Consider the following 72,089-nt stretch of genomic DNA (forward strand, 5'->3'; position numbering starts at 1 on the left):
GTGCTTGGGGATAGGCTCAATTGCATCTGGTTCCTTCCATGCTCTGGATGAAATCAAATCCACAAGGGGATCAACGGGAGGGGACACCCAGGAGGTAGAACATCCTTTGCCAAATGCCTCCAGGAACAGTAACTCATCTGAGTTGGGATTTTGCGTAGACTACTCCCCTGTTTGGCATTGGATTACCATGATGTCTCCAAAGGAGACACCCTGCAGGAGTGATTGGGGGGAACCCTCCCCTTCCTCCATGGGAGTGTCTTCTGTGAGGGACTCCAGTGGGGAGTCCAAGTGCCTCTTTTTGCACGTGTGTTTCTAAGGGATCTCCTCTTGGGGAAGTTCTGGGGAGGACCTGGAAACCTCTGGAAGCTCCCAGGGGGGCCCCAGGGCATAGTGGTGACAGGCTGTCCTGGAGGAGGCAAGGTGGCAGACTCCAGACCAGAAAAAGAGGGATCCAGGATGGACTCAGAGGATGACAGTGTCAAGGGTCTCAACAGAGCAGAGAGAACACTCTCCACCACATCAAAAGCAGAAGGTGAGTGAATCCCAGCAGCAGGGGACAGTAGAACCAGATCCACCACTCTCTGCCCTAAGGGGGGAGCCAGATTTGAGCCTCCAAGCACTGAGACTCTGATCAAAATGGCTGACTCTGAAAACCTTGAAACTGGCACCATCCCCTTGGATCTGACACAGAGACTACATCTCCGAGAGTCGGACGGCTCTGACAAGGTTGGAGCTGAGCCACTCAGGGAAATGGTCAGCATTGAGGTACCTAGAACCACTGGCACTGACCACTTGACACCAGGGAACCTCAGACCCAATGACTCTGAAACCAGAGGTTGGATCAGAGAAGCAGCAGTTGGAAGGAAGGTGGACTGTGTGCTTCCAGTCCCCGAGGGGGAAGGAGCACGCAAGACTCCCATCTGAATCTGTGTAGACTCCCATCTGAATCTGTGTCCGAATAAATGTCTGCATAATCCTGTCCACCTCTGCTTCAAAAAGACTGTGGGAAGAGTAGATAGAAGAAGTCACTATAGAAGGATCATTGTGGTGTTGAGAAGTGAATCCCGAGTGTCTCAAATGGTCTTGCCAAAAAGAATGGAACCATCATAAGGGGCATTAGTAAATAACACCTCGAAGGGCTCCAAGAGAGCCTGTAGTGGGACCAATAGGAGGCACAGAAGGGGGACGGGACCCATAAACTCTCCACCTCTGAAGAAAAAGAGGTGATCAGAGCTGAGGTGAACCTCTGGTCAGATCCGGCCGAGATTTGGCCGGAGGTTCAACCACAGAAGAGTGGTCAGGGGACTGCTCCCTAGGACTATCCTGATCCTTCGCGAGAGACTTCTCCCCATCCCCGGACTTCTTAGCGGGAGGTTGAGTCCCAGAAGCCGGGCAGAAGAAGAGGTAGAAGGAGAAGCAGCCTCCAAGGGTAGGAGGCCCTTAAGAATTAGCGGGTCTATATTACAAGACCGAAGACGCATTCTTTTGAATGTGTTGTGGTCAAACATAAAAGGCTGAAAAAGCAAAATATCGAAGCGGCTGTAAAGCGAAGTCTTTCCCTGAGAAAAAATTTGCTTGGCCGCTTTGGTACTTTGCCGTTTTCGGCACTGTAGTGCGATCTCGGAGTTGGTATATTTAAGTAGCAGTGTGTGGGGGTGAAGCCCCCCACTTAATGTAATGTCTGAAATAGTTTTTATTTTCCTTGGAAAAAAAAATCACTGTTCTGACACTTCAACATTGTAAGCGTTCACTTACATAGGGTCGATTAATCACCGTCCGTTTTTTAAGCGTTCGGTGATCTAATATAGACCCGAATTAGCTTATTCCTCCTGTCAATCAAGGGGTGGAGATTGAAACCCGCACAGATCGAACAGAGGGTCTCAAGGTGATGGACACCCAAACACACTACACAGAGAGTGTGGCCATCAGAGGGGGGCAACTTGTGGCTGGATTCAGCACACTTTCTGAAGTCTGGCTTGGAGGGCTTGGCCATAGCTAAAGGAAGCAGCACTCAAACACACACACACAAGAAAGGCGGGAAAGGATAGAAAGAGAGAGAGAGAGTTTTCTTTTTTTTTTTTGTGAGAACGTTATGGAAAACTAGTGTACAGGGATAGTGTAGGGAAAGGTGTTGATAGTCAGAAGCTACAGAAGAGAAAACGTGGAGAAGTCTTTCAGAAACGGCTAATTCACACAACGGATGCTTGGAGCTTTAAACCCACACTGCTGTCTTATACGAGTGGCAAATGAGATCTGATGGGAGAAGGGAGACAGGGGAATTATGGGTAGGGGAGGAGCTTGGAGCTTGTATCCGATGCTGGAGTATCCGGCCGAGTTAGATCCGTACTGGATCCGGATGCCAGAAGTTGAAGACCAAATGAAAATAACTGCAGATTGTGGTTTTCATTTATTTGAAGTAGACCCCTTACAAGCATGTGAGGAAAGATCTCTGTCTCATTTACTGCACCATTAGAGATCCAGTTGATCTAGTCCCCCTGTATCTCTAAAAGTCCAATATCTCCACCAATACTAGAACCAGGAACCTAATTCTTCACCAAGAAATAAACAAACCTCACTGGAGGGATGAGTTTATAACTCAGAATCTCCCGAAATTCTGAAATCCCCTCCACTGCTCCACAGCATGCTAAGCACTGTGACTTGCCATCTTACTTTAAACATAGCCTAGATAACACAATGGTAATTACAAGTTTGCTCCAGGATTAATGGATGCAGCCCTTCAATAGAAAGATGTGGTATGAAGGAGGATACTGGCAAGGTGTGAAGAGTCACAAGACTTGGTGGCCATGAAATATCTTTGAATTCCATAAAGCCTAATTATATTACTTTGACACTTCCTTCACTCTTTCTTGCATGAAACCAGATAGATGTGTGGGCAGTGGTAAGAATTCATGCTGCTGTGTCCAGAGCACAACACAGTTGTATTTATTTTTTCTTTATTTTTTTTTTAAATGCAATTAATGTGTGGTAGGGTACCCTATGGCAGTAAATGGAAACATATTAGTGTGACTTTTTTTTTACCACTGTTGGAAATCACACATAAGTGGTGGTTCGCAGAAGTGGCTATCTGTTTGGGGTGTGCAGTTTGTGGATGAAAGCAAAGGGCAGTTGCATTATTCATTGCAAAACAATGACTTGGCTAGTTTGGTGTGTGTGTGTGTGTGTGTGTGTGTGTGTGTGTGTGTGTGTGTGTGTGTGTGTGTGTGTGTGTGTGTGTGTGTAAATATATATCTAAGTGCAAGTGGTTGAAATAATTTACTGAAGTAACTGTTTCCATACAATCAAACATCAGAGATGTCCTTTTTGGTGTAGGGGTGAGGAAGTATGTTGCACATGAAAGTACAGGGTCATTATACAATCACAGTTGAAGAAAAAATGATTGAGTTTGTTGGGGGTCATTGTATGTGTCTGTCATGTTGAAATGTATTCTGTGGCTATGATGCTTTTCATTTACTTTTCACTGAGGCTTTAGGAGTATGCAGAATGTGGTTCTTATTTTTTTTTTTCGATAGATGAAGTACGACAGCAAAGGACAATTACAGAGTCGTGTCTGAATGAATATAGGTATGCTTGTTGGGGTGGGACAGCATCTGTCAAAGAGCAGTGTATTCATTATATTTATTTGATTACTTCAAACTCAAAACATATTTTGTACTTAAGAATCTTAGTAGAAGCCCTTGAATTTCAAAATGTGAACTGCCATTGGAAAATTGACATAATGGTCTTTATATCGCATTTATCTGTGAAGAAATCCTTTTTCACTCTTCTTGTAGACATAAGAATACAGTACGTTCAACTGATCATGCTCCAAAGAGGAAATTCTGTTTCTGTAAATGTGTAAAATGATCCTCTGCCACAATGTTAAATAATGTATATATATATATATATATATATATATATATATATATATATATGTGTGTGTGTGTGTGTGTGTGTGTGTGTGTCTATATATATATATATATATATATATATATATATATATATATATATATACATATATCCAGTTTTAACATGCTATGGCTACAATGTCACGCTTTCAGCAAGCTAAAACTATGGAGTGAAATTTGAAGTGTGCTACACCGGAAGTTCTGAAGTTAGAATTCCAGTCTTATGCACATTTTGTAACGGAATACCCTGTTATTAGCTATTAGGCTGTGCAAAATAAATTAAAGTGGAATTATCAAGGGGTGTTCTAGAAATGTCATAAGAATGTCTTAAGGTGATTGGCATAGGGTGGCATTCAGTTCAGAATGGCCTTGAAATATGACAGAGTGTAATTTGTACAAAATAGTCCGCTAAAGTATTTAGCTCTCAGATCTCGCCAGCGTAAAATAAACACAAGCTATCAAAAACAAACAATGTTGGGTTGATTTCAGAACTAAAAGGAGTGTGTTTATGTACAGAAGTGATGTTTTATTCTTTGTATATGCTGAGGCATAACAAATGACTTTTGCTTTCCATTACAATTCAAGATGTAGCTACTCTTTTGACTCTGAGGGCTGGAGCTCAGTCCAAGTTATCTTTTAGATAATTAGAAAGTTGCATCCCATGTAACTTTCTTAAAGAACAGTTAGACCATTTTGGAGATATAGGCTTTTATACAAACAGAAAAAACAGCATTGTGGGGACAGACTGGATGAAAATTGTCCACAGTTAAGGGGTTATATTACATTTACTTATATTTGAAAAAAAAAAAAGAAATCACTCTTCCTATGTATAAGTTTGTGACACAGAACATTAAAATGGAAAAATGTGTAAAGAGTAATGTACAGAGCAAAAAGGTATGCATTTGTGGTGGTGGGGGAAGCTTTCCCTGTATAGCTTTTGATTGTGACATGGCAGTTTGCATTGTTACCTCACAGTGGTTCATTCTCCATTTCAGTTTTCAGCTAGGGAGCCTCCTTTAAAATGCTTCTTTTGCCAAGTGCTCCAGTTTCCCTCTGCATACTAAAGGCATGCCATAGTTGAATTGATAATCCTCCTAATTGTCCATTGTTTGTGCATATGTGTGCCTGAGTGCATGTGTGTGTTTGTGCGTGTGTGTGTGTGTATGTGTGTGGGTCTGTGTGTGTGAGAACATCCAATGACAGAATTATGGTTATCCTTTATAAAAAATATATCAGGGCCCTTGGCTAATTATCAATAACTCTCAAGCAATGATAGAAAATAACATCAAAAGTGAGCTGTTCTTGCTAGCATTCACATGCCTATATATTTGCCATCTTCTTACATTAGGTAGAAATAGCCACCATCACCATCTTATGTATAACTAGTTATACTAATGCAAGCATCCAGCAAGCTCTGTGTCTGTCAAGACAGCATATATAGCAAATGCCAGGAGGATTACCCAAACCCAAATTTTTCAAGGCATTCACTTATTCTAGATAAAAAAGAGCCTGAAACAGCTATATTGTATGGCAAGTAACAACTGAATATGAGCAAGTAGGCTTAAGCCTCTGGAAGTGCCTCCTAATGTTGATCAATTATCAGACTACTGTTCTTTTGTCACCCTATTCTAGTATCATTGAAAGAATATTCAACAGATAACTGTATATTTGCATCAGTTTTTTGTCCTCCTAAGGGCTGCTTTTGCTTGTGTCACAGCATGGAATGTGTCATTGCTACTTTTATAAATGACATCAAGTGTAACTGTGATAATTAACAGCCTTCATTTGAAGGATTGTTTCTGTGGCTGCAGTTTTTGATTATCCAAAACTTTTCTTGTTTCCATGACACAAACCTGGGGATTTAATAAAATTTGTGTAGGAATAGTGGAAGGCCTACACAGTAGGTACCATGGCCATGTATGTGGAGCCCCCTTGGCAGTGCGCCTCACATATTAATAAAGGCATGTTACTGAGGGAGAGCCATGTAACATGGTTAGTGAATCAGTGTACGGAGTGTGTTACTGTGTCCAGAGATGAGTAACACACCCCTTGGACTGTCAAAGTGCTGGATAACAATGTAAGGTCTATGTAATAAAAAGTGTAATTATTTTTAAAGTTTTTTTTTTTTTTTTTTTTGTGCAGCGTGGCATGGTGCTCAGCAATGGACATGTGCCAGACATCTAAAAACAGAAACCGGATACATTTAATTATTTAGGAAAGTTCAAGTTTAAACATAGCTGAGCATGTTTGTGCGGTGGCTGCGGTGCTTAAATGTAGTGGAGAGATATATGGAAAAGTATAACATCATTGCATATGGCCATAAAGCCAAATGGTTCGAGTGACAACCTTATGTGCAGTAGGTGCAGGATTCGAATACACAGACAGATTATTTTGTAAATACACAGTATGAGACATCTTTTAAATCCTGATTAAATTCTGATTGATTACACAGCCAGGTTATTAAATTTAGTTTGCAAATATACATTTATGAGAACTACTATTAAACATTGATTGAATTTTGTATGAATACACAGACAAGGTATGAAGCATTTTTGTTGCAAATACACAGTTATGAGAAGTATGTGTAAACCCTTGATGGAATAATGTATTTATACACAGACATGTTATTAAACCTTTCCTTTTGCAATTACACAATTATGTACTATATTATTAAATTCTGCTTTGCTGTGCTCAGCTAAGCTCTGCTAAGCACAGCTAAGCCTTCCCAAGCACTGCTTAAACCAGGAATGTTTAAGCAATGCTTGGCTGGTTTGCACATTGGCTAGCGGTGTGAAGCACCACTAAGCAATGACCGTTTAAACACTGTTCAGCTCCTGGTTTGCACACCACTAAGCATTGCACAGCATTGCCAGTTTAATCACTGCTCAACTGAGCTCAGAAGGTTTGCATGGTGCTAAGTGACGTGCCGCATTTTTAAAAATGGCCCAATGGTGGTAAATGGCAAATAAACAGACATATTTAAGTGCAACAGGTGGGAATACAGCCATAATTTGTTGGAGTTTGATCTTGGCAGAGACTATGGCAGGAGGTGGAGAGGGTATGTGCTTCTGGGCACAGCAGTGAGGCATTCTAGAGTCCAGGGTCATGGTTGGACTCCTTGTAAAGTACTATGATGTCCGGCTGCTGCAGGGCCAGTACCAGGGGTGGGAATACAAATTGGAGGCCTGTGACCGGTTGGCAAATTATCTAACCAGTACAACTGGTATCCCCCACACAGGTGAGCAGGTGCATCATCATTATGATGACAAGAAGCATCGTAAGGGGGCTCTCTTGGCCACCCAGGTCAAAGATGCTAGAGATGGTAATGTCCCAAAAGTTTGTAAGTATAGTGATCATTATTTTACCAAATTCTGTGAGTGTGGTGAGTACAGATGTATCTTGTAATCTATAGTCATATAAACAATAAAGAGTAAATTAGCAACTGCCAGTAGGTATATTCCGTGTTGATTGTACTGCAATGAATGTGGTCATAGACCTAGACTGATATAACTGAGTAATGCCAGTTACAGTTCAATAATGATGAAAGCACGAAAACTGATAATGTTACGGAAATCAAGTTCAACTGCATTAATAATATGTTAAGGAAATAGAGTTTCACTGCATTACTAATGTTAAGGAAATAAAGTTCAACTGCATTAATTGTGGAATTACAGCTGTATTGCAACACCTGCATTATATGAACAGTTCAAATGAAGAATGTAGACACATACCAATCAGTGCATAAAGTCACCCCTAATAAAGCTAATAACATGCAAAACTGTGGACATACCACATAAATCCCAATAGTGAACAGTACTGGTTCCTATCATCTGTGATGCTATAGTCTGCACACCTCAGTGATATCCAACTCAAAGCCTAGGAAAAGGGCCTAGGCCTACATGAAGGCCTTAAATATTGCACTGTTGTCCTATGTCATTGGCTAATAAAATTTCAACCCAGCTGTTCTGGATGCAATTAGCAAATCTGAGCCACTGACTGGTGCACAGGCAATCACCTGTTCATGAGCATTACCTACCAAATACATGCAGCTGCCTATGCTAAGCAGGTCTGTGACTTGCTTTAGAAAGAGAGACTGTGTCAGCTCAACCATTATACTTCAAGATTTCTGCACAAGAAAGAGTACAGCACTCTACCAGGTATGTAATAGAAGTCCCCATGTAATGGGATGCAGATGGGAGGATGCAGTTATGGGGAATAGGGATTACAACAGTAGGTCTGTAGTACATATTTTGGAATGACATGCTGTCAGTAGTCAGCTGTCCAGTACCTACAGGCTTTGCTATCAAATCTGTCTGCTGTGACGTAGATCACAGCTCTGGCCCTCTGAGTCCCTCCTACAATGGTTGGCTCCTGTATGAATGCTACTGGATTGTGTGTTAGACAATAGTGACAATAAGTAATGGTGGACACAGCTGTCATATCACATGATGTACTATCATTCAGCTCCTCTCAGTCTGTGAATGTCACACAGGAATAGTTGAAACATTGTACAGGTGTCCCTGACTGTCCCTGATGTACTCTGGCTAACTCAATGTGTAGTCAACATCCATATCTCATTGCTTGAGAGCTATGACTAACATACTTTATGACCCCCTTCAGCAGCACTTCAGGTCATAGCCAGTAGTATGGGGGGGGGGCACAGGCCCGACCTCAGCAGCAGAATCTACTAATTGAGCATACAAAGTAAGGGAATTACTAGACTATCATATATTATTGCACCTTGACTGTTTCCTTAGGGTTCTGGTGTGTAACAGCCAGATTCCCCACATTCTGAGAACAACCATTAAGTATTGTCTAACTGTTTGCCAGGCAGCCACATTTTTTTCTGGAAGAGGGTCCACATATATCAAGCACATGTACACATTCTGCAAACATCTGTGTACTGCAAAAGTCAGAAACCTACAGGGAAGATACCCTACAGCACATTTGCAGTGCTGTCTGTCACTGTGTCACATGGATGTTGCTGCACAGTCCCCATGTACTTGTAGTAACACTCACCTATTTTTCAGACGGTGGCTGTATGACATGGTACTGGGACATCACCCATAGGGGACACACCACAGTAGAACAGCATTAATGGGAGTGGAGACATAACAACACACTCCATCACAGCACACAGGGCCATAACCGGTAGTCATAGGATCATAGGATGTTACTAGGCTATTGGCCATGGGGCCCTTAGAAGCCTAGCCAAGAGTTTAGCCCATGTTTATACAAGTCAGCACCTGATGCCCCAGTCCAATAGGGACACAGGTGGAATACCAAGGGTGTATTTTCTGTTTCCCATCCAGTTATCTAGGTTGCGCTTAAAAAGGGGTAGAGAGGTACTCTGCTTGATGTGCACAGAGAGTCTATTTCACAGATGGGGGAGTCTCAGGGACACAAATCTGTCCCACCAACAAGTCCTGTCAATGTCATAGACCAGGTTGAGGGCACGTGTGTGGGTTTATTAAGTGGAGCTAGACTTGTGGATATACAGCAGTCCCATCAAGGTTGGATCTGTGATCGCCTTGTATGTCAGACAGAGGTCATCTCTGAGGAGTCTATATGAAACTGAGTAGAGAGATAGGGATTTTAGCCTATTTGTGTATGGTAGAAGTTTGAGGCCCTGGATTCTCCTGGTGTGGAACCTCTGTGGTCTCTCCAGCTGCTGCATATGCTTTGTGAGGTACATGCCAAAAGGGACATTGTACCCAATAATGACCCTTATTAGGGAAGAATACAGGGATGTTATGACTTCCTTGTCCCTGGATGACATACCTTGCTTATGAGGTGGGCCATGTAGAAGGCTTTCCATATAACGGAAGCAACATGGTAGTCAAATGTCAGGTTGCTATCAACCTGTGTGCCCAAATCCCTCACGACTAATAGCATGCTTAGGATGTGGTCATTAATGTGATAATTTGTGGGGATGTCACTCTCCCCAAAGGGGATGATGATGTACTTTGTGGTATGCAACTTGAGGCCCTGTTTACTCCACCAGTCATTTTTCTGAGTGAGAACCTGTGGGAGGATGTCCACATCACTAGGGGATTTGGTGACAGCACCCAGCATGCAGTCATCTGCAGACGTTGTCAGCCATAGCCCACTGGTTTTGCCCTGCATCTTAGAAAAGTATATCCCAACTAACTGAGGCTCCAAAGACAAAACCCTGGGGTACACCACTTGTTACGGGTCTATTTCATGAGGTGGCTCCCCCTATATTGAATAGATGGCTTGTATGAGAGCACCAGTTTGCTACCCATCTGGTAACACATGGACTGATACCTGGTTGAGAGAGTTTATCTATTCTGGCCAAGTGGGGAATAGTGTTGAAGGCTTTGGTCAGATCAAGGTAGGCAGTGTGCACTGTCTTCCCCTCGTCCATGGCTTTGGTGACTGTCTCAAAGAAGTCGACCAAATTTAATGGACATGATCTTCCCCTCAACAAATCCAAACTGTGTGGGATCAAGTGTTTGGAGGTTGCTAATGTCCTTGTTAATGAGGTCCATGATATTCTGTTCCATGGCCTTGCATATCAGGCTAGTGAGGCTGCTGGGTCTATAATTTCCTGGATCGGTGGATGCTTCACCTTAGTGTACAGGGATGACAGTGGCTGTCCTCCACTGGGCTGGGACAAAGCCAGTACTCAGGCTTTGGTGGAATACAGTGCCTAATGGTGCTACAAGTTCATGCCTGGGTTCATGTAGGATGCAGCCTGGGATGTTATCAGGTCCCATGGAGGCTGTATTTTATGCATTTGAGAGGGCAGTGATGAGGGCTGTTACTGTAGGAGATGGTGACTTTGAAAGTGACTGCTTTATGGTCAAATCTCACCTGGGAGGATGATACTGTATGGATGCTGCAGTGGTACTCATGTTGTTTAACATCAAGTCCAAGATATTTTCATATCTTGTTAGGATATCAACTAGCTGTTCCAAGGTGTTTGCATTGACAAAATGGATGACTCTCTGTCCATTTGTGTTCTGGCATGAGTAGTTCTTCCAATCTATGTTTGGGTAGTTAAAGTCACCCAGGATCAGGGTAAAGGGTTGAATCCTAATAGAGTCAAACAGGTCCATATATGCGGAATGGGCATCTTGAGTCAGAGTTGGGGGCCTGTAGCTAGCTATGTTTGAATAGGGGTCTTGTCAATGGTTAACTGCACCTGGATTGTCTCCTATGCATCATACTGATTGACCAGCCTGGAGGTGTGTATGTCTTTGATATATATTGACACCCCGCCTCCTTTGGCTTTACTGGCCACAGTTGGGGGTCTGGATGTATGATAAGATGGGCAACCAAGTAAGGCTGTAGTTCTCTCTGCAGCTTTGAAGCATGTTTCTGTGACTGCACAGATGTCAGCAGTTTCCAGGGTTAAGAATGCTTGCAATAAGTGCAGTTTCATGTTTTGACTTCTAGCGTATAGCGGCATGAACTTTAAGTTGTGTTTTGTTGACATTTTTATGTTGGTAGTCTTAACCTCCTCACTTTTCCTAAAAAAAGAGCTATAGGGAGGCAAGAACCTTTGCCAGAAGCCTGAAGTCCAGGTGATACAGATGCAGGCCATCTCTGGCCAAGCATAATGGTCTGTCGATCATATCTTCACAGGCTGTCAGGTACTGGATCCCCCTGGAATAGAACCAGAAACTAACCCAATTCTTAAAGTCAATCATTTCCTGTTTGTATTGTGGCATCATTCTGGGTGATGGCAGAATGCTGCATAAGGCTAGGGACATACCTGCCAGGGACACATAATCAGTGAGCTCAATCATGTCTCTCTTCATATAGTCCAGGAAGGTACATCTCAAGTCATTCACACAAATATGGACTATGACAGAGTCATAACTGTACCTGTTGTTGAGAGACTTAAATGCGTATGTGACATGTCAGATTCTGGAAATGACAGACAACTAACCATGACTTTCTCCTTATCCAGCCTGTGAGAAGCACATCTGTGTGTCTCACAATGGAGTCTCTTATGACTAATGTGTATGGTTTATGTTGAAGCCTTAGTAGCCATGAGACACAGGTGTGTGGACTATGCATGGTATGTAGTATGGAGGGCTGTGGAGATTGCTAGTGTTTTTGCTTCGGATGTCTCAGTTGTTTCGGTATGTTTATGTAGAAGACCTCCACATATGTGGGTGTGTATTATGCAGCTATGGGCGATGACTGAGGTGTAGTGATTATGTTGACAACCTTTTTGGTGCCAGATAAACTGGCTTGAGAGGGAGAGAGCATGGACTCCAGGTTCTTTATGTCACAAATTGTGCTCCTAGGTGGTGGTAGTAGATGGTTGTCCGTGGACATGAGGTAGTTGCTACACTGTGTCAGGATGCCCATATCAACCAGACTGGCAGGAGAAAAGTAGGATATTGCTCATCCATATTTGTCAGAATCTGAGGGAGAAAGGCCAGGGGTCCTAAGGGGTGGGACTAAAGCCAAAGTACTTACACCAAATGTAAGAGGCTTACACTAACACTTACAAGTTAGACAGGCTATAAATAAGCCAAAATAAATGCAACAGAAAAGATGCAGTTGAACACTTTAGAGAACAAGCAGCAGGTATCAGGAAAAAGCAAGAGGGGCAGGGAAATGCAGGATGTATTGCCACTATGTTGCTGATAGCCGCATACATACTGTGTTGATAGAAGTATCATGTGGTAGTTTATAGAGGATAGTGCTGGCCTGTTTGGTTGTGCAGGGTGTGTACATAGTGAAGAGCAATACATGTGGTCCTGTGATGTACTCCCCTGTTCTTGTCTTTCAGTAAAAATTTTACAGACAGAGGTACCTGCCTTTTTCAGATGCCGAAAATGACGTGATCTTGGAGGGCCTCAGACTGCATCATAACATCTTGCTTTCCAGGAGCCTCCAGAATCAGGAGCAATGTGCTACAATGTGGGCTGACCTCATTGAATCAGTAAACCAAGTAGGGTTGCTGCTGTGGCCAGGGACTGTGCTGTCACTGGTGGAGGGCCTGCGCAGATCAACCTCTCTCAGCCACAGAGGAGTTCCTTGCAAACCTGGGATCAACCACCAACTCCCAAGCATCCATCACCCCATATGTTATGGAGGTGGGTGACACAGCTTCCACAGCAGAGGAGCGTCTAGGTAAGCCTCCTGTGTTAATCACTGTAATACTGTAGCAGTCATTGTGGCAGCTTCTGCATACCAGTACATGGATGTCAGGTCAATCTGCATAGAGGTGGGGTTGTTTATAACACACACTTGTGCACGCATACTCAGAATGTCAGCAATGTGGGCAGTATCACAGTTCCTACTGTATATGTTGCTATACGCACATTTTATCCTGTAACAATGCCACATTTGTGCTTGCTGACAATACCTCTCCCTCACATTTCCATAGGTACATCTGGTGTGGCCAGACTCCAACATCCTTTATCCAGTGAGTGTGAAATTGTTTTGGCATTGCTCACATATACCCTAAATACATTAAGGGCTGCCAGTTTGCCATGGACACAACTGTTGTGCTTAGCCAGAGTACAATACTTGTATATTCAGTTTTGGAGGGGTTCACTGCAGTGCATTGAATCGGTAATCATAGTAGTGCATCTGCAGGAGCTGTAACATAGTTGCACTTATTTTTGTGAAGGTCTATGAAGTCTGCTATACAGGGAGCAATAGTATGGTGAATACGGGTGCACTGTGTTTTAGGTGTAGGTCCATCACATACACTGACATATTGCTTATCTCACAGGTGTATAGTACTGGCAACATTAACCACACATAGTTGCAGTGCATGTTATTAAGGGTCTGTCTTGGCTGTGTATGTTGTAGTTTGCTTGTGAGTTGTGCATGGGATCAGATATAAGATGTGATATGTATAATGCAGTTGTAGCACCTCACCTATATGTGTGTGTGTGTGTGTGTGTGTGTGTGTGTGTGTGTGTGTGTGTGTGTGTGTGTGTGTGTGTGTGTGTGTGTGTGTGTGTGTATATGTGTGGATCAGCAGACATAATAGTGCATGTATTAATGTAGTTATGTTGTCTTCCTCCTCACAGGTGACAATGGGGGTTGGAGTGTGTCCCCCTCACAACCTGATGTCAGTGACTCATCAGACTCTGATGATGATGGTGGCCATAGTGAGGCACAGGTGGGGTTGTTGGGGACTGAATCTGTCTCATGGGTAGACATCCCATTTCCTCCCCCAAATGTCCCTGCACACAGTCAGTATGCCCACACATACCCTGTCTCCTTCGGCCACAGTTACTGGACAGTCAGAGTTTGGTGACATCAAACAGGAAAGTGTGGTGACTATGACATCAGTGACTGCAGACACTAGCCATAGCCAGAGATCTAGCAAGGCCCCACACAGGCAGATTGATAGGGGTGCTCAAAGGAGGACTGCTGCCCATCCATCACCTGTCACAGGTGTCACAGCACAAGTCACTCGGCACATGTTTTGGTCCATCATGGAGGTGCAGGAACATTCCTAAAGCAACACCAGATGGATCCTTAGGATCATGGATGCATCACTGTCTGGCATCCGTGACTCCATCCACAACATTGGTGATGCCATGCATCATTTCACTGGTGTAGTGAACAGACGGTGGGGAGAGACTTTGTCAGTCCTTGACTGCACATTGTCTGTGCTAGAACATGTGGTGGGAGTAGGGTGTTGGAAACGTGGCCGTAAGTCAGCAACAACATCTGCTGAGAGTTCACGTAACCATGCACACTCATGCTGCCTAGTGGCAGCACCTCCAGCACTACAGAAGGGATGGTGCTGTCCACACCACAATGTGGCAGGCCATAGGCACATGGTCCTGGGTTGTTCCATGAGGGACACTGGCACAGCAGACACCAGTCACTGTCAGTGACTAGTACCGCATCTGACACTGGGAATGGTGGTGCCAGTACCACTTCTGGCAGAGCCAGTTCCCGTGTTCATTGCTGGAGACGATGAACTATCCAGTCTGCCATGTACGGTCCACTGCTGTTCAACATACCCATGTGTAGGGCTAGCAGATGGCTTGACTGTGTACATGCACACACTCATACATCAGTGTCACATGCAGGTCACCAACAGACACACGCATGGCACCTCTCCATGGCCCAGCTGACCACCAACCCTTCCTTACTCCTACACATGATGTCAACTATTTGGTACAGCCTAGGCCTCTAGCACTCCCTCACCACACCCTGTGCATGTGATGATACCTGTGCCACATCCCTGCCATCCATTACATCGATGCAGGGACATGCAAATACATGTATGATGTATTGGGTTACTATAGTACATTACATGACATTATTTATTGTGGCTCTGTTATACCATGACAGGTGCTGCCTGCTGGCATGTGTCATGAGTACACATTATCACGTATGTTCCTTTGTTGCATGATGTTAGATTGGTGGAGGTGTAGCAGACAGACAGGTGTCTCTCAGAACTCTGTATGTTTCTGTTACAGGGGTGTGAGTGGCTACATTGTGGAGACTTGGTGGCAATACAGTGGCTCAGGATGGCATGGCATCAAAGCAGAAATATGACATCAGCAAAGTAAGGCTTTATATGTGCATGGTTACCTAGGTGTGTTGGTGTAGAGCAATGTGTCAGGTGCAATGGGGAGGACAGCATAATCCTGCATGTATACCCCGACATAAGGCATGCCACCCTTGATACGTGTCACCTGGGTGTTGTATACCGACAAAAGTAAGTGGTGGCAGATAACACTTATGCCTAGGTAGTTATGGACTATTTAGGGGCAGTAGGTATTCACAGGGCCTTAAAATCTATAACCATTGCACACACAGAGGCAAGACAGACACCCTGCTGCAAGGGGGGATAGGTACACGCACACACACACACACACACACACACACACACACACACACACACACACACACACACACACACACACACATATACACACACACACGCACACACACACACACACACACACACACACACACACACACACACACACACACACACACACACTCACAGAATTGCCCTTTCTGAGATTAGAACCCCTACTTATCTAGTAGTATATACTATAGCACTAAGTGGTTATCACATATGCCATGGAGCTTATGTGATTTGGGAATGTTTGCCACTGCTGTTAAGGTGGATCACATCAGCAGGCCCTGTAAAGGAGGCCAATGGGGGGTTGACAGCACCTCAAAATGTATAACCATTGCACACAGGTGAGATAGACCCACTGCTGCAGCGGGATATATTTACACACACGCGTGCTCACAGAGTTGACCTTTTTGAGGTTAGAACCCCTACCTACTTAGTAGTATATACTATAGCATTAAGTATTTTCACATGCTTATGCATTTTGGGAGTGTCCACCAGTGCTGTTAAGGTGGATAACATCAGCAGCTGTTGCCAGGGAGGACACTGTTGTGGAGGATGCTAATCACAGGGTCATAAAATGATTGACCATTGCACAGGCACAGGCCTGATGGGCATGTCTGTACTGCTGTGTAATATCTACACACACACACACACACACACACACACACACACACACACACACACACAGTGGCTGATGTCAGATAAGAACCCCTACCTACCTACTATTACACACTACAGCTCACAGTACTAGTTGTATGTGCCACCATTTACATTTGGTGTACAAGTGGCTGCAACACTACATCACTCTACACATTTATGTGGATACCTGATTCAGCAGCCCAGCACCTCCCTGATATTATCTCCAAGGGATTCCCCGGCTGTGAGCTGCAAATAATATCTGAGTCATACCTAGGGTATGTACAAATTGTAATAGACAGTACAGGGTTTTGCAGCATATGTCTGGTACATATTACATAGCATTGCGATTTTCTGGTGCATCAGTGGCAAATCATTATAGATTGATGTTAGGTACTGATGAGAGACATGTGATTTGTTGACTGCATACACTGTAGGGAACCCATGCTACTGCACGACGTGTTATTCTTTGCAGTTTCTAAGTTTGTCTGGCCAGTAGTTAATCCTTCTCCTTATATGTTGTCCTTTCTCCCTCTCCTGTTCATGGCTGTGTCCATATTTCCTGTTCTAACTATTGCAGGTGTGCTATGACTGGGATACATGATGTAACAGTGCACACAGGGTTACAGACTTCACACCTATGACTGTACATGTTTAGCAGGATGTCCAGCATTTCAACCCATATGCCTGCTCTGATCCTTAGATTTTTTTTGGTAATATACTACTACATAGTGGCCACTGCCTTGTTGTAGGTACTCACACAGTTATGTGAAGGCCTTTACATCCTGCTGCTTCTCTGACGTGTTCCAATCTGTTTTTATACTAGCCACTTTCTAGGTTACTCAGAGCATGTGTAAGGTACATAGCCATAGCCCCCTGTTCCTTTTCTCTGGCTTTGTCCATCTTTCTTGCAGTAACAAATACTGACATATTGACAGCCTTTGTGACTCCTACCATAGGAGTATCTCACATGCAAAATTGTAGGCGCAGCCAGATTCGAACCATGAACACCATCAACCATATTAATGCACTTAGCCCACTGAGCCACACCAGCCACCAGAAAATTAAGTGTAATTCCTGACACTGTCAACAGCAGACAGACAAACACTTTGACCACTGCATATTGAGGAAATAGAACATGTCACCAGGTTGTTTCAGACAACCCTGGGATTGTGTGGTCTGCTGCTATAACCTTGCAAACATACTGTTACTGCAGTTGTATGGGAACATGAGTGTGTTGGGGGTAGGGGACTCTAGCATTGACAGTCATGCGTCTGTCCAATGACCCCACTGTTTGTCATTTCCATTGCATAGTGCAGTGGGTTTTGCTGCCTTGTGGCCTAATGCATATTATGGAGCAGGCAGTATTGGACAGGGAGTTCCTGTTGTCCCACATAGCTGTAAGTTCTCCGCAGGTAGCCTAGTAGTCCACTTTATTCTCTTGCATACATGCAGCAGGTCCATACATATGCTACCATAAGTCTAGTACCCCATGCATTTGTTGCAAAGAAGAGTGACTTACCTTTTGCCTGCAGCAGTTCAGATAACAGTGCTTCAGGGCTGACTGTGTCACATGCATGCAGTACACAACCAAAACATGGTAAGGTGCAGGTTGTGTGGTGTGGCTGGCATCCTTTTCACTATGTAGGTGAGTCGGAGTGAGGTGTCAGTCCCTAGGAACCTAGATTGTCAGTGCATGTGCTATGCGTTGCCTCTTTGCCAATGTCAGGACATACTGGGCATGCCTATGTCTGCCTACAGGGACAGGCTCAAGGGGTTCCTCCTCTGAGTCCCCCTGTGGCTGTGGCTATGGGGACCTTGGCAGTGGTGGGGGCTGTGTGTCCCTTCCCTGTGATGTTCCTGCTGCAGCTGTTTCCGCAGGATCATATTGTGTAGCAAGGGACATACTGTGAACATCTGTTCACATGTGGCTGAAGAGTACTGCAGGGCTCCACCAGATATATCAAGGCAGTAGAACTGTGACTTGAGCAGCCCAAACACATGCTCTATGATGTTCCTAGTTTGTGCGTGTACCTCATTATGGCATTCTTCGGTAGGTATGTGTGCATTTCTGATGGGTGTAATCTTTCACAGTTCCAGTGCATAGCCAGCATTCCCCAGTAGATGACCATATGGGATGCCCCCCCCCCGGCAAATGTCTGGTATAGATGTGATGCATGTCAGATATGGGAGTTGTGATAACTGCCAGGGCTGCAAGCACACACATTCATGATAATGCCCTGGGCATTGCAGACAACCTGGCAGTTGATGGAATGATACCCCTTGCAGTTGACGTAGACTCTACCCTCCTCAGCAGGTGGTGCTTTGATGTGCACATGAGTGCAGTCTATAGCAGCCAGTACCTCAGGGTAGTGTGCTATATGGTGGAAGAGATGCATACTGCTCACCCTCTCCTCAGGGGTGTGGAGTAAATAAATGTGCTCACTGGCATGTGTTTGCAAGGCAGTCGGGAACTGGTGGAGTACCCTGGATGCAGATGCCTGTGAGACCCCCATCATGTCCCCAGTTGGTCTTTGAAAAGTACATGTAGCTAGTGTTATAAGGGCTACACATACATTTGTTTCCACTGAGATGGGGTCCCCTCTGTTGGCTCTGGGTCTGAGTTGAGGCCAGCAAAGCTTGGTGAGTTCATGTATTACATACCTGTCAACTATACAGATTTTCACAGAATGTCCACATTTTTGGCTCATATTTTTGGTCTGTTCCTCATGAAATTTGTTGCTTTCTGGCAAACGACTGGGATGATCTAAGGATTGAAGTCAGTAAATAATGACATATATCTGAGTTTTAGACTTCAAATCCTTTAGAAAATGTATATTAAAACAAATCCTGTTACTCTAGCAACTTTCTAGGTTTATAAGAACAATATTTAAAATATGTCCCTATTTTTGGGCCTTTGTCCCCCATTTGGCTTTGTCCAGATTTCTTGCACTAAGGGGTTGAGATGTATGTCCCTGTCCACCCTGTAGCGCTCTACAATCTCCAGCTCATGTAGCCCCTGGAAGGTTACCCTGGGCCTGAACACCCTTCTCCTTCTCAGTCTGGGCCTATTGTCAGCATCAGTACTGATCTTAGCCTCAAGCACATACAGATGTAGTAGAGCAGCAGCAGCCCCTAGAATTCTGTCAGTTAAAATTCCACAGGTCTGTACTCCAATGGTGCAGAGTATGGGTAAAAAATCAGATTGTAGGGTATATGCATACTTTATAGTGGTGTGCTGAAGATGCAGCCTGTATGATTGGCTGACTATGATGCATTCCGCCTGCCAGGTATATCATTGAGGGGTTTGAATGGCCCATTGTTAGTGGAACAAGGCTTATCAGTCCTTTTAGACATGATTGGCTTTCCCAGGCTATTTCCTTTCTTTTTTTTCTTTTTTTAAAATGCCTTCCCTGATAAGCAGTGCAGTGCAGCGAGCAAACCTGTGGTGCTGGTGTAAACACTGCTCAGCAGTTTGGACACAACCCCTTTGTACAAGCACACTCAGCATAGCTTAAACAAGTTAAAACGTGCCCGGCGGCTAAACAAAGCTTAGTAGCATTAGACACACTAAACGTAGAATATATGAGCACCAATACAACATTAGTAAAAGTAAGGATACAAATGCCTTTTAAAGGCATTCCTTGACATGTCCACAAATGTCTATAAAGTTTTTTATTATTGAAAAAATACAGCGGGACCAAAGAGGAGGGGACTGGGAAACCTTACTGGCCATTAGAGAACTTATTTGGCAGCTACAGTTAAATGCAACCAGGCATCCAGGATTAAATGAAGGTACTAGTTTAGCACCAGTGCTAAAAAAGAAAAGGAATATGCTTTAATGTTTTAAGGAATAATAACAGTGTAGTAAGGTTTATTTCTCATATTTTACATTGTATATCTTTGATCCATTTTCATTTTTATTTTTATTTTTTATCATTTTTATTCCTAAGCTGATACAATTAAGTATTTACAATGAGGTAACATGAATCACTCATTTAGGTTTAGGTATAGGTAGAACAGCATAAACAGATTCATGGTACTAATTAATTTATGGATTTTAAACATTTTCCTGGTTGATTTAAAAGGACTTAATTGCAACTGGAACATTAAAAACCAATAGATGGTACACTTATAGTTTTAGGTATTTTTAGTCACATAAATGTTGGTTTGTTACCAACGAGGGTATTTAGTGAACACTAGTCAAGTTACTTTTATTCACCAGTGAGTTCAAATTACTTTTAATACAATGAATTCTGTTTTTAAATAACATTAGTAGCATTTATATGAGTATCTATATGTACATTTTCAATAATGAATTCATGTAGTTGAATATTTTTATTCATGTTTGGTTTTTTTCTTCTCAATATTTGTTGAATTAATTGGATTCAATTTATTACAACTATGGTGACGTTTTAACTAATTATTTAATTAATGCAACGCACTTGCGCTATAAAAGCCAGTCCTTTCAGTTGATTGTACACTTGAAAAAGCCCGGTAGGACCGGGCAAAAGCGCTCGTGATTTAATTGTTTCCTGTGTTGTCTATCGTTGGAAATAAAGTATTTTTTACTATTTGGCTCGTTGGAGATTATCTACGCTAGCTGCAAACTTGCATCTCTGGATATTTACCATTTGGGTGTATAAACAAGACTTTGTTTCGTAGCACAATACTGTGTTCGGTTTGTGCTCTTGGTGTAGGACCTGGCGGGTCCTTTTCCTGGTTTGTTACTAGCAAAACTTTTTCTTTTCGTTTATTGGTATTGAAGGATGGCAGAGGACCAATCGGATCCAGGCTTCGAGAGCACGCCTCTTTTGTTACAAGAGGAACCGGAGGATGTGCCGGTAACCAGACGCGAGTTCAACCAAGTGCTCGCATTACTAACACAGTTGAACCAGTCGTTAACATCTATGAATGGAGTGAACGGCTCCATTCCCTGTAATCAACAGCAAATCGCAGAAACTACGAACCGGCGTGAGCGGCAGAATGAGCCGAAGGGCGTATCTGCATCGAGGGATTTGGGAGCGGTGAGCAAATCAATGGGGCCGCTACGTAGTGGCAGTGCTGTGGACTTAAACGAACAACAGTTAAACAAGAATGACTGTAGATTCAACTTTAAAGCATGGGCTGAGCAAGAACCGCAGCTAAAAACAGGTATTGTCGATGCCAACTTTGAGCAAATGGACAATAAATTTGAAGTGTTTAAAACAAAGTTATATGCGTACAAAACTACCCAAATGGAGATTAATTACTTAAGGGAATGTATTAGGGTTGAGAGAGTCCCTAAAGGTTTGCGCTGTTTCCGTTTTCCGAATAATGCGCACCGGGGCTCTGAACTGCATGAAAGACTTGTGGAACTTTTTAACAGAACGGGTCTGGAGATGTTATAGTTGATGATTAATGATTATAAATGTAAATCTAATTGTATTTTAAGTGATCGTACAAAACTTGATGAACAGATTACTGATAGTGAGAAATTTGTGGGGTACAAAAAAGATATGATGATACTTTTGCTGAGGTTGATATCCATTGTTTTAAGGTACTGGATAGAAAAGCTAAAAAGTTAGACAGGGATCTCAATGAATACAGGCAAGGGACAGCATATCCAGCTCCTATTAAAGGAGGAAGAAATGATCTAGAGCAGTATGAACGTAATGATTTAAACAATGTTAATAATAATTTTAATACTCGCAATCAAGATGAGGAAACTACCCAAGATCTTCCTAGAAGGAGCGAGCGGCTTGCACGGAGGGATGGGGCTAATCAACAACAGGGTTTTCAGGTCCCCCAGGGCAGACCAGGGGGGACGATGAACTATCATCAGCAACGCGCATGGCGGAGAGGGCGCAGATAGATAACATCTATATTAGTAAAAGTATGGCTCCCACCTCAATACTGGAGGAGGAATTGGATGGTTGTAAAATTTTTAATAAGGACAATTTTAATATATACAATTACACGGACTTACCAATTTTTAATAGTCATTTTGAATTGTTCACAAAAGGTTTGCAGTTTGTTCCGAACAGACACAGTTACCTCCCCAAGTTATTGATAGAATTCAAAAGTTTTATTAGAAACCTCAACTTATCTTTATTTTTCAAAAAACAGTTGCAAGGGGTCACTCCATTAGTGATAAGCAGTACGTTTAATCCACCAACACATCCTTCTTTGAAAATATTCGAGGAAATGGTGGAAAAAATGTGGAGAGAAAATTTTAAGGGCCACAAAGGTTCCACCTCCACTAATTTCCCCCAAATTTTTGAAGATATAATGCAGGATATAAAGAAAAAGCACATAAGAGTAATGAAACCAGACAAAGGAGGGGGAATTGTATTAATATTTCAACATGACTATGAAAATTACTTGCAAAACTTGGTGCAAAATGATAACATCTATGAACCAGTATCTCAAAATGAGTTAAATATTTCAATTGACAAAATAAAATATGGTCTGTATGACCATTTGATACAGGGTTTCATAGATGAAAAATTATATAACTATTTAATTGTACCTAAACCTAGAACCCCCACCTTGTTTGGTATACCTAAGGTTCATAAGGGTTTAAACCCATTAAAATTCCGGCCCATAGTTGCAGGAGCCGGAGGTATAACAGAACCACTTAGTGTATTTGTGGATCAATATTTAAAAGAATACACTGCTTCTCTTCCATATGTTTGCAGGGACTCATGGGAATTCCTAAGTAATTTGCCCACTGATTTAGACAATTCTAATTTCTTAATGGTAACAGTGAACATAGTGGAACTGTTCCCTAGTATTCCCCATAATCAAGGCATGGAATGGTTTTCCCATATGGTTGCCACGGAAACCAAATTAAGTAGCAACCTAATTAACTTAATTATTGAATTTATGGATATTGTTTTAAACAATAATTTTCTTTTTTGCAATGGGGAATTTTTTAAGCAAAAAAGTGGGGTGGCAATGGGAGCACCTTGTGCTACGGCCTACGCAAACATAATATTACACAAATGGGAGTTGGACCACATCCATTCAACAAGCTGGAAAAAACACATTAAGCATTATAGGAGGTTCCTAGATGATATTTGCATTTTTTGGGAAGGTTCTGAAACACAATTGAAGGAATTTATGCAGCATTTAAGCAAGTCAACTGATATTCTTTCATTTACATATGAGGTAAGCAACAGTGAGTTACATTATCTAGATGTCAAATTAAGCAAGAACCCTGCTGAAAAGGGGCTAACATCCTGTATTTTTCGTAAAGCTACCTATTCCAACAGCTTCCTGCATTTTGAGAGTGGGCACCCTTTATATAAAAAAAAAGGTATTATCAAGGGACAGCTCATTAGAGCATCAAGAATATGTAGTACAAATCAATTATTTTTACAGGAGGTTGACTTTTTAAAAAAGTTATTCTTGGATAGGGGTTACCCGGAAGAGCTATTTCAGTCTATTAAGGAAGAAATTATACTTAAAAGGGATCATCATTACCCCCCCGCTATTAGGTACCCAGGTCAAAACCTTCAAAGGTGAAGTGGCATCTGAGATCAATTTTAGGAAAAATTTTGTCTACACTTATACGGAGGACTCCCACATTATTGAGAGTACTATAAGAAACTTGTGGCCTATGGTGACCATGCAAGAGGAGATTTCAGGGCTTGTTCCCACAAAAATAGGTTTTGTTAAAAAAACCAACATCAATCTCAAAGGGTTATTTGAAAGAAACCTAACTGTGGAGTTGACTTCATTGGATGGTAACACTATTGGGCACAATGGAACATTTAGATGTGGCAAATGTAATCAATGCCAGTACATTCTTCATGGGGCTCATGTACATGTCAGGGCAAGAAATACAACTTTACATGCTAAAGGTCATTTTTCATGCAACACTACAGGAGTAGTATACATTGGCCTCTGTCAGGCTTGTCCGGCTTTTTATGTCGGCAAAACTGATAGGGCTTTTAAACGTAGAATATATGAGCACCAATACGACATTAGTAAAAGTAAGGATACAAATGCCTTTTACAGGCATTCCTTGACATGTCCACAAATGTCTATAAAGTTTTTTATTATTGAAAAAATACAGTGAGACCAAACAGGAGGGGACTGGGAAACCTTACTGGCCATTAGAGAACTTATTTGGCAGCTACAGTTAAATGCAACCAGGCATCCAGGATTAAATGAAGGTACTAGTTTAGCACCAGTGCTAAAAAAGAAAAGGAATATGCTTTAATGTTTTAAGGAATAATAACAGTGTAGTAAGGTTTATTTCTCATATTTTACATTGTATATCTTTGATCCATTTTCATTTTTATTTTTATTTTTTATCATTTTTATTCCTAAGCTGATACAATTAAGTATTTACAATGAGGTAACATGAATCACTCATTTAGGTTTAGGTATAGGTAGAACAGCATAAATAGATTCATGGTACTAATTAATTTATGGATTTTAAACATTTTCCTGGTTGATTTAAAAGGACTTAATTGCAACTGGAACATTAAAAACCAATAGATGGTACACTTATAGTTTTAGGTATTTTTAGTTACATAAATGTTGGTTTGTTACCAACGAGGGTATTTAGTGAACACTAGTCAAGTTACTTTTATTCACCAGTGAGTTCAAATTACTTTTAATACAATGAATTCTGTTTTTAAATAACATTAGTAGCATTTATATGAGTATCTATATATACATTTTCAATAATTAATTAATGTAGTTGAATATTTTTATTCATGTTTGGTTTTTTTCTTCTCAATATTTGTTGAATTAATTGGATTCAATTTATTACAACTATGGTGACGTTTTAACTAATTATTTAATTAATGCAACGCACTTGCGCTATAAAAGCCAGTCCTTTCAGTTGATTGTACACTTGAAAAAGCCCGGTAGGACCGGGCGAAAGCGCTCGTGATTTAATTGTTTCCTGTGTTGTCTATCGTTGGAAATAAAGTATTTTTTACTATTTGGCTCGTTGGAGATTATCTACGCTAGCTGCAAACTTGCATCTCTGGATATTTACCATTTGGGTGTATAAACAAGACTTTGTTTCGTAGCACAATACTGTGTTCGGTTTGTGCTCTTGGTGTAGGACCTGGCGGGTCCTTTTCCTGGTTTGTTACTAGCAAAACTTTTTCTTTTCGTTTATTAGACACACTCCCCCTGCTTAGCTGAGCTAAGTGGCATGCAAATGAGTGCCACTGAGCTCCAATCCACTTAAACATAATGTGACGCACCCACTTTTGATGCCATCTACCTCCTCTGTAGACATCAACATGGTTCAGGGGCTACAACAACTTTATCTGTGGACACAGTAGCCCATTTGTGCTATTCATTAACCCCAGCACATTTGCATACTGATTCATGCACACAACCTGGATACTTCACTATTCCAGGGCCTGCCTCCTTAGCAACCACTGAAATCTCATTGTACATACTGCTTAGTGGGCCCTATAATGCATTAATCTGACATATGTCTTGGTTTTGGATTTTACAGTTTTTAATATTTTTTTGCATAACGGCATGTTTGTGTGCTGCTGGGTGGTGAGCAAACATGATATAGCTATTAAAAATTATTTTTAATTATTTTGCATTATTTTTTGCACATACAGGGCATAGTTTTGCACATATATGTCTCTGATATGCAATTGATGACCTTCTAAATGGGCTTTTACAGCCCCTGTTCAATTTTTGCTTTCTTGTACACAGTAATTTTCTGTGTACAATTCGGACAGCAACATGAGGTCTGCATAACTACCTATCATTTCAGCACCCTCATTTGACCTCATTTGAATGAAATTCACCTCAGTATGAGGTGATGTGCATTCTGTGGACGCTTCCATGTCCGCATGCCCGTGCACACTCCTCTGCTCCATTTACTGGATCGCACGGCTACTGGTTTCCATGTTGATGCCATGCCACTATGCCTACATGGAAAATCACTCCTTGTAGGCTTTACTGAAAACCCCCAAAATGTTTGCATGCAAGTATTCTGTACATTTCATTATTGCTTCCTTCAGTTAAAATACTAGTATTGCTAATTTGTGTGAATGTGTCCATTTATTCATTCAGTCTTTTAATGGAACTCAGAACCAAAAATGTATTGTCTCATGCTGGTTTATGCCAGACAAAATAGAAGCATGGACTGTGTGGTTTCAGTGTATTTCTGACTAAAACTCTGACAGACCACTGTAGACTTTCTGTTGTAAATTTTGACATAGCCAAGTTTGGCCATGTCCAAATTCACAGTATAATGTGTACAGTGAGCTGATGGAAATTTGGCCAGAATTAGACTGAAACCCCAAAGTCCCTGCTATTGAGTAATTACAGTTGTTGTTCACCACTATGTAGTCTGAGGGCTGCAATGCCCAAATGTCACACAGAAGTCAGAGTGTTTAACTAATGTCTGCTAATCATCACCCTCTGTAATTATCCAAGTTCCTGGCACACAGGCCAGTGGTGTGAATTGTAAATGGAAAGACTGTGCATTCAGATGAAAATAAGTATCTCATTCATACATGGATAAAGAAACGCAGCAGATTCATTTGTAAATTTTATATGAAATTTCTATGAAATTATTCTTAGTTTATTTGCACTTGGCACTATATATAGGTCAAATATCTGCTTTTATTATAGTAAATAGTAATATATATATATATATATATATATATATATATATATATATATATATATATATATATATATATATATATTTAAAAAAAGTGCTTACAAATGCCATTTCAGATCATAAGTGCCCTCCTGGACATCTACTGCCTCCAACCTTTAGTATCTACTAGCACACTTGCAAACACCTCACCCTTTGCCCATCCCATTGGCACACCTATCTCATTAAGTAAATGTGGATTGTTTCTGCTTTAGAACTTATAATCAAGCTAAACTATGCTGAAGAAATAGTATATAATGTGTCAGATGTATCAAAAAAGCAAATATATAACACTATGGACATGCTAGAAAGATAATTTATAACATTATTTCTTCTAATTTGTATAGGTTAGGTTAGTACTAGGCTAACTGCCTTTGCGAGTCATTTTAAGCCTAGCCAATTATCCCTTGTGAGACTCAAACCCAGCACCTTGTGTTTGTAAGGCAAACACCTTAACCATTAGGCCACCCTCCCAACCCCTATTTGTTAGTTTCTAATTTGAGTGGAAAAATTCAGTGCTCCAAGTATCAGAATCCCCAAACTGCTTTCCCTGAAAATAAAAATGGACAAAAAAAACACTTTTTGAAATTTATGCAGAGGATGAAGCCCACCTGCACCCCCATAATGTGGGGGACAAGCCCTCTCCCAAACTTAAGTATCCCAAACCCATATGCACACCAACTCAAAGAAGGGGGAAATTCCCTTGAAAAGAGCATCACTGTTGGCACACCTCACTGACAATTATTTCCTATGGAGGAAGTCCAATCCTCGTTGGGTCAAACTTTATGACACTTGAGAGTTTAGTCTTTGTCTGACCATAGATTGATTACCCATGTTTGTTAAAACTGTTATACTGCATGAGCACAGGGGGTTAAAATTACACTGAGAACTAACAAGAAGAATTAATAATATTTGTGCAGTAAATGGCTTCCTGCAATGTGAGGTTTAGACGTTTCATGAAACTAGTTTTTGTTCCTTTCATGAAACTAGTTTTTGTTCCTTTCAACAATATCATTTATATTGCAGCCAAAGAATAAAAGCAATTTTAACACACAGATAATGAAGTACAATGGGACAGATCCATTATTTTACCTTTATATAAAAAAGCTCAGACTTTTTAGGTTTTATGGACTTCTGAAACTCAAAATAAAAAGAATTATTTTGATTGGATTAATTGTCTGCTAATTGTCACACTTCACATTTTCCATTATTTTACCTTTATATAAAAAAAACAGACTTTCTAGATTATATGTACTTCTGAAATTCAAAATAAAAATTATTCTTTTGATAAGATTAATTGTCTGCTAATGGTCACACTTCACATCTTCCAGGATGCCACTTATAACAAGTTAAAGATTATTCTAACATCATCATTTAAATGCAAATAGGAAATCCAAGTGAAAGAGTAAACAGTTTGGAAAATATACGTCAGAAATGTGCTGCACCCCAAAATGACTCAAAATGCTTGACAGCCACTTACCAAACCTGATTTCCTGGCTGTAAGGAAAAAATTCCTGACAAGTGGCAATGTTATTTCAGATAAAAAAAGAGTTCTCTCCCTACAAGGTCAAAATTACTACAAATATAATCAATGACAAAGAAGTGTGCAATTAATGTGATCAGGCGTTTACAAAATGCATGCATAGACTAGTTTTTCACAAAACAGTATTGTAAGATTGCAAATAGTTCAATGGTTGGATGATGACTAAGGACAAGTGACTTTGAGGAGAAGACTGACTGGAGATTTAAACAGGAAACTAACTATGAAACAAAATAATTACAGTTAAACAGTAGAAGAGGGAAATGAACAGGCAGTAATGAGACCTATACAAGAAGTGTAGACACTTACATGTCAGTCTTCATTACAATTTTCTTTAAAACTCATTCCATTGAACAATGAGGAGTCATAAAGGTCCTTAAAAAGGTGCAAAGGAATTTCTGTCATGTATAACAGCACAGATGGAGGTTTGTGATTCAGGGACAGAGTGTTGATACCCACTTTGCCAAGAAAGCCTTTAAGTGTTATTTGAAAGATGAAGCTGTCAGTGAGAGCAGTATATGTAAAAATAACCCACTGAGAATTTAAAGAGCTCCATACAATACAACATGCTAGTGAAAGATGGAGCACAGAGCCTGGCTGTACACAGTGGAAACAGTGTATAGAAATCAAACTATCTGCATGCGCAATAGAATTAAAACTTTTGAGTACGGGAGGGACTGTGAATCCAGAGCAGGCTCTGACTGGGTAGTGGCAGGCACTGTCACATTAATAGAATTCAGGCTATGAAACCTGCCATTCACGGATATATCCTGTCCTCTGCATTGTCCAAACAGCATTGCCAAAGTAGTACATATACATGCATCCATTACTACACAAAACTTTCCTACCCTTCCTTGGTATAATACTAATTAACTGCATAAGCAGCTTGTTGCATGACTTATTCTGCTGATCAGACTTCTGCCTATGTATTCATAGAGTTTGGTATGTATATATCTGTATACTATGCTGTGTTTTGTTTACATTGTACTGCCTTTGCTAAAAAGAATGGCCCACACAGATGATCATTCACTGTAGCAAAGGGTGCAGTTTGTCTGTAATGGGGAACTGCTTCTCTTCTGACTCAGGGTGACATTATGGAATATTCTGGGACAGGTAGATGACACAGACCTCAACGGATCAGTCCTATTATCATCCTGACAATTTATTATGGATGAGACACCAGGGCAACTTGTTTTTATCTAATAAATCTGAAAAGGTACCACCAGTGATGCTTTCAGAAAATCCTTGATATCTGATTGGAAAATACTTTTTGCAGATGTAAATATAACCAAGACTGAGAAAATTATCATCAGCCATAAACTTTAAAGGAGAGGATATGGAGGTTAGATGCTGGATTCAACTCCCAAAACTGATTATATGCTTCCAGCCCTGTCATAGCCAAACACCCTAGAGTGGCAAGAAAAACGCACTACAAATAGTCCCACAGTCCCACTTACAAAGCTATAATTTCTGCTTGTTACTGAAGAAAACTCTGCATGACACAAATCCATTTGTGTCTGTTTTTCCATCAGACTTGATTGACTGTCACCCTTGTCTGTGTTTCTGTCTTTCAACAACCTGTTATGCAATCTACTTAAGATCTTCCTGACAGTATGGTTCACATTACTTATGGCATTTATCACTGTCTCTGCCATTGTTGGTGTCTACTTTGGGATAAGAAAGATATACATGAAAACATTTTTTATAATTTTCAAGGGTCAAGTACATCCATGATTTATTTGCATTAAACTAGCTGTTAGTCTGTCCTGGAACTGAATTTGAAAGCACCCCTTCTAAGAAGTCTTTAGGTTGCTTCATTGGACAGGGCAAAGAAGCAAGGTTTACTGGCTGATGGGCTAGAAAGCTATTAAACATTACTGTTTAAATAAAGTAGTTTCTCCCTCTAGTGACACTGGATCTCCCACTTTCCTGAAGAAAGCTAAAAAGTATGTCTGCCCTTAAGTGCCCAAAACAAACAAGAGATTCAAAAAGAAGATTTTCAAGTGAAGTACAGCAAGTAATTTTTCTAAATTGATTGGAATCTGCTGTACCCATACAGCAATGCCTTATTTTTCAGCATAGTAACAATATGTAAAGTACACACTACTAGTAGATAGCCAGTTATCTAAGCCCAGATAAAAGACAATTATATACTTAAACAGATATGTAGCCTTGCCCAGAGAAGAGTAAATTAAATAACTAAAACCAAAGTAAAAGCCAATAATAAACATTCTGGACTTCAGCATATACACTGATAACACCCTATTTAATCCCTTGATGCTTAAACTAATGCAAGGCTAACAAGAACATATAAAAATACAAGTACCAAAACTATCATGATTAGCTCCCTGTCCCATATAACCTTGCATTAAAATATTAATAATCTCTTACTTGGCAGAGCTTATCTAACAGCAGAAATTATGTACTGAATTCCAAGCTTCATATTTTATCTGGGTGATATCTACAAATCAAAACTACTTGCACAACCGCAATCAGCAAGGTTTTAAGCTACCTTATATTAACACTGTTCCTGACTGTTTATTTCTTTAACTTCTACACATACTTCCAGTAGGGCTCCAGCCAGTTCCATCCCACTTTCACTTCACTCACTCCCCTACCCTACCTCTAATTCCCACCCACCCCACTACACTTACATTTAAACTTATTTAGCCATGCAGTACTGCACATCATACCAAGCACACATTTATCAACAGCTGTAACAATACAGCACAAGCAATTACCACACACCCACCTAATACTACCACTACCTCATACAAGTACCCTAACTCTTTCTGCCCTCCATCTACACTAAGCCATAATATATAAACCACCTAACACAGTTCCCTAAACATGCTTTACATCCCAGGTATCACATCTACTACTCCGCTCTAGAACACAACTTTTTCCTGTGACCACCATAACTATATGCATTCTATTACACATATCATAACTCTGGAATCCCACATTCTCAAAACATCATACCCACAACTGTCATACATACCAAATCATTGACACTACACATTTTTTCAACAATATCTCCAGAGCCATTTTCATATGCATTAATAAACACACTTACCCTTAAACCCATCAAAACCAGCAAAGTACCACAATGCACCCATTTACAAGCACTGCTAAAAATATAATACTACAAAACATATCATTTATTACCATTAAACTTATCCAAAGTGGTGACATCCACCACAACTCTGGCCCACACACTAGCACACAACAGGAACCATCCCCTCCATACAACAGCAACACAACCTCTCACCCACACCATAATGTAGAACAAAAGCTGCTGCTAAACATAAACTTTCAACATTTACGCAATAAGATCCAAAACCTAAACACATCTCTCACACATTATAACCGTGACATAGTTATAGCAACTGAAACTTAACTAAGGACAGAAATAGCCAATAATGAGATACTGCCACAGACTGCAACATAATCAGGTTTACTGGTCAACAAAAAGAAGTGGTGAAGTTGCAATAATATAGAAGAATGCCCTAGAACTTACCCAGCATACTCAAAATGCCCCACAACTTCAAAATACCAAAATTCTCATTTCCCATATCAAACTCAATAATCACAAATCTATTTGCCTAATAAGACTCTACATACCCACAAGAAATAATATAGCAACAATCAATTACTTTCTACAATGGATAAACAATAGCATAAATAAAGAAACACAGAGGACAAGAACTTGGACTGGAAACAAATAACCAATTTCACAACTGATTTGAACTTATTTAGGTTCTCACAATGAATAAATATTACTCCTAGAACACCCACAAAAAAGAGGCACAGAAACCATTCTGGACTGGATTCCTACAAATCAGCCTGAAAATATCAATGACAGTGGAACTTCACCAGACAGTATAAGTCACCAACTAATCACATATGTTATTAGACAACGGCTAAACATACAGAGACAGGTAGCATACAAACAGGTCCAAAACTTATACAATTTCAATCAACAACTCTTTGTAACAAGCCTAAAACAATACAATTGGAACTGCCTAAAAACCCTGCCATTAGACAAAGCAGTTCACCACTTCAACCAAATTGTCCTTACTATACTAAACAAACAAGCTCCACTCAGAAAAAAAAAAGTTAAGCCTATCCCTTCACCTTGGGTCTTAAATACTGCCAAACAACTAATGACAAAAATACACCATGCCTGGAAAACAAATGTAAAAAATAAAACCCAGAAAGCCCTACAGGATTACAGGTATCGTAGGAATCTAAAAAAAAGATACTTACTTTCAAAAAAGAATATTTTATTGCCCTACAAAATTCCAACAAAAATAACTGAAAAGTATTCTGGTAATCCCTAAAATCACTGCTCCACCATGGACAATACATTACCCCTTTCCCCAAAACAACCACTAGCCATCCAGTTAATATAGCAACATTATTCAACACCTACTTCCTAGCCTCTGTCCTAGCACTAACTTGTAAAAACCCTCAGTACCCCCCACCTATCCCACAACAGTATACCACTAATGAGATGTTCTTTAAATGTGCACTGTACCCCCATCAGTAATAAAAAGTACCTATTAAAGCAGAAACCAAACACCTTAGCTGCAGACAGGTTACCAGGTGAGTACCTAAAACTAGCAGCAGAGGCCATAGCTTTGCATGTCTCCATTCTACTTAACAGATCCATACAATACAGAATCATGTCCAAAAAAATCTGGAAACTATCATACATAATGCCCCTACATAAAGGCAGAAGTTCAACTGACCTCACCAAGTACCATCCAATTGATATTCTACCATCCCTATCCAAGATACTAGGACAAATGTATTCACACCCAGCTACTCAAATACCTCACTGACCACAACATACTATCCTCCACTCATCATGGCTTTCTGTCCAACCACAGCAGGACCACTGCCCTTTTAAACTTCACAAATACAGTTAACCAACTCAGAAACAGTAGAAATCTAGTATAAACAGTCTTCCTAGATGTAGAAAGAAAATTTGATACAGTAGCTCATCAAAAACTCCTACTGGAGCTAGCCTCTTTAGACCTCAGTACCCAACCGTTAAGCTGGTTCTACAACTACTTATCTGATAAGAAACAATCCATGAAATGGCAACAACAGTACTATTTCTCTCTAACCAGTAACCCCCAGGGATCAATACTAGTCTCCCTGCTCTTTAATATCTTCATCAACAACCTCCAGAACACCACTAGTCAAGCTACCCTGGTACAATACACAAATGATGCTATACTCATCTGCTCACACCAGACACTAACCTGCCTTCAGGACACAACCCAACAAGCCTTGCTAGCCATTGAATCATGATTAGTTAGTTCAGACTTGCTCCTGAATGGCAAAAAACTCAATTAATGATTTTTACTCACAAAATTATTCCAGTCAAAAACAGTCATTCCACATCCTGTCCTCAAATGGAACTAAAATATAATGTGCAAAGCAAGCCAAACTCCTAGGAATATTATTCGATGATAGTCTCAAGCATGACCAACACCTACTATTAGCCATCAAGAAGACAAACTGGAAACTAGAAACCTTCTATAGAGCCTAAACATTCCTCACTGATCAAACCAGGAAGACCACAGCACAATCAACCAGCCAAGTCTTCTCTATGCCTCATCCATCTTTACAAACCTTAATATAACCACCAAAAACATGCTAGAGACAGCCTACAACAAGAATGCAAAATTTGCAACTAATATCCTCCACAAAATCTCCCACTGCATAATTCTAAAAACTTTCAACTGGCTAGAACTTACAAACTAACGCAACTACTTTTAGCTGACTACAGCCCATAAAAACCCCAGAAAAATGCCCAGCCTTAAAGTAAATACTTTTACCTCACACCATTAATTGAGTAGTAAGATCCAACAACAAAGCTTTCCTATTCATCTCAAAATCTAATAACACAACACGTAGCTCATTATACTCCAACCAGGTGGCAAAAACATGGAACCAAATCCCCCATCAAAATAAAACAGACACACAAGATGACAATGATTAAACTCCACCAACTAACCATTGCCCATAAAACCCTTTATAAACCGTCCTCTACTCCTATTCTATCCACCCTCATCACATCATATATAAATCTGAAATCCCTACGTTCCTCTCACAAAAACCTTGTACATACCTCTAAACCCAATAACAAGGCTGGAGAATCTCTCCTTTCTAATGCTATTGGAAAAACTTGGAATCTTCTCCCCAGTGATCTTTCCTCTCTCCCCTCTCCCTCACTTTTCAAAAACAAACTGAAACTTTACCTAACACCACACTAGCTGTGCCCCTGTTCTAAACCAGACTAGGCATCTAGCCAACAGATTTACCTAAGTTTCTGCCATTATTGACTACATATGTACTATTTTATATTCTTAACTTATAAATACCACCTTTTATACTACTCAAGAACAAAGACATTTTCTTTTCTAGTAAACAAAGTTCTTTACTATTACACAGTTTCTCTCTCTAGCCATACTATCCTCTGTCTCTCTAAATTCTCTTTACAGAAGATTTTCTTTCTTCTATACTCTAGTTGCACATTTTACATAATTACTCTTTCATCACTTGTCCTTCTTTATTGTATAATTACCTGCATTTCATACTGTTTTGTTATAATTTTCTAGCACTAAAGCTCTTTGCTTTGTCCTCTCTGATTTTTACATTACAACCTGCTAGAAGCATAGTACATAACATATGCATCTACATAGTTACCTTATTACTTTTTATCCTTCCAAGGTTTTATTTTGTAATTTGCAATGTATATCTTAATATGTCTTATTCTTCTTCTAGTCCGATGTTAAAATGATTTTTAAGTTTTTCACTTAGTTTATCTTGGAGCTTTTCTGCCCAGGCCTCTACTGAAAATGGACACATATCCAGCTAGACTAGCCCAGACAACAAATGTAAAATAAATAAATAAAATAAATAATTAGCTTTAAGGCGTCACCCAAGACACACCTACTAAAAACTGGTTGTGCTCTTTTACAGGATGAGCTCCCAGGGCATAGCTATTCATCTCCCTCAAACTACACTAGATTAGCACAATCCTTCTTTATTCTAACTGACACACTAGTCTCCTTTTTCTGTTACAACATGCCTGCAACATATTACACTGGCCTGCATTTCTTTTGTTAAACTCTACTTCACTCCATCCATCCTACACTCACACTATCACCCCAACAATCTCTTCTCCTTGAAAAATAGCAACCACCCATAATCTCCCCCTTCAGCAAAACATCCTCCATTATCATCCAAATACTTTCTGGCCTGTACAACTCTACTGTAACCAGCCTCCAGTGTTGCAATAACTCAAACATATATGAATGTCCTATTTCTGCTCATCTAAGGATGCTCTAAACTGTTCCACAGACTCATATATACATAAATATAGTAACTCATATACACATGAATTTGTACTATTTTTGTACAAGAATGTACTATTTTTGTTTTCATATGGATGTATGAAACTGTTGAAATAACTCAAATGAATGTGATTGTACTATTCTGCTCTTAAATTTATGGATAGTACCCCAGCAATGTAATGTTACAATGCCTTTCACACCTTCAGACCAGCTATTGCACAGGAGGAACTAAAGGTGGAGGAGTCTCAGTCTACATTAAAATCAACCTCATGCCCTGACTAGTTAAAGTGTGTGACCCACTGAAACTCATACATGTGCAACTCACCATAAACAGGCTCTCATACCATTTCCTTGTAACCTACTGGTCCCCCTCCATGTCCCAGTAAGCCCATACTACCTATCTCAATGTACTAGAGTCCCTCAGCATTCAACCCAATATGATATTCATGAGGGATCTCAACTACCCCTCTATAGACTGGGAGTCCTACACTACTTCTAATGCACAAGTCCAGTGATTCCTAAACTTTGTTAATACCAATGTCCTGGAACAGCATTCTACCACAAGAGTATTTCTTGAAATAAAAAAAATAAATCCCGGGATCTAGTGAAACCAAAAACCTGTAGGGACTATTTCAAGGCTAACCCCTCTCTATTAAGCTACACCTTGGCTAAATTCCAAACACCCCTAAACCCAGTAAAGTACATACCATATGCTGAGTTATTTAAAAAATCTTTGTGCAGCCATATTGATAGCTATATTGAGTAAGTTGTAATCACATGTATTAAGAATAAAACAAACTCAAAAGACAAGCTTCAGTGGTGGAATCACAATATCAATTGGTTATACAACAAAAGAAAAATAATCTTGGCCAAGCATTGGAAGAACAAAGCTACATATACTAAAAAAACCCTGACCATTCTAAACAGGCAGTTAAGAGGCTTAATTAATACTCCAAAAGCTAAATTTGAAGGAAAAATAGATTCACAGTCAAAGTACGACCACAAAGTTTTCCACAGCTATGTACGCAACCTCAGGGTAAATATGCAACAATACCAAGAACTTAATGTAAATGGCATCTCCCACACTGAACAGGAGGCCATTGCCAATCTTTTGACTGACAGGTGCAGCTCAAATTTCTCCCACTACTCCCCCCGATAGTCCAAACAAAATACTGCATACCACAATCCCCCCAACCATTACTAGGAAACAGGTCATCAATGCACTTTCCAAGGCCATAAACACTGTATTGATGGGCCCTGATAACATCCAGAGATTCTTAATAAATAGCATGAAACATGACCTGTCTGGTCCACTTGAATCACTTTTCAACTGGAACCTACGCTCAGGTTTTGTGCCCAAGGAATGGAAGATGGCTACATCATTCCCCTGCACAAAGGAAGTCCAATCACTGATCTAGATAACTACAGACCCATAAGTCTGACCAGCCTCAAATGTAAGGCCATGGAAAGAATCATCATGGACATTATAAATGAGGACATAGGTGACCTACAAATGCTGGACCCTTCACAGTTTGGCTTTGTTAAAGGAAGGTCATGCCTATTAAATCTGGTGGACTTTTTTTGAGAGGGTCACCAAAGCATTTGATGATGGCAAGACTGTGCACACAGTTTACCTTGACCTGGCCAAGGCTTTTGATAAAATACCCCACTTGGGAATTATAGACAAACTCACTAATTTAGGTGTAAACCCTTTTATCACCCACTGGATACCCAACTGGCTCACTGATAGCACCCAGGAGGTCAAAATTGGTGAGGCCACTTCCACCAAGAGGCCAGTCACTAGAAGACTCCCTCATGGCTTGGTACTGGGTCCGCTCCTTTTTGGCATCTATTTCTCTGAAATGGAAGCAAATGCTGAAGGTTTATGGTTGACTAAGTTTGCAAATGATTGCAAGCTGGTGGTTATCATCAACTACCCTGCAGACACTAGCATTTTTCAAGAAGGTCTATCGCTGACTAACAAATGGTGTCAAAGCCATGGTCTTAAACTCAATGCTAACAAATGCATAATTTTACCCTTTGGTAAGTCACCCCCCCCCAACTAATTACCATGTTGATAATATACCCCTAAGAGTTGACCCAAGTGGCCAAGGATCTGAGTACTCACATAGACAACAGCCTTATCTTCAAACACCACATGGTCACAGTGGTGAGGAAACCCTTTTATGTTGCACTACTTAAAAGTAAATGCATGTCATCTAGGTCCAAAGTGGTCATTATCCCATTGTACTCAACCCTTATCAGACCAATCATAGAGTACAATACTCCCTTCAGTAAATACCTGGCCAGGCATATGTAGAAACTAGATCCACCTCACAGGTTCCTTATAAAAAGAATATAAGACATAACAAAACTGCCTTATGCAGAGTGCCTTAGAGCCCTTTCCCTCTATTCAGTCTCCTATAGATCGCTAATGGGTGATCTATACCTGGCTTACAAGGCATCTGAAAACCCCACACTAACGAATCTCCTACATATTCATGGACTACCAGAAACACAAGGTCTAGGGACCTGAATTTTGTCTGTGACTTAAAGAGAACATGCTGTCAAGACAGATATGTGTCCCAAAGACTTCCCCTCCTATGGAATTGTCTTCCCATCAATGTGAAGCTGAGTTCATCTATTACCCAGTTTAAGCACAACCTAGATAAGTGGATGGGAAATAGGAAATTTACACTAGATCTGCACCCATGTCCATAATGGACAGAGGTAGCTTATAAATGCCTAATCTGCAATGTCCTATTTGGATACAGGACATCATTATTATTTCAGGAAAACTCATCTAAGCTTAGAAAGCCTCTCCCATGGGTCACTAGCCTAGTAACAATCTATGAATCTATGAGTCTATGTGGATGCATGAAGCTATTGCAACAACTAAAAGGTTTATGAATGTACTGTGCTGTTCTTATGAATGTACAAAGTTGTGTGTATGCAATGCAACACTTTACAATTCACGTTGTTGCTTAATGTATATTATATTATCGATTTTATGTATTGTATTCTTTCCATGTGGAGCTTTTCTCCCCAGACCTTCAATGAAAATGGAAGAATCGCAAGTCAGACTTTCCCAGTAAACAAACAGAAATACATAAATAATATAAATACTGAGTATGCACCTCAAGCACACATCCTGATTACTGGGAAAAGACACTGACCACTAAAACAGTTTACCAGCCACCACTGCTTCCACCGGGCAGCAAATAGTTGCCTACTAAAGGAAAAAATCCTTGGTTTTGAAACCATACAAGTAAAGGAAACAAAAAGCTAGCAGTCTGGCTGGTCTCCCACATGGAGATATTTACATTGTTTCTGGACAGATATTTGGTTCCAGGAGTGTATCATTTAGTCATTTATCTCAAGGACTCATTGTAAAGAACACTGTAAAATCTTGGGATCAGTGATGATTGGAATGAAGGCCATCCTACTAACTGTGAACCTTACCATGATCCACAAGATCCATGTTTCTTTTACTGACACTATGTCACATTTTTTCATCCAAGCCTCTGGTTCAGACAACTGTGCTAAGCACCGGAATTACCTCCAATTTCTATTTAGCCTTCCCCATCCTTTGCTCCTTTCTGCATTAACTATACATAATATATCATTATTTCCTTTTCTGACTTTATCATAAGTTTGTATCATTGTCCAACCTGAATTTAAGAGGAGAGGGAAGGATTTATCATATATTTATGTCATTCTGCCAGCTGCCTGGCATCACAGGAAAAAAATGAATCCTGACTGTAACCCAAGTGACCTGAACTTAATTAGCAGTTCAGGCACTTGGTGGAGCTAGCAAAGGGGAGGAGAGGAATGCTGTGGCTTAGCAAATTCAGCTCCGTTGGGGGGGTATATTCCCAAAACTCACCTTCTCATAGTCAAATTCCTTGTGATCAGAGACCCTAGAGAAGAACTTATGGACAGCAGGGCTGTCTTAAGGGGTATGTCATTCTTAGAAGGGAATGACGCACCCTTGTTAATACTCAGTGCATGACAAATCTTAGGAGTGTTAATTGGATGTGTGCCATAGTGTTAGGGCTTTAAGCAGAAAAAATAGTTCCTCCACATGATAGCTTTGCTCTCAGGTTTATATTAGTTCACTGAAATGGTATTCCGGTGAACACCTATTCAGCAACCCTTAATCAGCGAAAATTGCATAGCAATTCACTGAATTTACTAAAGTCTATGAAATAGTTGCCCGAAGCGTAATAGACGAACGTTTAGTTGACTCAAACCCACCCAAGTGGGGGGCTTTGCCCCCCTCACCCCCATAACTATAAATACCAACTCTGAGAGTGCATAACAGTGAAGAAAAGGGCAAAGTTCTGTAGTTGTCTGTTGTGCTTTGGGCAACTATTTCATTGCCCTTAGTGAATTCAGTGAGTCGCTGAAGTGATTTTTCCGGATTACAGGTCACTGAATAGGTGTTCCCCAGAATACTATTTCAGCAACCTAATATAGACCCTTGCTCTCAGTTCATTCAACCTTCCTTCCTCAAGGAACAAATGAGTCACATGCTCACACCAAGGGGAAACAAATGGTTCAAAACACTGGCCAAAAGAGAAAACGATATGGTCAGCAGAGAAGTGGAGCAGAAAAAAAAGTGTGTGTGTGTGTGTGTGTGTGTGTGTGTGTGTGTGTGTGTGTGTGTGTGTGTGTGTGTGTGTCTTTATGTCAGTATACATGTCATGGCATTTTGCATTCTTCTGCTGCTCCAAGCAAGTAAAAATTAAAGGTTCAGTGAAACAATGTATCTAAATTAAAGAAGCTGGAATAGTTAATATTTTGTCCTAATATAATAACAACAACAAAAGGGAATTAGGGACTCCATGTTCAGTGTCAGGTAAATACTTATAGGTATCAGAGATCAGATAAACCATATTTCTGTAGACTACTCACTGAGTCAAAGTGTTTGCAGTAATCCATATCTGAAGCAGTTACGTTTGTTTTTGCAAATCAATATATTAGTGGTTGTCTGTGGCATGTATCTGCAAGAGAAAACAGGAAATTAAGAAAACTGAGCTATTAGCTGAGATGTGTACTTAAATACTGATAAGAAATCATCTCCCTTATAAGGTGACAGTGCATATACAGTCAACCAGAAAAAAATGATCACTCTGAATTACTGCACTAACCCATGCAACTCCTAACAGCATATAATGGTTTATACTGAAACCCAAGCCATGAAATATCACAATGACTGTACATTTAACCAAATAATACATTGGATTCAAAGAGCAGTATTGTCTAATGCTATAGTGTAACGGGATGCCAGTAACATTAAGTAGACCTGATTTAAAAAAGATATGGGTAAGCCTTGGTCTTTCATCAAAATAAATATGTGAGCCTAGTCTATATCTATATGTATAACTATATATGTGTGTGTGTGTGTACATGTATAGCATTTCCCTCATGAATTTATGTAACCAGATGTTTTATACAACAGTCACCTATCTTGTCTGTTTCTCTCTCCCATATTTCCTCTCAAGTACCTCTAGATCTGCAGGCACAATAAGTGCCAAGATAATTTTCCACTTCTCTGCTCCCAAGTCACATCCACAGGACAAATGATAGACTGACGAGAGGAAAATCATGCTCCGGCCTCTGGTGAATGAGGCCTTCATTCCTAGAGGGCTTCATACATTGGCAAACAAGTAAACACATTTAAAATCTTTTGAACAGATGACTCTGCAGTCCAAAATAACATCTAAATGAGAAACTTAATTTTAGATTTATTTTGACAGCACTAGAATTTAGAGGCTGTACCTAAGTACTTTATTTTACACTATACTCGAGGTAAACTAGTCCAAAGCATCAATATGCAGAGAAATTCAGTCACCTTTGGCCTTAACAGTTAATATTCTACTGACTGCTTTCTTTCTTGGTAATGCCTGTAGAAAGCAAATGTAGACTTCTTTAGAAGCATGTCATAAAACATTTACTCAAAGCTTTACTGTATGGGGTAGCTACCAATATTAATAGTTTACAATTTGTTGCTCCAAAAACTGATGCACTCTACGCTCAGACACCTCCTTGAATGAAGAGTATGGAATTAATTTATCTCTGTTTTTACCACTCTGACTTCATCTGGCAACCAAATAAATTCCTGCTTGTACGTATATGTTACTTTAATCAAACCAACTAAATTCCTGACTTATGTATATATTCTGTATATATTACTGTAATCACTATGTGTAACACTGTTTCTGCTTCTGTACCAATTAATGTTTAATTTTTTTTTCTGCATCTATGTTCTTGTCAGAACTTTTCTCCCTGGGCCTCCACCAAAAATGGGCTCTTTTAGGCCCACTGGACTTTCCCTGTAAACAGATGCAATAAATAAATAAAATAAATAAATAAATTAATAAGTTCGAACAAACTTAATTCACATGAAAATTAAATTATCAGGAAAGAATTATAAATAATTTGACAATGCTGAATATTAATTAGTGGTTATCTGCTGCAAATAAAACTAAGAAATATAGCCAACACAAAAGAGGAAGCTAAAAATCACAAATTAAAGTTGCAATTCTTCATTGTATTTTAAATGTTTTGTGAGATAGTATTCATGTGTGTGGGTGTGTACATGTTATATTTTAAATTACATATTATATGCATTTATGTACACATATTGATTATATGAGTCCAACTCTGCATGTATGAAAGACCAATTAAAAACAAAGTAAATGGAGTTATACATCTGGATTAGGGGCTGTAAAGTCTTTCCTTGTAAATCATTATGCCAATGAGTACAGTGATTTGAAGAGGGTGGGAAACCAGCCTGCTTGATTTACTGCAACGTAGTAATTTAATTTTTTTTTTTTTTTTTTTTACTAGCTCCAGAAATTACGTAACAAGCATGATTCTGCATAGGCTGACTTTTTGAGCATTTCTGCAGATATGAAGCCAGTGATTGGAAGGAAGCATTCACATATACTGTAGGTTGGAGCACTCCTTTACCACCGTCTTCTTTGCTCTGTTCAGCTAGTAGATTGGAGTTTGCAAACCAGAGATGCAATTTTGTTATTTGAGTTATAAATGTGAGTAGAGAGGGCAAATGAAGAGTCCAGCCAGCCAAATAGCTACATATTTTACAGAATTAACTATTTTCAGTTTGTCACCAGTGCGACCTGTAGGTTTCCAGCAGGATTTGCAAGAATTAAAGACATTTGAGTACTAAGGATCAGACCACATCATTAGTTCTTTCCTGAGTTTTACCTTCAGGCCTTGCAGTTCACATGCTTAGCATAAATCAGCAGGGAAGTACTGAGGGTGTGGCAATGCAGTGATCTTTGGATTACCAGATTTACAGATGACATCATCAGTTTTGTGAAGCAAGACATTATTAGCACCCTGTGTAATGATGAGTGAGTTAATACAGGCAACAGATAGTGTCCCAAAGAGAAACCCTTAGGGAACTCCAGAGAGAATAACGCAGAGAGGAGACCAGGCAAAAGAGAGGGAGAACAATTTAAAAAAAAAAACTATTGTTCAAATAATCCTGAAGTCAGGTTAATGTTGTGGAGTTGAGACAATAGATGGAAAGCTCATTAGTAAGTAGCTTGTAGTCTAAAAGGTCAAAGACTTTGAAGAGGTCAGTGAAAATGCCTTTGTTCAATGAATGGTAAATTCAGTCTACTGGAGTTAGTGGAGCAGTGTTTCTGTTGCCTTCTGAGCAGAGAACAACTTTGATTCTTTGGATTGGCAAGGGCTTGGCTTCCATTAGCTCTTCATTTTTTTACTGCAGTAAAAGGTAAATGTTGAAGAAATACTGTAGGGCAAAATTACCATCATCATTTCCTAGTATTGGCTGGACAGAAAAGCAATCAAACTGACAAAAATGGACTAAGGTTTGCTACCCTGAGTACAGCTCTACCACTGGGATGCAGCTTGTAATGGCTGACAGGATAGTAAAGAGGAGATTGGATAGCCTGTGTACCCATTAGACAAAGTGGAAGAGCTGTGAAGCAAGGTCTCTTTGCCTGAGGTCCTCAGAGTCTACACAGGGGGTTGGAAGTTATGGTGAGAGAGAATATTTAAAGACAGTAAGAAATGAATAAGAATCAGTGTTAGACTCATAACAAAGCAAAGATAGGGTAGTCTTCTGATCTCAACCTGTGCCCCACAGCAGGGCTGTGATGGTGATCAAAATAGGGTAATCAAGCAGCAGTCGCAAGAGCACCTTGATAAATTGGGACAAAATGAGTTGATCTTGATAAAAATGGACCTGATTGCTCATACTGGAACATATACAATGAGTTCTTATGGTTGGGCAACAGGAATAAAGATGGAATGGCCATTTTAGTCTTCTGTCTGGCAAATGGTTTAATAGTTGGCAACTCATGAATTGCCAAGTCAGACAGTCACAAGATCACATACAAGAGTGGTAAGCATACAACTCAGGTCACCATCCTAATAAATGAAAGGGCACTGGGGTCAAATCAGAGATTGCAGAGTCATCCCTAGTGAAATAGTTAGATCCTAACATAAACCACTGGTGGACATAATCAGCTGCAAGTATTGCCAGTGAAGCCTCTAAAACCAACAAAGACTAGGCTGAAGACATGAAAGTTGACTTGAGAGAAAGCACAGGAGTTGAAGGAAAGACTACTTTTGTAGCACCTCATGAAGGCGGTGATATAGGTAGAGCCAAAGGAGAATGGCAATACCTCAAAACAGTATGTGTGAAGATGACAGAACAAATACGTGGCTGACACCGTTATGTACTTAGTGGTGAAATGCAGCAGTCCAGGAAGTTATCAAAAGAAAGAGGAAATGCAGGAGTGAGTGGGAAGTAGAGGAGGTGGATCAGGCCAAGAAGAAATACTGTCAGGCTAATAAAGAGTATAATACAATAATCCCAATGGCAAAGAACAAGACATCATCAAACTTCACCAGCTGTTCAAAAATGGCTCAGCAGATGGCACAAAGAAGCACTGGTGTGTTGTAAGTCAATGACAGAAAGATAAAGAAGATAGTCAGCAGACTCAATTCAGAAGTGATGCCAGCAACAAAACTGCTATCAGTCCAAAAGGTATCAAGGCCAAATAGAAGGTGTACTTCAAGGAGCTTTTGAATGAATAAAACACTAAAATGCATTTTTGTGTCTTTCACAGCCTACAGTAAAAGAGGAAGGAGAACTAAACCTAGAAGAAATAAGAAGTGCACTAGTGAAAATGAAGATGGACTGTGGTGGTGGTGCTGCGGTAGCGTTGTCGCCTCACATCAAGACGTTGTGCCGTTCGATTCTCAGCTAGAGCGTCTTCTGTGTGGAGACATGCGTGAATGGGCATACCTTCGTTGAAGGTTGTGTGTTAGGGCTGGCAATCTCGGCACGTAAAAAATCTACTGCCAATCATTAGCAGACCGGAGTTCCGCTGTGGCGACCCTTAACTGGGAAAAGCCGAAAGACACACAAACAAACTAGTGAAAATGAAGACAGAGAAAGCAGCAGGTACAGATGAAGTCACGGCAGATATGATCAAGAAGTTGGATATGTTAGGAGAGAATGGGCCCATTGGTACTTACAGTATGGAGAAAGAGTGGTGTGTCCTGGATGACTGGAAAATAAGCATTCTAATGCTACTGTACATTAATAACGGGAGTATTGACAACTGGGGTCTATATTGAAAGCTTGAAAGCCCTAGTAACAGAATACACAAACACCGACATATATTCTGCGAACTGCAAATACACCGAATGCCCTAAACCGCGAAATTCAAAAGCTCGAACCGCCATAGTTGTCCCACCCTACCGCCCGCTACATACTACCTACCCAAACAAACTAAATAAATACATACATACACTAACCAAAACCTACTTCTAACCCTTAACTAAACCCTACTTCTAACCCTACACTAAATTTTACATATGCCACCATTTATGCACTTACCTTAACCCGCACCCTAACCCTAATGTCCGTAACTATCGCACACTTACCTTAACAAGCTATACCCAAACAAAATAAATAATCCACACACATACACTTAACAAACCCCTACATCTAGCCTTACACTATATCTCACATATATTACCATCTATGCACTTACCTTATCCCTCACCCTAACCCTAAGGTCTGTAACTATCGCACACTTACCTTATGAAGCTATACCACGGAAGGGCCAACCATGACGATTCGACGTTTCAGATTTCGCGTTTCAGGACGATCAATGTTTACGCAGTTCAATGAGGACGTGTCTGCATTTATGTATTCGGGTAAGTGCATCTTCAAGGATGTAATAGGGAACCAACAACTGCAGGTGGTACAGAGGTATCAAACTCCTGTCAAGCTGCATCAACCTGCAGGAAAGAATGGCTGATAAATATACAGAGTATTATAAAGTAAAATAGAAAAGGAGCATTTTGAATTTAGATATGGAGCCAGTACAACTGATCCCCATGTTTGCAGTAAGACAGATAGTGCAGGAGAAGGTGGAGATTAAGAAAAATTCTAACTGGGCATTTTTAGACTTAGAGAAGGCATATGATATGGTTCTAAGAAAGTTTCTTTGGGCAGTACTGGAATGGTTCAAATTCCTGCAAAGATTGGTAGAATTAGCACAGGCTATGTATAAGGCCCCCAATGACTCAAGTACAAACAGTGGTCAGTCTCACAGAGGGGTTGCCAGTGGGAGTGGGCATGCATCAGGGTTCAGTTCTGAGCCTGCTCCTGTTTATACCAGTGATGGACAACATTAACAAACAGATCAAAGGGGACTGATCAATAAAGCTGTATGCAGGCAATGTGACAATATAAGAAGAATCTGAACAGAAATGTTGTCAAATTAAAGGGGGTGGAATACAACATTAAAGGTGCTTGTAAAGATATTTTATATATGCTATGACTTTTTCTGATTTTTTTAGAATTTGATGTCATATGTACAATGTATGTGGATTACATTTTCATTTTCAATCTAAGTTCTTTCAACCATCCAACAATTGTATGCAAGAGGATGGTCTGCAATAGGCGGTGATATGATTATGTCTTCCTATTTTTATGCTACATTTTTGAAACATATTGTTCTGATGAAGCTTCACTATTCTGTAGAGATGGGGGGTCAACCTTATTTTGGTCAAAAAAGATGTTTCCCTGTTAATATTTTTAAGGTTTGGAATATTTATTTATTTTTTTGCATTTGTTTAACTTGAATGTCCAGCTAGGAGGTTCCATTTTCAGTAGAGTCCAGAGAGATGACTCCAAGACAAAAATACAAGAAAGGATCATAGTATCATAAGAGGTTACTAAGCTACTGGCCCTAGTGCCTTTACAAGCCTGGCCATGTTATACCCTTGATTCCTTATAGACCAAGATATATAGCCTATATTTGCAATGCAAACCTAAAATAAGCACCGGTTATGAATCTAAGATCAGCACCGGCTGCTCCTGTCCAACAGGGACATAGGTGACAACTTAGGGTAAATTTATGGTCTCCCATCCAATTGTCCAAGTTATGCTTAAATAGGGTCATTGAAGAGTTTTGTTTTACATGAATTGGGAGTTTGTTTGTTTAATTTAACTGTGGAGGCTGCCCACTAAAGTGTGCTAGCCTGTGTAACTAATTTATCACTGTTTCTGCATTTTCTGTGTGTTTCTACCAAAAAAACAAAAAAAACAAAAAAATAATCCTTGTTTTCCTGCCTTCCTCGACTAGTTTAGACCAGTTTACAGGCATTGCTGTATTCTGGGCTGTGGTGTAGTTCCTGTGTTGTCCATTACCTTACTTGGATAGAAGGAAGTTTCTTTGCTCACCAGTGGGAGTGGGGAGCCTTGAGCAGCCTACCTGTCCTTGGGGAAGTGACCTCAGCACAAGAAGCTGTAGTAATTGGTTGTTTTGGACCATTTCTAGCTCTTTTGTAGTTCACTGTTTAAAATCCGCCTCTGGGCATTTTTTTCTGGCTATACTGCTCAGACAAGCTCCACGTGGGTTTACAGAGTGGTCCTAGCAGCAGGGAACTCAGAAAAGCGACTACCTTCTGGATTTAAGTATCTTTGCTTTTTTTTCACTTGGAATAGCTTCTGTAGCTTACCTTGAACTAGCCTGAACTGTTTTTAACTGATTGCTGCATTATTTTAAAATCTGCAGTTAAAGTTACATTTTAGTCGAATTTGATCGAAAGTTTGCTTGTTTGTTTGTTTAATTTAACTGTGGAGGCTGCCCACTAAAGTGTGCTAGCCTGTGTAACTAATTTATCACTGTTTCTGCATTTTCTGTGTGTTTCTACCAAAAAACAAAAAAAACAAAAAAAATAATTCTTGTTTTCCCGCCTTCCTTGACTAGTTTAGACCAGTTTACAGGCATTGCTGTATTCTGGGCTGTGGTGTAGTTCCTGTGTTGTCCATTACCTTACTTGGATAGAAGGAAGTTTCTTTGCTCACCAGTGGGAGTGGGGAGCATTGAGCAGCCTACCTGTCCTTGGGGGAAGTGACCTCAGCACAAGAAGCTGTAGTAATTGGTTGTTTTGGACCATTTCTAGCTCTTTTGTAGTTCACTGTTTAAAATCCGCGTTTGCACGGCTTTGAGCGGTCGTGCGCATAGCGCAGCGCCGGTTAAACAAGGTTAAACTTTTTCTGGCTCCGCCAAGTCTGCTCTTCAAATTTTCCCTTAAGGAAGCTCTACTCTTAGTATAACCAGACTACTCACTGTATTATAAGCCTAGCACTTGTTCTCAATACTTCTCTCCTAAGTAAGCACTCTCGTACTAAGTAAAGCACTACATCTACTTACCACCCCTGTGAATATCCACTTCCCTTAAAGGTATACCACTCCCTTATACTGTTCTAGCATGTCAAGTGGTAGATTACTGGCATCATTTCCAGTTCAGCTGGTCAATCTGGGTATCTTGAGACAATGCTACAATTGTCTCATGTACACAGACAACCCTCTCCTCCTCCCAAGAAACACAAATACATGTGAGAGATGCAACTATATAGCCAAACTGGAGGCTGAACTCTCTCAACTCAGGGCAGGCATGACCAGACAGGAGGAGATGGCAACCACACACACAACAATCCCAGTCCCACATAGACCTACCACAACTGCAAACCAAACACATAAAAACACAAAGACATACTCGGAGGCTCTAATAAAAAACTTACCAAAACAACAGAGGCTCCCAAAGCAGACATCCAAAAATCCACCACCTCAAAACAAAACACATGCAACACATACTTCAATAAATCAGTGTGTCGACCAATCGCAGCCCTTAAGGCCAAACACCTTGCCTGATACACTAGTAATAGGTGACTCCATAGTCAGACACACTGATGTCCCACTGACCAGGCTGAACAAGGAGAAGGTGACTGTGAGCTGTCTATCAGGAGCTAGGATCCACCACATAACACACGCACTCAGGTCACTCCAAAGCAAGTACAAATATGACTCCGTCATTGTCCATGCTGGTGTGAATGACCTGAGACGTACCTCCCTGGACTACATGAAAAGAGACATAGAGGAGCTCTCCGATTATGTAGCCCAGGCTGGTATGACCCTGACCCTGAGCAGCATCTTGCCCTCACCAAGAATGATACCACAATACAAAGACAAGATGATCAGCTTTAACAATTGGCTCAAGTACTGGTGTCATTCTAAGGGGATCCAATGTCTGTCTGCCTGGGATGATATGTTGGACAAGCCACGCTGCTTAACAAGGGATGGCTTCCACCTGTCACCACTGGGCTTCCAGATATTGGCTAAGGCTCTTGCCACCCCCATAGTGCCTTTTTTAAGCAAGGCTCAAAAGACAAATCCACCTCCTTAGAAAACAAAAATGGAAAAAAACTAAGGGTAATGCTGCTCAACGCCAGAAGTCTAAATCTCAAGATACAGGCACTTGATGCACTCCTCAGCATGGAGAACATCGACGTCTGTGCAGTAACTGAAACCTGGTTCAAGGCTCCTGAGAGCACCCCAGCACTACCAGGCTATACCTCGTATCATGCTTTTGGCCCCAAAACCCGGGCGAACCACAAAGGAGGGGAGTGTCCATATTCATAAAGGACACCCACACCTCCAGGTTAGTAGCAACACATGAAGCATCAGAGACCATACAGGTGCAACTAACCATAGGCAAAACTGCTATACAACTGGTAGCATGTTACAGACCACCCTCCCAATCTCAAGAACCCCACTCAGCCTTCCTGAAGACATTGGAGGATATGAATGTATCACAAAATACCATCATACTGGGAGACTTCAACTACCCAAACATAGATTGGGTACATTATTCTAGCCCAAATACCCTAGCCCAAAGGTTCCTGGAATTCATAAATTCAAATGCACTGGAACAACTAGTCACCTCTCCCACTAGGGGAGATAATATACTAGACCTGATCATCACAGACATGGGGACAAAATGCTCCACACCGGAAGTATACCCCTCACTAGTGAGATCTGACCACAAACTAATCACCCTGGATATACATATCCCACCTCCACCCCCAGCACAAAAGACCACAGTGAAAAACTTCTCAAAAGCAGACTTCACTCTTCTTAAGACTGAGATGGTATCCTTTAAACCCACTGTGCCAGTGGATACCACATTTCATAATGCCGAATCCTTCACAAATGCTTTCTATGGACATCTCCAAGAATGCATGGATCATGCAATCCCAAACAAATCCAAGTCCCTCTCCACCAAATGTAAGCGTCCTGTCTGGTGGACCTCAGTCATAAACAAATTGTATAACAAAAGAAGGAAGCTACTGCACGTCAGAGCGAAATCCCATGAAGGGAAGACATCTCTGATCAACATTAGCAGAAAACTACGTTCTCTCATAAAAACATCCAAGGCAAACTTTGAGAGAAAAATCGCTAAGGACACTAAAGATAACCACAAAGCCTTCTTCAGCTATGTTAGAAACCTGGGAGGAAACCCTCAGATATGCTCAGAGTTGGTTCACAACAACAAAAAATACACTGAACCCACAGATATTGCTAACATTCTGGCTGACAGGTTCAGTGCAAATTTCTCCCCTCCTTCACCCCCAAAAGAAGAAATACTTATCCCAGCTGAATGTAATCTCCCTGTCATCTCAGATGTCCAAGTGAGAACCGCCCTAAACAAAGCAAAAAACACAGCATCAATGGGACCTGACAGTATCCCGGGGTGCATGTTACGTGAACTCCAAGAGGAGCTAAACCCACAAATAAAAATGCTATTTAACCTTAGCCTTACTTCAGGATATGTACCTGAACACTGGCGTACAGCAACAGTGGTCCCACTCCACAAGGGGGGTGCCTCTACAGACCCTGGAAACTACTGCCCCATAAGCTTAACTAGCCTGGTCTGCAAAGCTATGGAAAGAATCATTATGGAACTCATAAACAGAGACATAGGGGACCTACAGACACTTGACCCCACCCAGTTCGGCTTTGTAAAGGGCAGATCCTGTCTTTTAAACCTGGTTGACTTTTTCGAAACAGTTACTAGAGCCATTGATGAGGGCAAAGCAGTCCATACAGCATTCCTGGACTTGGCTAAGGCCTTCGACACAATACCCCACTCAGGCATCATAGATAAGCTAAACAGCTTAAAAGTAAACCCTTATGTCACTAGATGGGTTGCAAACTAGCTAAAGGACAGAACCCATAAAGTTAAAATCGCTGGAGCAATGTCAGACTCAAAGCCAGTCACAAGTGGTGTCCCACAGGGATCTGTCCTGGGACCCCTCTTGTTCGGCATTTATTTCTCAGATGTTAAAGCAAACATGGGAGGGCTGTGGCTGGCAAAGTTCGCAGATGACTGCAAACTAGGCGCCATAGTCGATACACCAGCAGACACACACATCCTACAAAAAGGCCTCACTGAAATGGACAACTGGTGCCGTAGTCACGACCTTAAACTAAATGCCAAAAAATGTATAGTCATCCCTTTTGGAAAAAACAAAGTACCCACAAATTATCACATAAACAGCAACCCACTGAGTATGGAAAAATTAATCAGAGACCTAGGGACCCAAGTAGACAGCGACCTCTCATTTTATACCCACGTTGCCAAAGTGGTTAGAAAAACATTCTACCTTGCACACCTCATCATGAAGGGATTCGCATCCAAATCCAAGGATGTCATTGTACCCCTATATTCCTCCCTCATCAGACCCATGATTGAGTACAATGCCCCATTTGGTATGTACCTCACCCGGCATTTGCAACAGCTGGAGAGACCACAAAAGTACCTCACCAAATGGATCAAGGGTCTCCGACATATGTCTTATTCTGCCAGACTAAAGAAACTTCAGCTCTATTCAGTAGCATACCGCCTGCTCAGAGGTGATCTCTGCCTGACGTACAAGGCCATGTCCAATCAAGATCTGATGGACATGCTCCACCTCAAAAAATCCAAATCCATCAGGACCACGAGAGCTAAAGACTTAAACCTCGGCACAAGTATGAATAGGACATGCTGGAGGGATAGATTCATAACCCAGAGGCTTCCCATGCTTTGGAACAGGATCCCAGTTCTTATTAGGCAGAGCCCCTCACTGACTCTCTTCAAGAGAAATCTTGATGAGTGGATGGGAGATCGTAAGTTTACCCCAGGGGGTCACATCTGTGTCACTGCTAGACAGGGGCACAGTAAACTAATTCTATTATATAAGGGGACCTTCATTGTGTCACTACTAGACAGAGGCACAGTATTCTAGATTTATTCTGTACATTTTTGTACCATTTCATGGGGTGGCAAAAGCCACATTACTATGGCTAGGCTTACAAATGCCCCAGGGCAGATAGCCTAGTACTATACTATGAAACTATGAAACTACTATGAGTGGCAACCTCTGGGAGATATATCTGTCTCTCCAGCATGTCCTGTTAATGTCACAGGCTAGGTTACAGTCTCTATAGCAAGTAACTCTTGTCACATTTGATTTGTGGATGTGCAGCATTTCCATTAAGGCAGGGTTTGAGACTGCTCTGTAGGTCAGGCACAAGTTGTGGCTAACCAGTCTATATGATACAGAGTACAGTGACAGGGCCTTCAGTCTGTCCATGCAGGTCATGTGTTGTAGGCCCTGAATTTTCTTTGGAGAAACCTCTGAGGTCTCTCCAGCTGCTGCAGGTGTCTGTTAAGGTACATACAGAAGGGAGCATTGTACTCTATTATTGGTCGGTTGAGGGATGAGTACAAGGGAGTTATAACCTCCTTAGCTTTGGATGCTATGCCCTTACTTATGAGATGTGCAATGTAGAAGGCCTTTATTACCATTGTGAACACATGGTGATCAAAGTTAAGGTTGCAGTCAGCCTGCTTTCCCAAATCTCTCACCACTGGGTTTGAACTTAGGGGGGGTATTATTAATATTGTAATTTGCAGGGACTGCTCCTTTGCCAAAAGGGATGATATTGAATTTTTTTACATTGAGTTTAAGTCCATGGCTCTGGCACCACTCATTCATCTGTGTGATCCCATTTTGTAGAATGTTGACATTGTTGGGGGATTCTATGATTGCTCCCAGTTTGCAGTCATCACTGAACTTGGTAAGCCACAGGCCATCTATTTTCACTTGGATTTCTGAGAAATAAATTACAAACAGTAGGGGGCCCGGCACAGAAACTTGTGGAGCACCACTGGTAACAGGTCTGCTGGCAGAGGTGGAATCTCTAACTTTGATTGTATGCATTCTGTCAGTGAGCCAATTGGCTACCCATCAAATGACTTATGGATTAATCCCCAGCTGGGTGAGTTTCTCAATGATGCCTGAGTGGGGGATTGTGTCAAAGGTCTTTGCCAAGTTGAGATAGGCAGTATATACAGTTTTGCCTCATCTTGGGCTTTGGTAACACTCTTGAAGATATCCACCAGGATTAACAAGCATGATGTGCCCTTAACGAAGCCAAACTTAGTCAGGTCAAGAGTTTGAATGTCTCCTATATCTTTGTTAATGAGGTCCTTATAAGGCTGGTTAGGCTTATGAGTCTATAGTTCCCAGGGTCAGTTGAGGTACCCCACTTTGTGCAAGGGGATTATAGTTGCTGTTTTTCACTCTGATGGAACAAAGCTAGTACTTAGACTGTGGTTGAAGAGAGTGCCCAGTGGTTCTGCTAACTCCTGTTTTAAGACCACTTAGTAAACAGCCTAGGATGTTATCTGGTCCCATAGAGACTGTGGTTTTGGCCTTGGAGAGTGGGGTTATGACCTTCTCTTTGAAGATACTGGGTAGAGGAGTGGTGACTGGTATGCTTTGGGGTATGATTGGTGGGGGCTGGGGTGAGGATTTGACCAAACCTGTCTGCTAGCAGGATGGTGATGTCCTCAGATTCAGTATGAGTGGCACCGTCCACTACCGATTTGGCACAAAGATGGGCCTTTCCTTTTAGATTTCAGATGTAGTTAAAGAATGTCTTGTGATTATCCTTAGCTAGGGATGCTAATTTAGTTTCATAGTTAGCTTTAGAGGACTTTATACAATGTCTAATTTGCTTGTTCAAGCTGTGGAGGGTGTTCTTCTTCTGCTAAGACTGTTCCCTCTTTTTTCTTTGACAGCAGTTTATTTCTCTTGTTGTATAACCTATTTATGCTAGATGTCTACCAGTATGGCTTTTTTTTTTGTGAGGACATTGGTTTGATCCATTCAGGTACATCTGAGACTATACATTTATATAGGTGTTTATACAAGGAATTTGTAAATACTCCAGTATAGGAGTCATTGCTGTCAGTTGTGGAAGGGGGTTTGAAACTATTTATACCATCACTTAGGAAACTATAGTTTGCTTTGGAGAAAATTTTCAACCTTTTTGCTCCTGAACAGGGGTTAGCTAAGACTTACTTCAACCAAGACTGATTTATGATCAGAATTTACCAGGTAGGGTCCCACACACGTACCTCTCAACTGTACAGATTTTTGCAGAAGGTCCAGATTTTTGATCATATCTTTGGTTTGTTTTTTATAAAATTGTGGTTTTCTGGCAAATTAGTGACAAATTATTAAAGACTGAAGTTAGAAAATAATGACAGATATTTCAGTTTCAGACTTCCTACCCTTCAGAAAAATTCATGCTAATGCAAATCCTGTTATTCTGTCTACTTTCTAAGTTTGCAAGAGCAATATTTAAAAATTATCCCTATGGACATTCCCGGTCAACAAATGTTAAATAAAATAAAATTTTGGCCTTTTGTCCCACTTTTATTTATAGCTTTGTCCAGATTTGTTGCTCTAAGAGGTTGAGAGGTATGCAGCCACACATGGGGTGGTGCAGCAGTCCCCCATGTTGGTGAGTACCAGGTCAAGGACATTAGAGTCCCTTGTGGGGGTACAGACTATCTGATCCACAGCATTCGTGTTAGCAAAGTCCGGGAACCTTAGGGTGAGCGTGTTTATCCTCATATATGTTTCCACTCGATGGAAGGATAATTAAAGTCACCCAAGACCAGGGTTTTTGGCTTTATTGTTAAGGACTCAAGCAAGTCCAGGTAGGCAGTGTGGGTTTTGTGGTTCATGATGGGGGTCCTATAGCTAACAATGACATGGAGGAGGGTCTTTCCTACAGTTAGCTGGACTTGGAGTAACTCTAGGGAGTTGTACTGTTTAACCAGTCTCGAGGTGTATATGTCTTTAATGAAGATGGATACTCCTTCTCCTTTGGTTCTTAGATAGACTTTCATGTTCATTTTGTGGTCTGAAGATGTAGAAGGCATTGTAGCCTTGCGTGGCTGTGGTACTCTCTGCGGATTGACACCAGAAGCTAAGACAATCGACAATCGTTGATGTCAATCATTTTTTGTTTGTATTGAGGCATCATCCTGGGTGAAGGCAGAATGCTGCTTAGGGCTAGGGACATACCTGCTTGGGATATATAATCTGAAAGCTCAGCCATGTCTCTCTTCATATAGTCCAGTGAAGTATGTCTCAAGTCATTCACTACAATGACTATGACAGAGTCATAACAGTTCTTGTTGTTGAGAGACTTCAGTGAGTGAGACATCTGGTGGATCCTGGCACCTGACAGCCAGCTGACCATGATCTTCATCTTATCCGGCCTAGTGAGGGGGACATCTGTGTGTCTCACTATGGAGTCACCTATGATCGAGACATTTGGTTTTGAGGTGTTTTGCCTTAGGGGCTTATTGGTTGAGACACTGATACATTTGTTCTTATGTGTAGTGGATTCCAGTGGGACTGTATTGTGTGCAGAAGGTTTGCACTTGCAACGTCTCTGCTGCTTTGGTAAACCTCTAGTGAGTACCTCCCCGTATGTGGGTTTATGTGTTGTGCACATGGTTTGTGGAACAGGTGAAGTGTGTATGCAGACAACATGTTTGATACCTGGTTTGTTGTTATGTGAGAGAGAGAGCATTGAGTCCAGATTCATAGTACAGATTCATCTGACACATTTTATTTGTATGTTTTAGGAGTAATAAGTTGTCAGTAAACATGAGGCAAGTGCTACATAGCCTCAGGATGCCCATAGGCTCATAGGTTCATAGGCTTGTTCAAGCTGTGGAGGGTGTTCTTCTGCTAAGACTGTTCCCTCTTCTTTGACAGCAGTTTCTTTCTCTAGTTGTATAACCTATTTATGCTAGATGTCCACCAGGATGGCTTTTTTTTTTTTGTGAGAACGTTGGTTTGATCCATTCAGGTACATCTCAGACTATATATTTATATAGGTGTTTATACAAGGAATTTGTAAATACCCCAGTATAGGAGTCATTGCTGTCAGTTATGGAAGGGGGTTTGAAACTAGGCTATCTGCCCGAAAGCATTTATAAGCCTAGCCGGAATGAGTTGGCTTTTGCCACCCCCTTAGATTAGTTCCCTGTGCCTCTGTCCAGCAGAGCCATTGAAGTGATCCCTGGGGTAAACTTTCTGTTTCCCATCCACTTGTCAAGGTTTCTCTTGAAGAGGGTTAGATTAGCGAGGAGCTCTGCCTAATGTAGATTGATATCTTGTTCCAGAGCATGCAAAGTCTCTGGGACAGGAATCTATCCCTCCAGCACGTACTATTTATTGTTGTGGTGAGGTTTAGACCCCTGGAGCGTGTGGCTCGAGGGGATATGGTTTTCTTTAGGTGGAGCACATCCATCAATTCTGAGTTGGACATGGCCTTGTATGTAAGGCAGAGATCACCTCTGAGTAGGCGATATGCAACCAAGTACAGCTGGAGTTTCTTCAGTCAAGCTGCACAGGGCATCTGCTTGAGGCCAGTGATCCTCTTGGTGAGGTACTTCTGTGGTATTTCCAGTTGTTGCAGGTGTCTTGTAAGGTACATCCCAAATGGGGCATTGTACTCTATGATGGGTCTGATGAGGGATGCATAGAGGGGCCCAATTACCTCTTTTGATCTGGATGCAAACCCTTTTGTGATTAGGTGGGCCACATAGAAGGATTTTCTAACCACTTTGACAATGTGATTATCAAAGGAGAGGTTACTATCTACTTGGGTCCCCAGATCCTTTATTACGTCTTCTGTATTTAGGGGGCTACCACCTATGTGATAGTTTGTGGGTGCTTTGTTTTTTTCCAAAGGGGATGACTATGCACTTTTTGGCATTTAGCTTGAGGCCATGGTTTTGACACCAGGTATCTGTCTCAGTGAGACCCTTTTGGAGGATGTCTGTGTCAGCCGGAGAGTCAATTATAGCCCCTATTTTGCAATTGTCTGTGAACTTGGTCAGCCATAGTCCTCCTGTGCTTGCCTGTACCTCTGAGAAGAATATGCCGAACAGGAGGGGTCCTAAGACTGAGCCCTGGGGAACGCCACTTGTAACTGGTTTAGAGTCAGACCTAGCTCCCACAACTCTTACCATGTGGGTTCTGTCTGTGAGCCAGTTGGCAACCCATCTCGTGACATAGGGGTTTATGTTCAGGCTGGTGAGCTTGTCTATAATACCTGAGTGGGGAATGGTGTTGAAGGCCTTTGTGATGTCTAGGTAGGCTGTGTGAACCACCTTTCCCTCATCTATAGCCTTGGTAACTGTCTCAAAGAAGTCCGCCAGGTTTAGGAGGCATGATCTGCCCTTAAGAAAGCCAAACTGGGTAGGGTCCAGTGTTTGCAGGTTCCCAATGTCTCTGTTAATGAGACCCATGATGATGCGCTCCATAGGTTTGCAGACCAAGCTAGTCAGGCTTATAGGGTGATAGTTCTCAGGGTCCATTGTGGCTCCACCTTTGTGGAGCGGAATAACTGTTGCTGTGCGCCACTCTGTAGGCACATAGCCTGTGGAGAGGCTGAGCTTAAACAGTGTGTTTAGGTGAGGGGTTAGTTCATCTTTGAGCTCATGTAGGACGCAGCCTGGGACACCGTCTGGTCCCATTGATGCTGTGTTTTTGGCTTTGGAGAGGGCTGTTTTAACCTGAGTGCCTGTGATTTTAGGAGCACTACATTCTTCTGGTATGGTTATGGGCCCTTTTGGGGGTGAGAGGGGGGTGACGTTTGCACTGAACCTGTCTGCTAGTATGTTGGCTATATTGGTCAGTTCAGTGTATTTTGTGCCATTCTGCACTAATTCTGAGCAGATCTGAGAATTGCCACTTAGATTCTTGACATGGCTAAAGAATGCCTTGTGGTTATCTTTGGAGTCCATGGCAATTTTCCTTTCGAAGCTAGCCTTGGATGATTTTATGAGGGAATGTAGTTTCTTGCTGATACTGATCAGGGATGTCTTCCCTTCTTGGGATTTTACTCTTTTCTGTACTAGTTTCCTCCTACTGTATAGCTTGTTTATGGCAGGGGTCCACCAGACTGGTTTCCTTTTCTTGGAGGAGTGAGTTTTGTTTTTGTTTGGGATAGCATGATCTATGCATTCTTGTAGGTGCCTGTAGAGTACATTATTAAGGATTTTGCAGCTTGGACAGCATTATCCTTTAGCATGGGGACATTGAAACTTCTCACCTCGGTCTTAAGTAACGTGAAGTTTGCTTTTGAAAAGTTTGTCAAGGTGCTTTCTTTGACCGGGATGGTGGCGGAATGTGGATATCCAGAGTGATTAGTTTATGGTCAGATCTAACCAATGAGGGGTTGACGTCTGGTGTGGAACACCGGTCACCCATGCTGGTGACGACCAGGTCCAATATGCTGTCACCACTGATGAGGGTGTTGACCAGTTGATCCAGGGCGTTTGAGTTTATAAATTCTAGGAAATGTTGGGCAAGGGAGTTTGTACTTGAGTAGTTCTCCCAGTTAATGTTTGGGTAATTGAAATCACCCAATATCAAGGTGTTTGGTAGGATCTTTATGTTTCCCAGTGTTTCCTGGAATGCGGAGTGGGGGCTTGGGACATGGACGGTGATCTGTAGCAAGCTATAATTTGAATATCAGTTTTGTCCATTGTTAGTTGCACATGAATGATCTCTGAAGCATCATGCTGTGCCATTAACCTGGAGGTGTGGGTATCCTTGATGAATATACTCCCCCACCTTTTGTATTTCAGTCCGGGTTTTGTGGCCGAAATGTATGGTATGGGTTGTAGCCTGGTAGTGTTGGGGTGCTCTCTGGTGCCTTAAGCCAGGTTTCTGTTACTGCACATATACGATTTTCTCCATACTGAGGAGTGCCTCGAGTGCGTGCATCCACAATGAGGAGTGCCTCGAGTGCGCACATTTTGAGGTTTAGACTTCTGGTATTGAGTAGCATTACCCTCAGTTTTTTGTTACTTGTGCTATTTACGGTGGTGGGTTTGTCTTTTGAGCCTTACCTATAAATGGCACTATGGGGGTGGCAAGAGCCTTGGCCAGTATTCAAAAGCCTAAGGGTGACAGGTGTAAGCCATCTCTAGCGAAGCAACGTGGCTTGTCGAGCATGTCATCCCAGGCTGACAGACACTGGATCCCCTTTGAATGACACCAGAAGCTTAGCCAATTGTTGAAATTGGTATTTTTTTTATCTATACTGTGGTATCATTCTTGGTGAGGGCAGAATGCTACTCAGGGTCAGGGTCATACTGGCCTGGGCTATGTGATCAGAGAGCACCTCCATGTCTCTTTTCATGTAGTCCAGGGAGGTACAGCTCAGGTCATTCACACCGACATGGACAATGACAGAGTCATATTTGTACTTGTTCTGGAGTGACCTGAGTGCTTGTGTTATGTGGCAGATCCTGGCATCTGACAAGCAGCTAACAGTAACTTTCTCCTTGTTCAGCCTAGTGAGTGGGACGTCAATGTGCCTGACTATAGAGTCACCTATTAGTAGTGTGTTGGGTATGTTATTTTGCCTTAAGGGTTATGATTGCATGGCACACTGGTTTTGTGAAGTATGTGTTTCATGGTTTGTGTTGGGGGTGGAGGTTGCTTGGATATCTGCTTTGGAGGTCTCTGTTGCTTTTGCAAATTTTTATTTAGAGCCTCCGAGTATGTTTTTTTGTATTTATGTGTGGTTTTTGCCAGTGCTGGTTTCATAGGTCTATGTGAGACTCATGGTGTGATGCAAGTAATTCCCTTCTCCTCTTGACTGCCTGGTGCAGTCTTGGGTTGAGAGAGCTTAGCCTCCAGTTTCGCTGTATAATTGCATCTCTCGCATGTATTCGTGTTTGGTGGAAGGAGGAGAGAGTTGTCTGTGTACATGAGACAATTGTAACATTGCCTCAAAATGCCCAGATTCACCAGTTGGACCAGAGAGTACACCTGAAACTGCCCTTTGGACATGCCTGGATAGGTACAGTGAACTGTTTTACTGATTGGCTGTTAAGGTCGAATAGAGAGCCTTGTCCTTCTCTACAGTATGGGGGGTCTAGTGCTAAGGTTTATTAGTGCTTGCTATGTGTTTGGAGCAAGTGCCGGGATGAGAAGTGAATGGTTTGAGTGCTTAAGTTGAAAGTTTGTCTAGTTCCAAGGGAAAAATTGAAGAGTAGTCTTTGTGGAGCCGGGAATAGTTATACCCTAGCTAACCGGTGCTGCCTGGTGAGCAAAACCACGCAAATGCGGGTTTTATAGCAGGGAAATGAAAGAGATAGAAATTAGCCCAAAATGGCCAATAAACTACTAATTTCTGGGCTGAAATCATTCCTCCAGGGACAGATAGGCTGCTCAAAGCTCCCTTTCTCACAGTGAACAGAGAAACTTTCTTCTTTCCAAGTAAGGTATGGGCAAACACAGAAACTTGTAACACAGCCCTGAATTCAGCACTAACCTGAAAACTGGATTATACTTACTTAGAAAGGCAGGAAAACAAGTATATATATATATATATATATATATATATATATATATATATATATATATATATATATATATATATATTATTTTTGTTTTGTTTTTTATCAGAAAATAAAGCAGATACAATCAAAAAAATACTTTAAATGCACACAAATGACTATCACACTTGAGTGTGTAGCCTACAACAGTTAAACAGGTAATTTAAACACAAAAACAACTTTGTTAAAGTGCAGGTAGTAAAATAAGTACAATATGTAGCTGAAACAAGCTTTTTAAATCACAGAAACTCTAGAAAATCAGCATTTTAGGTGGAATTAGCTAAAGGCAGCAAAAAAATGCAGAAAAATGATACTTAATCACTCCCCATCTCAATCAGGTTAACTGGGGAAATGGTGGGAAACTGTCGGTCCATTATGTCAGGTGTATTCTGCAATAAGTAGGAGGTGTGGACAAGATAGACCAGGTTCTGCTGTAGGACTAGTAAAATCAGCTAAACTACGGGGAGGTTTAGGAGTAGAAACCTGCTGATACCTCAAAATGTGCAGCTGAGTTGCTCTCCAGGCAGTAGTGCGCAACTGCATTTAGCAGGAAGCTTAGGAGGGCTCCATAGCAGTTATCAAGGAAAAATGTTGTCTTTCTAAGTGTTTGTGTCTATACACGGCAGTGCCATACCCTTCTGCGCAATGTGCAGCTACAGGCAAATGTGGTGCTTAAATATAAATGAAACTAAAAGGTTGTAACTCTAGCAAACCAATGGGAGATCCCAAAACTGAGCCTTCCACCAACAATCCCCAACTCAGGTGTATCGCAGGCTGCACATTTCTGCAACAATGGTGCAGCAGGGCCTTCCTAATGTAGAATGGCTGGTTTTAGTGCTCAATATATCCAAACAGCCTAGATTCATCAGACCTGAATCTAGCCTATGCTATGAGATACAGCTAGAAGTAGAACCAGGATAACAAAGTGCAACAACGTTATGTTGTTAAATAATACTTCAAATAATGTATATAACACAATCCTAATGATAGCAGTACAAAAGAAAAATTAAACACTTTTATATGCTATATGCAGCAAGGTTTCTGAAACAGATGATATACACTATTAACAAGTAAAAAAAGACTCTGATTCATGCTCTGTTGTACAAAGCATGAAGACTGAGAAAATTAGTCCTCATGGTTACAAATAAAATAATAAGGGAAAAAAACATGGAGCTGTAAAACCAGAATCACCCTTTTCTGATGAAATAGGAGGACTCTGTAGATATCAACATACATGCTGATTGCTAAATATTAAAACTTAACCAACATCTGTAACTAAAGGGACAAAGTTTAGTCCCATTGGCTTATCCAGTGAGGCAAAAACTAGTTTCTCAACTATTTTTTTATTAATCACTAGGAAGAAAGCAAGAAAAGGGAGAGTTTCCCACTAAGACTAGGAGAAAAAAGTCACAAAAATAGGGAACAATTAAGGTTCTGGTTCATCAGATACAGCTTTGGTAATGACAGAGTTGTCTGTTCATAGTTCCATAGGTCTGTACTAGGCTAAAAACCACTAGGGCCATTTTAAGCTTAGCCATGCATCCCAAATCCTTGACAAGTTCTGGTACCATTGATAAGTGTAAACAGGGGCCTAAGAGATAAACCTTTTACAGGCTGCCTGTGTCCATTAAAGACAGAGGTGTCAAACCAGGAATGAATTTCCTGTTCCCCATCCAACTGTTCAAGTTACACTTGAATTGGTTTAGGGAGGAACTCTGCTTCTCATGGATGGGGAACCTGTTGCAGAGAAGGGGTAATCTCTAGGATACATACAGTTTTCCCCAGAAGGTCCTTTTTATATCACAGGTAAGGTTTAAGTCTTTAGAACGGGTAATTCTGGTGCTGTCTGTTTTGCAGATGTGCAGGAGGTCCATCATGGTGGGGTCTAAAAATGTCTTGTATGCTAGGCATAGATTTCCTCTCAACAGCCTATAGGAGACAGAGTACAGGGATAGGGCTTTGAGGCAGCCTGAAAAGGACATGTTACTTACATCCCATATTATTTTAGTGAGGAACCTCTGCAAATGTTCCAATTGTTAGATTAGATACATACCAAAGGGGGCTTTGTAATCATTGACAGGTCTGATGAATGCTGAATACTTTGGAACAATGACTTCCTTGGACCTAGGTGCCATACTTTGTTATTAAGCTGTACAATATAGAATAACTTCCTCACTACTATAGACACAGGATGGTCAAAGGCTAGATTACTATGTGTGTCCCTAAGTCTCGGACTACTGGGCCAACTCTTAGGTGTGTGTTGTCAATATGATAATTACCAGGGGAGGATGACTTCCCAAAGGATACTGCTATGCATTTCTTGGCATTTAATTTTTGTCCATGACTCTGACACAAGTTATTTGTCTGTGTCAGCCCTTCTTGGAGAATATTAATGCCAGTGGGGGAATGTATGACTACTCCTAACTTGCAATCGTCTGCAAATTTGGTCAACTAGAGGCCCTTGACATGGGCCTTGACTTCGGGGAAGTAAATTCAAAAAGGAGCAGTCCCAGCACTGATCTCTGTGGGACTTTGCTTGTGAATAGCCTCTTTGTAGAAGTGGACTCCCCAGTTATAACTTCCTATGTCCAGTCTGTGAGCCAGTCGGTTATTCACTGAGTGAGGTAAGGATTTATACCTAACCTCTTGAGTTTATCAACAAGGACCAAGTCGAGTATTGTGTCAAATGCTCTGGCCAGGTCAAGGCAGGCATGTGACCTGTTTTACCCTCATCCATTGCTTTTGTGACCTTCTCAAAGAAGTCCAACAGGCTGAGTAGGCATGACCTACCCTTGACAAAAATCAAATTAGGTCAGGTCCAGTGTTTGTAGGTTTCCTGTGTCATTGTTAATCATTTCCATCATAAGTTTTCCATGGATTTGCTTATAAGACTAGTGCAACTTACTGGTCTGCAGTTTTCACGGTCTGTAGATGGCCCACCTTTGCGCAGATGGATGATTGTTGCTGTTCTCCATTCATGAGACACGGAGTCTATTTGGAGGCTACAGTTAAACAGCAATTCCTGATAGGTCATGTTTCATGCTATTTAAAAGGCATCCTCAGGTATTTCTGGCCCCATTAATGCAGTTTTCTTGGCCTGAGAGTGAGAGAGAAAGAGAGAGAGCATTAAAGACTTCAGGACCTGTTCCTAGTGATAGCACAGGGAGTTATATTTGGTGATATTTTCTGAGAGGAGACTGAGGGAGAGAAAAGGCTAAAGCTAGTGCTGAATTTGTCAGCTTATTGGTTTTCTGGGTCAGTATAGGTGGCTCTATTAACAATGAGTTCTGCACACAATTGTATATTGCCCTTGAGGGAATGCCATGGATTTGCCATTGGCCTGGGAAGCAAATCTACCTCAGATTTGGGTTTGGTAGACTTTATTTGTCCTCTGAGTTGTTTGTTCAGTTTGATGGGGTGCTTTTATCCCACTGAGTGTTACACCTCCTATTTTTTCCCATGATTGTTCCCTTCTGTTATAGAGCCTATTGATGTTGTGATTCCACCAGGGTGGCTTGTTTTTTGAGTTAGTTCTGTACTTCTTCTTGGTGGGTACAGCTCCCTCTATGAAACTATTAACATGTTTGTACAGGGTTTCTGTGAACAGTTCTGTGTAGGCAACAGAGTTCTCAGGGTTTATAGGGGCTTGAAATTTTACCAGGTCAGTGGCGGCTGGTGACTTCAAATCAAAGAGGGGCTGCAGGAGACAGCTGAATGGGTGTGGCCAACACGAAGGGGTGTGACCAACAAGAGGGGGTGTGGTCAACAAGAAGGGGTGTGGTCAACAAGAAGGGGTGGAGCTATGGTGCAATGGGATCAATGCTTGACATACTTATTTACATGAAATAAATGCTCAGTCAGTATGGCGCATGCTGAATACTCTACACAGCACACATTGTTATATACACACACTGGTTTGAACACTTACCTCTGCGGTATACTGCAAACAGTACTTCATACCCCGTTTCTGCACCTGAGGAGATGCTGTGGTCTAGAACACATCAGGTTATACTGGATTTCTCCCACCCCCTTTTTCATGGAGGCTCAAAAGGGACAGTTTTAAGTTTCCCCAAGCAAATAATATTCATGTGACCCCCAGCTGGTTCCAAATAAGTGCTTGAAGTCTTTCAGTTGTTCCCGTTAGGGGTTTGCCACATCAGATCTGTTTCCATTGGTTCCTGTCCTCTGCATCTTGCTCTGTCACCACATCATTTCCTCTACCACATCCATAAATCTAACCTTACAAGTCCTTCCTCTTTTCTTCCCTGGCAGCTCCATCCTTAGCATCCTTCTCCCAATATACCCAGCATCCTTCTCCCAATATACCCAGCATCCCTCCTCAGCACATGTCCAAATCAACACAATCTCACCTTTGGGCATGCCTTCCCCCTCTTCTAGACCCAACAGTAGCCTCCCCCCAATTTCTGCCAGCACCCTTTTGGTTAACAGTACTGGTGGGTGTCATTGTTAACCCGGGCCTCAACCAATCCTGTATCAAAATCTGTATTGTTGTCCCACAAAAAAAAAAGCATCTGATTAAATCGAGTATATCCACTCTAGGTCATTTATGACAAAAGATCTACAAGGATTTGTCCAGTTAAATAAGTAAATGATACATTAATGACAGTTTTAAGAAGAAAGTGAATAATAAAAATAACGTAGAACATAATGCAATGTCACTGGTGTATGAGAGAGGTCTAAGAATTTATTTTGCCTCTAGCTGCAAATAAGTGGATAATGTGCACAAATGTAAGCAAATAATATATATTATTTCTTTTTGACATATAACTCCTCTTCCTTTTGCAGATGATGATATTTTTATTTTTTTTTTATTATTCCAATTTTTTTGAGCTTGAGGCAAAATGCTGCAACATCTCCATAGGCACTGAAACTCTGATGTAGCTCTATGCAAGGTCTTAATCAACGCACAATTTGTTTAAGCATTCAGGACTATATTTCCTGCACAGTAGTGTTTATGTTTATGCATGTCTAGTCTGTCTTAAAAATATATCGCTAGATCTATGTCTAGGTGTGTGTGTGTGTGTGTGTGTGTGTGTGTGTGTGTGTGTGTGTGTGTGTGTGTGTGTGTTTGTTTTGTTTTTTCAGTGTCTGCCATAGTGGTCTGTTAAAATATAGAGTCAATACTTCATATTTCTGTATGCAAACCATTAACCATATATATTAAAAATGTGTCCTCCTTACTCCTTATAGGTTTACACTATGAGTATGCTTACAGTCAGAGACACACACTATCAAGAAGCTTCATCGCCAACTTATTGGAGGAACATTAATAGTGCTCAGTGCTCACCATACATGGAATTCCGAATTAGGGACAATATTAATCATAATCACCCACCAATATTATCAAAAATGTACAATTGAATGTTGCAGCTGGAAAAGTGAATCATCTGGATCCCTTTAGAATGATACCAGAAGCTTAGCCAATTGTTGAAGTCAGTCATTTTGTCCTTGTACTGCGGTATCATTCTGGGTGATGGCAGAATGCTACTCAGGGCTAGGGTCATACCTGCCTGGGCTGCAAAATCGGAGAGTTCTTCCATGTCTCTTTTCATGTAGTCCAGGGAGGTACGTCTCAGGTTGTTCACTCCAACATGGACAATGACAGAGTCATATTTGTACTTGTTGTGGAGTGACCTGAGTGCATGGGTTATGTGGTGGATCCTGGCACCCGACAGGCAGATGACAGTAACCTTCTCCTTGTTTAGCCTGGTGAGTGGGACATCAGTGTGCCTGACTATAGAGTCACCTTTGACTAGTGTTTTAGGTACGTTGTTTTGCCTTATTGGCTGTGGTTGAGTGGCACACTGATTCTGTGGGCTATGTGTCATTTGGGTTGTGTTGGGAGGTGGAGTTTGCTTGCATTTCTGCTTTGGAGGTCTCTGTTGCTTGAGCAGATTATTATTGAGAGGCTCAGTGAATGTTTTTGTGTTTCTATGTGTGGATTTTGGTGGTATAGATTTAGTGATACTATGTGATGAGTGTGGTGTGGTGCAAGTGTTTACCTTCTCCTCTTGACTGTCAAGTTCAGTCTTGTTGGAGAGAGCTTTACCTCCAGTTTGGCTAGATAAGTGCATCTCTCACAAGTTGTAGTGTTGGGTGGTAGGAGGAGAGGGTTGTCTGTGTACATGAGGCAATTTCTACATTGCCCCAAGATACCCAGATTCATCAGACAGACCGGGGAGAACACTGGGAGCTGACCCTTGGACATGCCTGAATAAACAAAATATTTTCCTCTAGATAAGTGAGGAAAGTGAGTACAAGAGCTGGTTTTCTCTAAGCAAGTGAGGAAAGTAAGTACCAACACTGTTTTCCTCTAGGTAATGAGGAAGGTTGAGTGATGTAGTAATTAGTAGGTTATTTAGTGATTACAAGTTCTGAACAAGTGCTGATCATGAACAAGTACTAAAACTAAGAATCTGTACCTGAACTAAACTAGTTACAGGAAAGGGGGAAGGGGGGAAACAAGTGCAAATGCAGGTTTTTAAATCAGAAAGTTGAGAAGAGATGGAAAAACTGCCTTAACAGCCAATAACTACAGTTTCTGGACCAGAACCACTCCTTATGTGGTAGATAGGTTACCTAGTGCTTACCACTCCCACCAATAAGCTAGATGGCTTCCCTCCAACACAGAAAGCTTGGGGGGCTCAGAAGCTTACATATAGTCCTGGATACAGCAAATCTGAATCTGGACTACACTAGTTACGGGAAAGGTAGGAAACAGGCTTAGATTTTTTTTTATACGAAAAGTAGCTAAAACAGCAGTAAAAACAATTCAAATGCAGTGCAAGCTAGCATACCTGAGTATGTAGCAATGTTAGACCAAACAGTTTAAAAAAAATGCAATTAAATTAAAAAATGACTAAAAAAAGTGCAGAAGGAGTCTATTAGGTAGAATGCGGTAAAGAAATGGGACTGGGGGAGGGTCCCAGATCAAATCTACAGTGGGGGCGGGCAACTGCAAAAGCCTCCAAATTTAAACAACAAGACAAGAATGTCAATATCAAGGTGCAGGTACTCCACGACTATCGAAGCCAACCATCAACCAAAAAAGCAGAAAATCAATAAAAATTTTTTTATATTGAACAACAAAAAAACTTTATTCCATGGGTTGTTAGTGCTTTCACGTCTACTCTGGACGCTTCTTCAGACTTTGAGAGTAGACGTGAAAGCGCTAACAACCCATGGAATAAAGTTTTTTTGTTGTTCAATATAAAAAAAATTTTATTGATTTTTTGCTTCGATAGTCGTGGAGTACCTGCACCTTGATACTGACATTTTTCGTTTGGGGACATAGCAGGTACCTTACCCTGAGAGATCTCTGTTTATTCATAACAAGACAAGAATAGAGAGGGTGGGTAGGGGAGAAACAACACCTTCAGCAGAGATCTGAAAAACTATACAGTGAAGCAAAAATAACACTGCACAACTCTGAAGTCAGCCAGCAATGATATAAAATGAGTCAAGCAACAATTAACAGTACACAACTATGAAGTGCCAGAAAAATATACTTAGCTCTGTATATCTCCAGATAGTTTGAAGAGCACTCTGTCAGAACACAGGAAGGCTCCAGCAATTATATCTTCAAAAGATTCATGCTTACTTCATGCTGACATTAAACATAATTTTGAAATAATGTTAAAACTGCATTGCTTCTGTAATGCAGTGCTAAAAACATAGTGGCATGTATTCAAACAGATAAAGAATTATGTCACTCTCTCTCTCAAGATATAGAAGAATATCACACAGCATATATCACATCATATCTCCATAGCTCTGGAGTATTTTCCCCAACCACCCCAGGTACACAACCTCTGAGTACTCCATTTTCATCTACAGTATGAAAATGGCCCCTAATGTAAAGATAAGATACCAAAAGTTAACATTGTAAAAAAGTCTGCTGTTTTATGAAGCATGCTTTTTCAGTTACAATGAGAAGTGAAAAACTAAAAGCTTAATTTTCTGAAATAATTTATTTCCCTAAACTGCTGAAAATAAATAATAAAAATAGGCCAAAGTCTTTTTTGTGGGTTGCATTTGACACTGCGTCATTTCAATGTCTGAATGACATATTTTGGGCCATCTGCTCTAATACTGATGGAACGGTACTTGCCCAACAGGACAGAACAGACAGTGTAACTCGGAAGCATACCTCTCAACTGTTCAGAATTTTACAGAATAACCACGTTTTTGCCTCATATTTTGACTAGTCCCTCATAAAATTTGTGATTTTTCTGGTTAAACATTGAGGACTGAAATGACTAAACAATAACAGACATTTTAGTTTCAGGCTTTATATCCTTCAGAAAATACACCCTAATACAAAAGCTGTTATTCTATCATATTTCTAGGTTTATGAGTAATATTTAAAATCTGTCCCTGATTTTTGGCCTCTGCCACCCCCCCCCCCCCCATTATTTTTGATTCTGTCCAAAATTCTTGTGTCAAGAGGTTGAGAGGTATGCTTCACAGAACTATTACTCTAAACCATAATGTACATATTAGGACCCTTACTTTTTACCTTATACATGAAACAGACAAATTAGAATTGCAGAACTGTTTTTATATAGTCACTGATGTCAAAGCAAAGAAGTGCTGAGTTAGGACTTGCCCATTACTTATTGATTCAGTACAAGCAAGTCTTAACCTCTCAAAACAAAAATGACTGGCCAATTACAGAAAGAGAAAATATAAAAATAATGGCTTTCTATAGAAAGTATACTCCAAATGGTGTTTGCTCTACTTCTGAAATTGTCTATCCCCTCAAATTGGCTGTAAGTTGTTACTACACTGAAACATGTGTTTCTGCATTGTCCACAATCTTTCATACTGGCTGCATGTAGATATAACTGTGATGCATGTATAACAAACAATTAGTGGTCTCAAGACAGTCAAATACAAATTCCTGACAACAGAATTGTGGTCAGCTGTTGCAAGGCAATAAGTCTGTCCAAAGTATTATTTGGAAGCCTCATATTAGGTAAACCTCCTCAACATATCAGATGGAAAAAGCTTACATCAGAGTGGCCACATCTCTACAACCACCGTGTAACCTTGAAGTCCATTGGTTGGATGAATTTCACAAGTATCTCTCAGGCAACTGCTTTTCACAGATAACATTAGTAAATAATGCCCAGTGCCCTAACTTTGTTGCATTGCACATCTCTTTAAGATCCATTACATCACCTTCTGCCAGTCTTCTAAATACCCCAAAAAACAGCACGTGATTTTGATAGTAATGTACTGCCCACTAAATTGAATGGTAATGTAAACACCCCATCATGGCATCGTCTTGTTTGCTTTTTATTTTCCTTTCGGTAGTGAACAAAAATTATAAAATCTCAGTCATTACATTCACATCTGTGTCATTACTTGGAGAATATGTTAAGACTAAGCTTGCATACTTCCTTTGCTGTTTGTTGTTATTCTGCACATGTTCTATTTATCACTTTGAGTAATACTGACATTCAACATTTTCGTTTACAAATTGTATTACACAAAATCTCTCTCCTATTCTGTTTAGCCAGTAGGACTCAGTTTTAATTAATTCTATAAACAAACAATGGATTTTGACAAGAATGTTTTATAACTCCAAACAGCAAGTAAAAAAAGGTACACAAAGCATACACTATACATGTAATCACCATCTATCTCTTCAGTACCGATGAATATATTTTCACATTTTGGAGTGTTTAATGACTTGCAAATACTTCACATTTATTAACCTACATGAAATTGCATTATGAAGTTAATCTATGGGGAAATCTTTATTCGGTATTGCTTGTTTTAAACTAATTTCCACTATTTGTGTCCAATTTATGCACATTCGGTATAAAGTAATGTGATGTTATTTCTACTGTTTAATGCAACCTATGTTGCATGAAAAATTTTTCTGTTACTGCAAAGTTTTTCCTTCTCTAGATCTTCTCTTCAAATGCGGTTTGCCAGTAGTAGTTATCTCACTGAACAAAAGGTAATAAATGAACTATTAAAAATCCCCTGTAAAAAAGATCTTAAAACCTGCATCAACAGTACAAAAAGGAAAAAAAAAACAGGTGTGTAACTCAACAAATATCATGCTTTTATAACCGACTACAAGTTTTCATTATCACTTAGAGAAAATATGAATGTTTAAGCATAGAAAATATGACTGTTTAATCATGAGCTACAATAATTCTGCACCTTCACTCTGTTCTTCTTCTAACTTCTTTTCTTTCTTCTTCTTTCTTCTTCTTTCTTCTTCTGTTCTTCTGTTCTGCCTTCAGGCTGCACAGCACAGCTAACAAAATCCACCCAAATAAAAAAAATTAAAATCCAATGCCAAATAAATTAAATTATTAATAAAATCGGTCACAAATTAATCCACAAGTCAAGCCGGACAAGCCCACAACTGACTGATTGATTCTCACTTTTTTCCCAGCACATAAAGCCCGAGAAGAGAGCGACAACCAGTCAGCAGCATTTAGCCCAGCAAGCACGTCATGACGTGCCTGCGGATGTTGCAGTCCGAGCCCCTTCCAATTCTATGCGGTTTGGAACCGCATAGACTTCTGGGCATCACAATGATGCCTTCATTACTCCACCAGACTGCAATCAAAACAAAACAAAAATCCGTTTAAAACCGCTGCAGCCCAAGGCGGTTAAAGTGCGCATGCGCGTACTTCCGAGTCGCGGACTCGAATTTTGTATTAAACAAAAAAAAACATCTGCTACACACAAGAAAAGGTATTTTTTTTTTACATTTTCTTCTTCTTTTTAGCTGAGGGGGCTGCAGTCCGGCAGTCCGATGCCATGAGCCGCCCCTGCACCAGGTTATCACTTAATAGTTGGAAGTTATCCTTAGTGTAGCTCCTAAACATTCCAGGATTAGCTGGGGTTCTGGGTTTTATTTTTACTTCAAAGTAGACTATTTTTGTGGTCTGACCTTATTAGAGAAGACATTACACTAGGGGGTGTGGAGCCCTATCCCATGTTAGTGGTGGCCAGATCCAGTATGTTTGCT

Source organism: Protopterus annectens, chromosome 12.part0 (assembly GCF_019279795.1).
Source record: "Protopterus annectens isolate FY-2018-M chromosome 12.part0, PAN1.0, whole genome shotgun sequence".
NCBI lineage: Eukaryota > Metazoa > Chordata > Ceratodontiformes > Protopteridae > Protopterus > Protopterus annectens.